We start from the raw sequence: 61,827 nt of genomic DNA, 5'->3' as shown, positions 1-61,827 counted from the left end.
AGTATTTTGCAGGGATTAGCACACACATTCTCAAAACAACTCAAAGTGGGGCGCCCAGCTGGCTCAGTCGGGAGAGCACGTGGCTCTTGATCTCGGGGTTATGAGTTCCAGCCCCACGTTGGGTGTAGAGATGACTTCAAAATAAAATCTTCAAATAGACAACTCAAAGAGGTAGGTACCAAAAGATTTCAGGGATTTTGAGTGGCTTGATTCATCTTTTTGGTCAATGAGGAAGAGGCCTGGTTGAAAGGGCCAGACAGGGGCCAGGGATCGGGACACCCCAGGGGTATGGGTCTCATCTGCTTTGGGTCCCGACCTCTTCTCCCATGCAGAGTGCACCACTGGTTCTGCAATAGTAGCCCTCCGAGTTCAGAATGCACTGAGCTGGGATGGGAGCAATCTGGGGGTATGCACATAAGCTACACACTTTTTTTTTTAAGATTTTATTTATTTGAGAGAAAGAAAGAACGACTGGGGAGGGGCAGAGGGAGAAACAGACTCCCTGTGGAGCAGGGAGCCCGATGTGGGACTCGATCCCAGGACCCTGAGACCATGACCCAAGGTGAAGGCAGACCCATAACCAACTGAGCCCCCCAGGCGCCCTAACCTAGACATTTATAGATATTCCACAGACTAGAGTCCAGTTTTATATTCGCAGCCACTGGAACCCTTTATCACACACGCCAGACTCAGGTCCCGATGGGCTGCTTCAGTCCTCATTCCCACAGCTGGTCAGAGAACCTGCTAGCCTACAACTCCTCCCCACGATCGATTCCCTGTTTCCCTGCCCTCGGTCAGGACTTCCACCGATCTGTCCTTCACCACTGAGGGCCCGAGTCCTCAATGGTCCTGCATGTCACTGGTGGGGGCGGTTGGTTCCTATTGGACACAGTAGTGCTATAAGGTGCTCCCGAGTCTAGAAGGTGGTCCTGAGTCTAGGAGGTGCTCCTGAATGCTAGGAGGTGCTCCTGAGTCTAGGAGGTGGTCCTCAATCTAGGAGGTGCTTCTGAGCGCTAGGAGGTGCTCCTGAGTGCTAGGAGGAGATCCTGAGTGCTAGGAGGTGCTCCCGAGTCTAGGAGGTGGTCCTGAGTATAGGGGGTGGTCCTGAGCGCTAGGAGGTGCTCCCAAGCCCAGGAGGTGGTCCTGAGTCTAGGAGGTGCTCCTGAGTGCTAGAAGTTGCTCCTGAGTGCTTGGAGGTGGTCCTGAGTGCTAGGAGGTGGTCCTGAGTGCCAGGAGGTGGTCCTGAGCACTAGGCGGTGGTCCTGAGTCTAGGAGGTAGTCCTGAGTCTAGGAGGTGATCCTGAGTGTTAGGAGGTGGTCCTGAGTGCCAGGAGGTGGTCCTGAGTCTAGGAGGTGGTCCTGAGTCTAAGGAGGTGGTCCTGAGTCTAGAAGGTGGTCCTGAGTGCTAGGAGGTGCTCCCAAGCCTAGGAGGTGGTCCTGAGTCTAGGAGGTGCTCCTGAGTGCTAGGAAGAGATCCTGAGTGCTAGGAGGTGCTCCTGAGTGCTAGGAGGAGATCCTGAGTGCTAGGAGGTGCTCCTGAGTGCTAGGAGGAGATCCTGAGTGCTAGGAGGTGCTCCGGAGTCTAGGAGGTGGTCCTGAGTGTAGGTGGTGCTCCTGAGTCTAGGAGGTGCTCACCCCAATGACACAGCCTCCCCCTCGGTGGTCAGTGGACTAACCCCCTTTCTCTGCCATGGGGACAGCAGCCTCTAAGGAACGCAGACAGCCAGGTGGTGGCCTCTTCTTCCAATTCAGCAGACCTAGTGTTTGTCCCCAAGGGGAGACATTTCTCCCTCAGGGCCTTAGACCTCCAAACCAGCAGAGCTCCAGGGTGGGAAGCCAACAGCGAGGGGTACCAGATGTGGTCAGTAAGGACTACTCCCCCCCCTGCCCCCAGACCCACACACGCGGCTGTGGGGGACAGCGACACCCAGCGGTCTCGGGCTTACAGCATATACTGGATCCCACAAAGTGGAGCTGCCTACATCCAGAGCACTCACTGCTGGCACCACGAGGAAGCCACTTGTGGCAGAACCAGTGACGTGCCCACTCCCTCCGAGTCCCCGGGATGTGGGCCAGCACCGCCCCCAGCCCGGCGGTGGGCAACCTCCTTTACACAAGGGCCCGGTCACCCAAGAGCATTTATGGGCCATGGTTCTTTTCACTTTTCAAAGTGAGTCTCCAAATACATGCGTTCTTGGAACCTACTTGAGACAGGCCAACAGACCCACACCACTCACCGCCCCCACCGCCCCAGACCAGAGAGGCCACCGAGGGGCATGGGGCGCGCTTTGTCACCAGACCGCGCCAAACCCCAAACGATCAGCCCCAAGTAAGTTGCAATTCGAAGGCCTTATCTCATTCCTTAAACCCACAGACCCCAATCTTCTGGGACTTTGAACAGAATTTAAGGAAAGTGACACTACCTTGGGACACACGAAAGCCCTAAGGAACCTCGATGCCATCGGAGTGGCGTGGGAGTTAGCCGAGAGGTCCGAGAGAAGCCGTGCCTGCGACCCAGACCTCCATAGTGACGGACCCTGTGCCGGGCAGGCCTCCAGAGTGGCCACTAACCGTCGGGATGGGAGGGTGTCCGCTTGCTCAGGGCACAGAGCTGGGACGGTCCGGGCAAAGGGCCCTGGGACATTGTCGTGGCAGTTCCCGCCTCCAGAGAGGGCAAGGCAGAACCGCCAACACGGATCCGCCAGCTAACACCCTGCAGGAACAGAGGAACAGGGACGTGCGCGGCTTCTGCCTCGAGGGCTGAGACCATGCTCGTGGGCCCCCCAGGGGACCGCGGTTCAGCATAGGCCCCAAACCCCCTCCTGCTGGGGTTTCTGTGAACGGCTTAAAAAAAAAATTAAAATGACCAGAATGCACTTTGGCTATGCCCTGGGATAGGACTTGACTTTTTTTAAGTGAGGAAAGAAACTCAAAAATATAAATACTGAAGCATCGTATGGTAGGTTCCCTTTGAGAAGATGTGAATTCAGAAACACGAACCTCTTTAAGAAATCAGTTGTGATGACAGGGAACCCGCTGAGCAACCACTCCAACCTAAAAATACTTTGTTCATCAAGGACTGCGAGGGTGATTGCCTTTCTCTGCGCCAAGGACGGTGAAGAAGAGAGAACATTCGGGATGCAGGAAGCCTAAGCCTTGCTGACTGGCCGATCAGGAGCGCGTCTCAGATCAAAGGCGCCAGGGACGAGTCCAGGACGCTGGAGAAAAGCAAGGATGCCGCTATCAGGTGAGGTCCTGAAGTCGGACACGAGCTCGGGCCCCTGCTGGTGCCACCATCAGAGTAGCTCCACTCCGACGGCACCCCCTGCTTCGCTCTCTGCTCCGGAATGCCGTCTGTGCCACTTCCCTCACCAAAACCCCCACCTAACTTTCAGGTTCCAGGCATTGGCTCGCCGTGCCACCACCGTCTGGCCCACGGGTCCCAGGGGTCACCCTGCTGTCCGTTTCGGGCTCATCCCCCCTGCAGAGAGCAGCGGTGGTGGGCTGCGTGCTCCATGGACGGTCAGACGACAGGACGTGCACCGGCACCACACACTCGGGGACCAGAGAAAGTGCACGCGCCTCCCGGCATCTGGTTTTCTGCCGCCCAGACGGGCACTCCCACGGTAACCCCGTTAGCTGCCGGACGTTCTGGGGTCCCACAAATACAGGCGCCAACAGCCCCCTGTAGTCTTTGTGGACCTTGTGCTGTGAGGGTGAACCGGATCCACCGTCAGCACGAGACCAAATGCACAATACACAAACGGAGAAGACATTCCCGTTTAAGCGAGAAGCACTATTAGCCCCTGGGAGTATTAACGATACCATTTTCATCTGGAAGACAAAACCGCTCACGGGAAATTCGGGAATTTCAAACGCAACTTTTAATTCACTGCACTATGTATTCTGAGAGCTTCCACATACAAGCGTGTCCAGAAGAGGAAAGCACTTTTTTGTTTCTAAGGGTGAGGAAATTGTTGTTATTCCTCCTCCTGCTCTCCCCACAGAACTCACACAAAAGAAGCTAAAATAAAAAGGGACAATAAATGCAAAATAAAAAAGAAAATCTAAGTAGTACGAAATTAGTTTTTATTTTTACCTCAAAATAAATGCTTAACATTTTTCCAAAACCGAAACTAAAGGTGAACACTTAGAAGGGTGGGCTTGAGTTCTGCGTCCGCTGGGGAAGCCGGCAAGGCAGGCAGGCATTCTGACATGTGCAGTTCTTCCCGCGGGACTAGTCTAGACCCCCAGCCCCCACTTCTCTATGGTCAGTTGGCAGTCGCAAGGAGGCCCCTCCCCCGTCCCACCCCCAGACCCACACAAACAAAGGATTTGGGAAGCTGGGGAAAAAATCGTCTAACACGTGAAGCAACATTCATAGAAAATCCCTCATCAGGAGATGCCGAGAAGTCTTGCTCTGCGGGCGGCCTCTGCACCCCGGCCCCGGGCTGCGCCTCAGCCACACGCCCCGGCTCACCACAGGGACGTCTTGAAGTTGAACTTGAGCTTCAGCAGGTACTTCAGGTTTACCTGAGCAATGTCGTAGACGATGTACCTGGAGGGGACGCGTGTCAAGGAGCGCACGGTTTCACGGTGGCCAGAGCACACGCCGCCCCCACGCCGGTCAACCAGGCGCACGTGAGTGACCGCAGCCCCACAACGTCCCTCTGAGTGGACGGCCTGGCTCCCTCGCAAAGGATACTCGTTATACAGCAGGCAGGTGTCGCTGACGCCGGACGAAATCCCCGTCCCCAGGGGAACTTCCACACCGTCCATAGTGATACTGGCTGCAGGATCAGGGGTCGTCTTGCCCAAACCTGCGGAACCATGAGGACAGAGATTGGAAATGTTCCAAGATGAGATCCATTTTCTGTCAGTTCTATGTGTACGTTTTAAAGACGTGCCCGCGTTCCCTACTCTATCCTTCTTACAGATACAAACCCGTAGTTCTAAATCAAGCTCCCAGGGCGCATGCCTTACTGATTTCGGTAACAAGAGCAGCGCCCCATCCCCCAGCCCGGATTGTATTTCTGCTGAGCCCAAGTCCGAAGCAGTCACTCCAACCTGGCAGGTGGAGGCCCTAAACCAGCAGGTGCTCCACGCTCCAGCAATCCCAGATACCCTGGGCAGTGCTCCGTCAGGGGACATCCCTGAGTGCTGCCGCTGAGAGTTGTGTTAAAACCCAAAGCTGATGCCGCTGGTTCCTGGGGCTCGAACCGAGACGCGGTCAGCACTTGCGACACCAGCAGCAGACAAGGCCACTTGATTTTCTAACGGAACCCCAGCTGTTTTCCAGCCAGAGGCGCGCGGCCCGCTGGGGAGAGACGCTGGAGCAGCACTTTCTGGAACACAGTACCTTTGACGCTGTGCTTGCCCTTGGGGAGCTTGCTGATGTGTGAAGCATGCTTGAGTTCGTACCTACGGGAGAGAGGACCGTCCCAGAAGGGCCTCTGACGACCCCGGGCTCTCAAACCACCAATGTGATGAGCAGGAGGCCAAGTGAGAAGAACCACCCAGCCCGCACCCATGGTTCCGGGAAGTGAAGGCGCAGTTCCCGTGAGCGGCCTGTGCCGGCTGCTCCAGAGGCTTCTCTGTCTGCCCAGGCCATGAACCCCAGGCCCCTGCTCTATTACACGACCCTGCTCTCTGCATCACGGTGACGGGACCAAGGTGGACACCCGATGCAGGCAGGACCAACTGGTTTTCTGCAAAGACTCTGAAACTGAGATTGACTCCAGTTTAATCTGAGTTGGTCTTAAACTTTTAACATCTGTGGGTACGCATGCGTGCTAGGGGGCGACCCATCCTTTGTGCAATTCAGCCCACAGAGAGGATGGACGCTGCCAGTTCCTGAGACCTGGCTGGATTCCTCAGCCCTGCGGCTCCCTCGGTCACTTAACTAGAACCGGTTTCTACCATCGTGGTGGTGAATTTCCAGGGTCCCCTCCCGGCCAAGCAGAGCTCTCCTCTGTAGACCCAGCGCGTGCGTCCCCAGCAGCGGCCCCAGCCAAGGCCAGGCTGACTCACATGTTCCCGAGGGCGACTTCTCCCAGCAGGATCAGGCCCACGGGGTCTGCCTGGGACGTGCGGCAGTAGTTGGCGCTCTTGGAGACCATGTCGGCGAAATAGATCCCTTTACCAAACATGTAGCCTGTCTGGGGGGCGGGGGTGGGAAAAGGGCCACTGAAGACCTGGGGCTGTTGGTGGCACCAGTGAGCTCCCGAGTGCGGACCACACCCCGAGGCCGAGCTCAGGGGCCAGGCTGTTCGGACCCTGGTCCCGCCGGGCCCCCAGGACCGCAGGGAGCTACGTAACCTCTCTGCACTTGGGAAAGACACCTCACAGGCCCTTGTGAAAACTGGCCAAGTCCGTAAGCATTTTGATCAGTACCCGGCACGTATAAACACCCCACAAAGGGTGGCTCTTATGCTCACGTCCTTCTGTCAGTCAAACGAGAGGCTCAGGGAGGTCAGGGCATTGGTCCAGATCACGTGCTACCACGTGGCACCAGCCAGCCACCCCTTGCTCCCCACTTGTTGCAACTGGAAAGCAAGAGGCCTGCTAGACCGCCTCCGAGTGCCCGTCCCGCGGGTCACCTCTAAGCCCCAGGAGGTGACGCACTGAGCCCTTGTGTTGGGACAGGGCCTCACTCACGCCCTCCCACGGTTTCCTGAGGAACACCCTGGGGCTCATGGGAGTTCCCCCCCCCCGCCGCCACGGAAAGCGGCAGAGGCAGGTCTGGACTCAGCTCAGCCCGTGGCCAAAGCCTGTTCTTTGCACATCAACACACCCATCTGCTCTCAGGTTGCCCTGAGGCCCGGACACCTTGCATCTTTTGTTCCAGAAGCTACGGCTGACAGACGTGCAGCCACGTCATCCACAGTCAGGGGTGGAAGCACGAGGTGAAGACGCTCTCTGGGCAACGGCCACCTGTCGGCCGTCGCTCAGCCGAAACCTCATCTGGACAGGGGCCCTGGGCCAGCCACCTACCACGGGCGCCTCAGGCGGGGCGATGCGGAGGCCCTGGGACAGGATGCCGGCGAAGTTGGTGGCCCTGGAGCCGTGCCACAGCAGCCGGCGGTTATGCAGCTGCCGGAATGGCTCATAGCGCCGGCTCTCGCCCTCGCGCTCGATCGTAAAAATCTGCTCGGGGGTTAAGGGAAGGAGACGCAGGAAGCGTTACTCTAACAGCCAGACCCACCAGACCCGGCAGACAGGCCAGCTGTCCCGAAGACGCGGCCCACCGCGACCTGGAAGGAGGTGGGGTCAGGTGGGGACAAGCTGCCCTGCGCAGGACCCCCAGGCGCTTCACAGCGCATCTGTCTCAGTGTACTTTCCGGTTCTCAAACGAGGCTTTGAGATCGGAAATGAACAAAAAAGATTAGGAAAAGAACCCAAAGCCACCCCCAGACCCTAAGACTAATTTTTCTTTCCACAAACAGTTCCTCTAGTCATTTAAAGTGAAGCGTCCTTTTCTACCTAGGCCCAGGTTGGAGGGAGCGGGCAGGAGGATTCTTACATCAATAACCTCCAGGTCGTACGCGTTGTGCGTGGTTGCGTGAGTGTTCTTAACATACTTCCTGATGGTCTCCGCTTCCTCCGAATCTCTGTCCACCACCTAGAACAACGTCGTGGAGTCAGAGCGAGGGGGACCCCCAGCAGAGCCACCCAACACGGGGGCCAAGAGATGTCCCACAGCCAAGACTGCAATCAGAAGCCAAAACGACCCCATAAACTGTCGGGATTTGAGGACAACCAACCAACGCTCCGCATCTTTGAATCCTCAGGGCCCCGCCAGGTAACGGTCAATTTGTCAACGTAATCTCCGCCACACAAACACAAGTGCACAACGGAAAAGGCTGTGTTTTCTATTTTTGTATTTTTAGCCAAAGTGCAGAAAACCCAGGAATTCTGCTTTTCCTCACAACTTAATTCAAAGGCTTCAGGACAGAGAAAAAGCCCTGCATAGACAATCATGCCCACAGCATTCCCATCAAGAAGGTGCCCCAGGGACCAAACAAGTGACATTTGGTGGCTTATTCTACCCGGACCCACAGATCTATGCTCTGTCCTAGGCAAGAAGCAGAGGCTCTTTGCAGTGTTGTAAACACCCCATCCCAGGCTCAAGGGAATGCGCCACACCACAGGATCCCAGGAGGTGAGATGCGGGAGAGACCAGGCTCAAGGTCAAGGCAAGCTAGGGACCAGGGCAGGGTGACTTCTGCCCCAGCATGGCCACCTCAGCCCGAAAGTAGGAATCCAGGCCCCGTGCACTCATTACGGCTGTCATCAGGCACTTCCACTTCTGAAATGGGCATGACAAAACTCCTAAAGCTCGTAAGTCTCCAAAATCAGATCCTCTCCAGATTAAGGAAAAATGAACCTTCTGGAAGGCCGCTCAAAAACGAGTCTCTGTACCCAAGGCCCTGGCTTGGAAGCCTGCCCGGCCAAGGTGCTTATTTCCAGGTGAGACGTCCTCAGGTCTCCACGGGCCGTGAGCACAGCATCTGGGAATATGCTGGAAGTCCAGCTCCTGGGCACCAGCAATCTGTTTCAAGGAGCTCTCCAGGAGAAATGCATTCCAGTTTGGGGATGAGCAGTTAGATGGGCGGCCTGTTACCTTAATGTCAGTCTTGAGCTTCTCATAGTTGACGTCGATGGGGTCCTTGCTACCGTCATCAGAGCCCCCCCTGAGCAGACTGTAGGCCACCTCAATGTCTAGCAGGTTGTCCAGCATTTCCACCTTGGCCTAGAGGAACAGACAGAAAACCTTGGGCTTAGGACCAGGGTGAGGGAGACATATCTAGGTCTGGCAGAGAAAACCCACATGCAGATAACGGTTGGAACAGACAATGAAGGGGGGCCTCTGAGCTGGTTGGGGACACCCTGTCACCCACCCGTTGCTCGTAGTGAACACTGCCGGGGTGTCCTGGGATGCCAAGGGGGGGCGTGCTCCCTGGGGGAAGGGAGAGCCAGAAGCTACAAGGCTACAGCAAGAACGGGGCGGGGGCGGCTATCACTGGCGAGACAGGGAGGGAAAACCCGCCTGTCTGGCCTGTGGTTGGGTCTCTTCCAATGTGGGAAGAAATGCTACTTCAAAACGGGGGCCCAGAAGTGGGGCCCCTGCCCTGAGGGAGTGCCACCCAGGCCTGCACCTCCCTCTGGAAGCCCCGGGCTACCTGCACACAGTCCGCATTGTTTAGGAGTGGGGGCTTCTTCATCCCAAAGTCGTGGGGAATCAGGGTGTAGAAGCGATTAGAGAGATCCAGGATCTGGGAGTCACTGCTACCCTGGGACACCGCCTTCAGGGGAGGGGACAGAGACAGAGACAGCGAGTCTGACATGGCTTGGTGTGGGCACGAGCCAGGAAACGCAGGGAAAATGTTCAAGACCAGCTCACGTTGATGTCGAGCCAGCCCGAGTGCAGGATCCCCCTCCCCGCGTAAACTTTCACTTCTACGGAGACCTGTGACAGCCCCACCACCACGCAAGGTGTCAACTGTAGCATCTAGGTAGTGGGTTCATGTGCACTTTTTTTTTTTTTTTTAAGATTTTGTTTATTTATTTATTTGACAGAGAGAGAGAAACAGCATGAGAGGAGATAGGGTCAGAGGGAGAAGCAGGCTCCCCACCGAGCCGGGAGCCCGATGTGGGACTCGATCCCAGGACTCCGGGACCATGACCCGAGCCGAAGGCAGACGCTTAACCATCTGAGCCACCCAGGCGCCCTCATGTGTACTTCTAATAAAACTCTTTCAACTGTTTCAATGTTTGGGAACTTCTCACAAGTCAAAAGGGGAAATTCACTGCTACGAATTCTGGCAGCCCGCCCCTTATCCACGGATCTTCAGCCTTATTTAAGGGAAGGAATTCGCTTTTCTTGCACATGAAGATTCAGGTGGCCACACACAGGCTAAGTTCCCCTTCCTGCATCAGTGCCCATTCGTGCTCTGTTTGCAGAAGGTGCTCAATAAATGCAGAGATGGAAGAGCAGGACCGCTGTGATGCTGGGCGGGCACCTGGGTGGCTACAGGGTAGTGGAAGGGCCGCGATCTGGCCCCCTGCAGGCCTCCCACCCCCCCATCCTCAATTTCCGTCTGTGTTGCAGTTGGCTCTGCACCATGGGGAAGGATGCTCTCCTGGCCTCTCCACCAGGATTCTGGAACAGGGAAGGGGCCGGGGCTCAGGATCAGCTGCGTCTCAGCACCAGCTGAAAGTCTGCTTCCCGGGAGCCCCCCCCTCCTTCACAGGCCAGCCCTGCACCTCGGCCCCCCAGGGCGCAGCAGGAAGGCCCCGCGGACTGGGGGACCCTATGGGGTGCCCGGTGAGGTGCTGACCAATGAGCATGAACCAAAGTGAGGAAATACACTTTGCTCTCTTTGATTTTCCAGTAACTGCAAAATAATTTCAGCTTCTTTTTAAAACATTTTAGGTCATCTCTACACCCAACGTGGGGCTTGAACTCAAGACCCCAGAGATCAAGAGTTGCACACTCCACTGACTGAGCCAGCCAGGTGCCCCAATTTCAGCCCAATTTTTAAGGATTTTATTTATTTGACAGAGAGAGAGTGAGAGCAGGAACACAAGCAGGGGGAGTGGGAGAGAGAGAAGCAGGCTTCCTGCTGAGCAAGGAGCCCGATGCGGGGCTCGATCCCAGTACCCTGGGATCACGACCTGAGCCGAAGGTAGCCGCTTAATGACTGAGCCACCCAGGCGCCCCTCAACTCTTAAGGACACACAAAATCAGGATGTTTTTATGAGGCAGGAGAACCAAATACCTTACTCAGTTTATAGGGAGTTTATTACCTATCTGATCACTGAAAACATGGCTATTTCCTTAGTTCTGTGACCACCATAGCAAGGAGCAGGCACTTACCATATGTACAGAACTGAAAAAGCCTCTAGGTCTTCAGGCATCAGGGCGCGGTACCTCCCTGACCCTGCACCCCGCCCCCCACACGAGCTGGCCCGGAGTGGCGGCCCCCGCCTACCTGCTGCACCTCACTGAGGATGGAGTACGCTGCCTGGATCTGCCTCTTGCTCAGCTTCCCCAAGGGCATCTTCTGAAGGTCAATCTGAGGAGACGGGAATTTTCCCTTGGAAAGCCGCTCTGTGCAGCGGACCACAGGCGAGCTGGCGAGTGCCCCCTTGGGGCTCCCGGGCCTGGCTGGCAGCAGAGATCCAGCTTCATCTGCTGCCCCGCCCGCACCGTGGGGTCTGTGTGAGGGTCCCGCTTGCTTCGTTTACAGCAGCCACGGCGCCTCCATCCCCACACTCCGTCTGCACTGGCCCAGCACAACTCTCACCCGGTTCCAAAGTAAGGATGAGGGCCAGCCCACATGACCTTCCCTGGGGCCTCAGAGCCAAGGCAATTCCCAACTGAATAAGGACCATAAACTGGTAAAGAATTTTTTTTTTAAAAGTACAGGCTCCTATATGTATTTATATTCAAATTAACGTTCTTTTTCAAATCAATTACCCTGAAAAGTTACATGTTTATTCTAGCAATATGGCTTCTGCTCACACCTTGGGAATTACCATCAAGATAAGTGGCAAATGTAGCGGGAAAAGCACGCGACCCGCTGCTAGCTCAGCCTCCATCTCCCACCCAGAAAATGGGGCCACCTTCCTCCAAAGGCACCCACGCCCCCTGTGGGGGAGTGGCCTGTGTGGCCTGCGCCGAGCCCCTCCGGAGCCCCCCAGGGCCACCCTGCACCTCCACACCCGCAGTGCACAACACAGACAGAGCTGCGCGAGCGCTGGGGTAACGAACGGGGAGCAGCAGCAACAAGCAGGAGGACAGGCAGGGGACACGGCCACCTGCCCCGACCACCCCCCAGCTTGCTGACCAAACGATGAGTGCAATAACCTCGTATTCCACCATGGCTTTCTTCATACTCTCCACGTCGAAGATCATCTTAATGAGCTCCTGCACGGGCTTGGGGAGCTTGGACTTGGTGCCGGGGCTCACCGTCAGCTTCTTGACTGCCTCTTCATCCTTTAGGGAAAAGAAAACTGGTTAGAGACCCTCTTCAACAACCCAAGCCAAGTGGTGGTATCTGGGCTGCAGACGAAGGAGCCACAGGATTGGGTGCCACCAGCAGCAGAGGCTGAGCGATCAGGGACAAGGCAGAGGTAGCAGGTGCCAGGAACACGGGTCTGCACTGGGACCAGACACTTCCCGTGAGCCCCCAAGTCCCTGTGGCTACTCCAGACCCTTCCTCCAACCTGCCACTGCAAGCGCCCAGCTCTGTGCCGGCTGACCTACCCACGGCCCATGCCACCACCAGGGCAAACCACGGACCAAGGGGACACCGGACCAATTCTCCCCTTTCTTGTACTGCCTCATGCCAGGGCCAACAGCCTTTTACAAAGTCCCAAAGATCCAAACACCCAGACCCATTTCCTGCCACACAGACCGACGGCATGAACTCCATCCTCTGCTGCTCCCCCTGCCCCCCCCCCCGCGGTCACACTTCCTGACGAGCTAACAGCACAAGACTACACTCCTGCTCTTTGGGGAACCCAGGCTAAGCCAGGACCACTCGGCACTGGAAACGTCTGAATCCTCATCACTTATGAACGGCAGGAGGGGAGGGACTGTGCCCTGTCCCTCAGTGTCCCTAGCAACTAGCCTGTTTGGTGTTTGCTTTGAGTGGACACCGGTCCTAGTATCTGTTGAGCTCGCCCGAGCTGCGTGCTGGGCCGCGGGCCGTGTTCACAGTCCAGGTTGCGACTGCCAGCTACGCTTCCTGTCCCAGCACTGACTCTTTAGTGCTTTCATGTTCCCGGCTTCCAGCTCCCCAGGGAGGCCAACTGTTCATGGTGAAAAGCTTTGTTTAAATGCATGTACTCTGTGACCCAGTATCTCCCTCTGGGGCTAACAGCCACAGAGATTTTTACGTATTCAGTAGCATCGTTACAGAGAACTTATAGACCATAAACTACTACCTCTGACCATCTGTGCAGCCCTAACACGTCGCTCTAGGCCAGTACACTTGAATTCAGTGGCCCCTGGTTTTGAAAGGAGGCCAGTCTGAACGGAGACATACTGCAAGGGCTGAAAATACACCAGACTTCAAAGATTTGCCTTCAAAAAAAGGGGGGGGGATATAAATTACTAAGATTAGTTTCATAGTTTCTTTTTGCCTTTTTTTTTTTTTAGAGATTTTATTTATTTATTTGAGAGAGACAACGAGATAGAGAGCATGAGAGGGGGGAGGGTCAGAGGGAGAAGCAGACCCCTCGCTGAGCAGGGAGCCTGATGCGGGACTCGATCCCGGGACTCCAGGATCATGAGCCAAGCCGAAGGCAGTTGCTTAACCAACTGAGCCACCTAGGTGCCCCATTCTTTTTGCTTTTTAAAATGAATAAAACAGGGATGCCTGAGTGGCTCATTAAGCGTCTGCCTTCGGCTCAGGTCATGGTCCTGGGGTCCTGGGACCTAGCCCCACATTGTGCTCCCTGCTCGGCTGGGAGCCTGCTTCTCTCTCTGCCCCCTTCCCCAACACCGCTCACGCTCTCTCTCTCTCGCAAAAATAAATACTTAGAAAATATTTTCGAATTTATTTGTGATTTCTTTTTTGATGCTTGAGTCATTTAGAAGTATGTTATTTTGGGGTGCTGGGTGGCTCAGTTGTTAAGTGTCTGCCTTCGGCTCAGGTAATGATCCCAGGGTCCTGGGATCGAGCCCCACATCAGGCTCCCTGCTCCGTGGGAAGCCTGCTTCTCCCTCTCCCACTCCCCCTGCTTGTGTTCCTGCTCTCGCTGTGTCTCTGTCAAACACATGAAATCTTAAAAAAAAAAAAAAAAAAAAAAAACACACAAAATGCAGTTACTGAAATATCAAGGCCACGTAGGGGTTGTGTATCTCTATTGGGACAGCATCTTCCAAAAGCTGCCGCGGTGGGCAGTGGGGGGAAGAGGACGACGACGACAGGGCGCCCCTTCCTTCTACTGGAAGCAGACAGTGCGAGAGCGGGGATTACCTGGCCATAGTCAATCTCCAGAGGGTAGAACTTTTTGGGATACTTCGTGAAGTTCTTGGAGTGCCAGGCATTCCCAGTTTTCTCTTCGTACAGCTTCATGAAGTGCTCAATGGCGTCTTCCTTGGATGGGACCTGCTCCAGTTTGTTACTGCCGATGACCGTGCCCACACGGCCCCACGACCTGAAGATCCAGTACCTGCGAGGGTGCGGGGAGGACAGGAGGGTCACACACAAACCTGTGGCTTGGCTGCTCACGTGTCGGCAACAGTCCCCCTTCCCTTCCGTTCCGCTTGGGGGACAAAGAGCTCCACCCCCCACGACGATGCTGATAGGCACAGAAGGACAAAGGAAACTCGACGCCCCGACGGGGTGGGGTGGGGTGCGTGCACGTGTGTCAGCGGCATGCAGGCCGGGCCTCAGGGTCAGGCCATCGCTCTGGGTTCCCATGGCAACCGGGCCCCACACACTGGTACCCTAGGTGCCCTGCTGCTCAGCTTTGGGGGAGCTCATTTCTCTTGGTGGAAAGAATGAATGACATAATGCATCACGTAAAGATATATCAGAACCTCAAATACAGGGGCGCCTGGGCAGCTCAGCTGGTGAAGCATCTGACCTCAGCTCAGGTCATGATCTCAGGGTCCTGGGATCCAGCCCCGTGTCAGGCTTCTCCCTTTGCCTCTGCCCCTCCCCCTTGCTCGTGCTGTCTCAAATAAAGTCTTAAAAAAAAAAAAAAAAAAAAAGAACCTCAAATACAAGAGCTGTATGTACTTTTCTTTCTTTTTAAGGATTTTGAGAGAGCACAAGAGCAAGCACGAGAAGGGGGAGGAGCTGAGGGAGAGAGAGAAGCAGAGTCCCTGCAGAGCAGGGAGCCCAATATGGGGCTGGATCCCAGGACCCTATGATCATGACCTGAGCTGAAAGCAGATGCTTAACTGACTGAGCCACCCAGGCACCCCGACTTGTATGCATTTTTTTTTTAAAGATTTTATTTATTTATTCATGAGAGAGAGAGAGAGGGAGAGGCAGAGGGAGAAGCAGGCTCCCAAAGAGCAGGGAGCCTGATGCGGGACTCGATCCCAGGACCCTGAGATCATGACCTGAGCCGAAGGCAGACGCTTAACCATCTGAGCCACCCAGGCGCCCCCTTGTATGCACTTTTAAGTAAACCAAAGATCTCAAAGAAAATCTGGGGCTTCCTGGGCTCTTGCCCAGAGGCACAGGTCACTCTCTCCTCGGGTTTCCCTGGAAATGTTTGGGAGGTGCTATACTGAGCTGTCCTGAAAAGCGTCCTTAGCTGTCCTGAAAAGCGTCCTTAACTGACAGCCCACGTTGCCCATTCACTGTGAAAATCAGTAAGACCAGGTCACCAGAGCAGGTGATAAACCACATGACATTGGACTTATTTCTTCAGAAAATCTATTTAGCCTACTAGATACTCTGGACTTTTAAGATCCCTTCCAATATTCACTTTTGGAGGAAAGTTCTGGTGAGAAGCTGAGGCAATGGAAGAACACAGCCGCCGGCCAAGGCTTCCTAGGGGCTGGTGTCGCGCCCCCGGGGCCACCGCTTCGCCGTACCTTTCAACCACCAGAGTTCCGGTGGGGAAGCTGCTTCCACTTGCTGACAAGAAACTGTCCCGGTTTACCCATGAGAGTCGGGACTAGGGAATTTGAAAAAACATTAAAAGACCAAGTTTGGGTCCACGTGTGTTCAGCAATCAGAGGCTCTGGATTCTTCAAGGAGCTGTAAGCAGAGTCTTGGGAGATGGTGGGCAGCACAACCCGTGAAGTCAGGGAGCTGGATGGATGCCAAGGAGCCAACCCGTGTGGGCGCCGGCATCTTCCCTCTCGCTGAAGGCACCACACCCCTCACAGGCCCACCCCTTTCATGGGGCCACCTTCCAGGGACTCCGCCCTGTGCCCACAACACACCTGCTTTCTTTGTCATCCTCCAGGAGCTGCAGCTTGTAATAGGAGTTAGTTCCCTTCACGATGTCCACCAGGCCGAGGGTGGCGCTGAACACCTTCCCACCTTTCTCCAGGACATGTGCGGAATGTTCCAGACCTGTCGCAGAGGCAGGGTGCCTGCAGGTGGGGGATTCAGACCCGCCTGGACACTCTACTGCCACGTTTGGGAGGCTCCCCAAAAGACCCACGTGTCCTCAGGACCGGGGGAGCCCAAGGAAGCAGGAGGGCACAGGTGTGGTCCAGATGCCCCTGGTCTCCTGACCACCCACCCGCTCACACTCCCGTGTGCTCACCTGAATCTGGATCGACAGCAGCTCCACCTTTAAGAGTTAACTTCATTCTCTTCTCAGATTTATTGATGCCTTGAAAGGAAACAAGAAACGAAAATGTTTTGAGTGAAATGAAACCAGAAAGTAGGGGTGGAGTGTAAGGCAGGGTGAAGGGGCCAACAGGGCTCTAGGCAGCCTCAGCCAGAGTGTCCCAGGAGCACACGGACCCGGGGCCTCACCTTCCTCCTTGACGGGGCCCTTGCTCTTCTTGGACAGCGCAGCCCCCGACTTTGCTCTCGAGGCCGCAGGCTCCGCTGGCTCTGCCTTCACCTCGGTGCCCCACGGGGCCAGGACGTGGGCTGAGAGCAAGTCCTGCAGGCTCCTGGTGGAATCGGACATGTCCCGGAGGAAGTCCTCGGACACCACGCGGATGCTGGCTTCTCGCACTTCCTCCATCTTCTTGTTCATCTTCTCCACCTCCTCTGTTCAAATCAGGGCCAAGAACAACTGGTATGTTAGTGTGAAGTGAAGCCAGAGCCCCACCGAACGAGCCCCCTCCTCGTCACCTGGCACGGGGGGTGGCCGACGGTGCGGGCAGGTGTGCCCCAGGGGAGGAGTTGTGGTTTGACGGCGGGCGCTAGCCCCCCCGCCCGGCAGGATGCCTCTATTCTGCCCCTCTGCTGGACCCTGCACGTGCGCAGCACCCCCCCCCCCGCCAGCAGGATGCATCTGTATTCTGTCAATAGTTTCCCTGATGCGAGGAAGCTTTCTAATTTGATGGAGCCCCGCTGGGCTGGTCTTGGTGCCAGTGTCGAAAATCACGAAAACCAAGGTTGAGGGGCTCGCCGTCTGTGTTTTCTCCCACAAGTTCTATGGCTCCGGGGCTCCATCCAATTTGAGTGAATCCTGTGAGTGGCATCAGGCAGGGACCTGGCTGTCCCCACATGTGAACTCGGCTCTCTGTGGTAGATGCACCCGGCGCACACATGGCGGCTTACTGCCGGGCTCTCTAGGCCGTTCCGTGGATCCACGCGTGTCCCTACATCAGCTCTGTACCGTTCCGATCGCTAGAGCTTGTGACGTAGTTTGCAATCAGGGAGCGTGAGGTCTCCTGCTCTGTCCCTTGTCACGCTGGCTCTGGCTTTCTGGAGTCTGTGGCTCTGCACACGTTAGGACCATCTGCTCCAGTCCCGGAGACCAGCCCTGGGCTTCCACAGGGTCTGCCGGAGTCTGTGTGGAGTGCACCTCACGACCCTTACTTCCAGCTCCCGACTTCCTAAATTACTTACCTCCGATTCTGCAAGACTGTTTTCCTCTGAGACTATCTTGTACTGTCATTTGGAAGATACTCCCGTTTCTTCATTTTGCCTCACTCTACGGGTTTCCATCGGTCAGCGAAACAAGCACGTCTCCCGGTCCTGAAGGAGCACCCTCTTTGTGCAGCCCTGCCCCCGCTCTGTGGCCCCACAGAGCCCTGAGCTTGTCCACGCCCCCCGAGGTCGCGGACGTGCAAGGCCATTGGTGTGTCCAAGGGCAGGAGCTCAGGCTGGTTGAGAACAGCAGCAGGCAGCCTTCAGCTGGGGATGGAAGGCGTGTGCGCACACACACAACAGAGCAGCGTGCAAATACCGGCACTGTCCTCCCCTCACAAACGACCCAAACAATGCTGCTGACCAAAGAAGAGACCCATCTGGGAGTGTCCTGTGGGTGCCACGCTGCACTCAGCGCGTCCCCTCCTTTACAAACCAGATTCAACTCACTTTTGGTACTGATGCACAGGGAGGCCTTGTTGGCTGTGCCCGTCAACTTCCCCCCGAGTTTCTCGATCATGGCCTTCACCTCATCCTTGTTCCGGGAGAGTTTCCCAAGAGTCAGGATCTTCATGTTGGACAACGGCTTTTCTGGGACGAGAAAACAGTTGTCAGGCTGTGAGGTCCCAGTAAGGCCGGGACACCCTCAGCTCTCCTTTGATCGGCATCCCCGAGGGAAAAGTCTAGGAAAGCAGAGGCCCAGGGCTAGTAGGAAAGCAGAGGACAGGACAGCACGCGGAGAGCCTGTCCCGTCCCTTGGCACACAGAGGACCAGGCCGGGGGAGAAGCCAGACGATGACTCCTGGCCCTGCCCCACGGGCAGACCCGGAAAGCTGCATGCGGGGACCACAAGGCTGCCAGTGGGATGGGAAGAGGAGAGGCAATCAGGTGAGCTCCCAATTACTTTTATTCTTTCCCCAACCCACGTCTAAAAATAAACTGCAATTTCTTATGTGATACCTATTAATTAACCCCACCCAACAAACCAGTCTCCCCAAGGCAGTCACTCAAAGCTTCAGTCAACAGGACACTGAGCAGGGTAACTGATTCCAGGCACAAGGCAGAACCCGGCACTTGAGGAGGCCGGAAAGGCCCTCAACAGAGCAGTGTCTGTCTGTGGCAGAGGCGGACAGGTGCCGCCTACGCACTCCCAGCACGAGAACCCGGAGGGAGGCTCCCAAGCCCTCCATGAGGGCAAGTCAGCGCTGACCCGACACGTGCACCGGAGCACAGACACACGTCCCTCCCCAGGAGACGGCAGGTCACCAACAGGCTCACGTTCAGGGTCAGACCCTGGTCCTCTGCCCACCCGACTGTGGCTGTAACCCTCAGGCTCCGTCACGTGTCTCGAAGTGAACAAAAGCAGGGAGTCTCTTCAGCAGATGGAAAACCCCAAACTGGTGTCACTGCACCTGCCAGTGAGGCGTGTTTGCCCTCAAATGGGTCAGTTAGTCTGCGCTGCAGGCCAGGCACACAGCACGTCTCGGCGTGCAAGAGCCATGAGCGTCCCATCAGGCTCAGGATGCCCGATGGGGGTAAGGCTGCCAGGAGGCGGGAAAGCAAGGTCTGCTGGGTGGGCAGGAGGACATTCGGAATGTCATTCTAGGTACGGCCCCCTGGGCCTTTCTCGGGAGAATGCCTCCCAAGCACCTTCCTCCTGCTGAGGGGAGCCCGGCAGGCCTTCCCCACAGGATCGGCAGACAAGAGGACCCACAGGGAAACCCTCCTCTTGCTCAGGTCAGGGCCCCAGCCCCCGCCCCCAGCTGTACCTGGTGGAGCGGAGCTGTTCATACTGGCAGGCGCCGAGGCTGTGGAGGGCAGGGGTGCCACCGCCGCTGGGGCACTGGTCTCAGGGGGAAATATTCGGTCCTGCTTTTTGGTCTTCAGTTTTTTGAGGTAAGAAATTTCTCGGAATTCCTAAAGAATTTAAGTTTCAGTTAAGAAACCAGTTCTTGGGCGCTTGGGTGGCTCAGATGGTTAAGCGTCTGCCTTCGTTCGGCTCAGCCAGGGTCCTGGGGTCGAGTCCCGCATCGGACTCACCCTTGAGGGGCCCCTCACGGGCCGCATGCCCACCTCCTGAGACTGCACGCACTGAGAAACTGTATTTCCTGAGAGAAAATCAGGAGTTTCCCTCCCTTCCTATGAGGGAACATGGCTGCAGATAGCCCGACGACAGTGTTCAATACGGACTCTGCCAAAAGTCTGTTCACCTTCCTCCCGGAGACTGACAACGAGCTCTGCTCCAGGCAGTCACTCTGGGAGCGTCCAACACATGGAATTCAGGGAACAGCATGGTCCCTGTGCTCCTACACCTTCACCCAATCAAGAAGAGGCTGCTCCCGCCGTACCTGTGCTCAGTGAAAGCCCCGAGAACAGGGTCCAATGCATGCTGAGCACCTACCGTGCCATGGATCACCATGAAGTCATAAAGACAGTTTCTTCCTTTGAGAAACAAGCTCAGTCCTCATGGAGTCAGATACACGAAAACTAACTTTAACACAGGAGCAAGGCTCTACAATGAACATGCCAATGGGACACAGATGGGGAACTCCAAGAGGGCTCCTCGGAGGCAGTGACTGCTCAGATGGCTAGGGGCTGGAAAGGCAGGGCTCATGCAAAGACATGTGGCCGACACACTGTGGTATGCGGGGAACGCTGGCTGGTTAGTGCCCTGTTGCGGGGAGTGTGGAGAGCTGGAGATACGGCGTGTGCGTGCACGGGCAGTGAGAACAGAGCCTGAGGACAGCAAGGGTGGAAGAAGGCCCACAGAGCCGGGCAGGTCCTGGGGAAGCCGGAGTGGACCTTGACTCTGTGGGCCGCGCTGCGGGGACAGCAGTCTCACATGGGGCTGCAAGTCCAGGACTCTGCACGGGTGGCAAGCACCGTGGACCCGAAAATGGGTCTTACGCATGCAGGCACCTTCCAAAATAAACACGAATGCCGTGCAACTGGTATATGAAACACACAACAGCTCCTATCTCTCACCATCTTATTTTCTCAAAGAACTCAGAAAAACCTGGGGAATATTTCCACAAGAAACGGGGACGGGCGTAAGGCTGTAAAAATACGGGGAGTGAGGGGGTCAGAGTGCTTTTGGAGCGACCACTCAAGAGAACGTGCAGAGGCGGGGCGGGCTGGGGTGTAATTTCGGCCGTGAGCAGGGGGGCAAGAGGGCCGCGGGACACCCAAGTGCCTACTACGTGCTGCTGTCCCACAGGCTCAGCCCCTGAACTTCGCAAGGGAGGGAGGCCACCCGGCTGAGCTCAAAGCCCAAATCCTGGGGAGAGGCAGCCCGGCGCCGGCTCGCACCGAGTCTCAGGGTGCAGGAGAGTCCCAATTGAGGTTCCCTGAGTGAGCTTTTAGCATCCTGAGAATTCAATATGCATTTTCATTAAAAAAAAAAGGGGGGGGGCGCCTGGGTGGCTCAGTCGTTAAGCGTCCGCCTTCAGCTCAGGTCATGATCCCAGGGTCCTGGGATCGAGCCCCGCATCGGGCTCCCTGCTCCGCGGGAAGCCTGCTTCTCCCTCCCACTCCCCCTGCTTGTGTTCCCTCTTGCACTGTGTCTCTCTCTGTCAAATGGGTGGAATCTTTTTTTAAAAAAAAAGGACCAACGATAGGAGGAGCTCCTTGAACTCGGGACCCAACCCCCCAGCTCTAAGGCAGGAAAACCTCCTTGCCAAGGCAGGAACTACCAACAGCGATTGGACAAACCCGTGCTCCCGCCAGAAGCGCCCTGCTCCGTGTTCGGAGCCGGACACACGGCAGTCGTGGGGACAGGCCTGGAAGGTGGGTGGGCGGTGTTTTTCTGCTCAGATCCCAGAACCCACGTCCACCCCCACTTACCTTTGGGGTCACCCAGTCCTTCCGGCTGGGAGTCTGGGTCTTGACCATGCACTTGGTCCAGGCAGTGACATCACCCGTACAGTAGTAAGCGTCGCTCCTGAACACCAGCTGGCCCGAGCACTCCTCACAGGGGAGGAGGGCACCGAACACCATGCCGTCGGCCACACGGTCCAAGATCTGAAGCCAAGAGAGGAGAAGCTACAGGAAGGCCGCTCACCAACGTGGGCAGACCGCACTCACTGAGCGGAGAGGGCTGGCCCCGAAAAGGACTCCCCGGGGCCGCTGGTATACACGCAGTAGTCTGGCTTCTCTGCTTTAAGAGACCTCCTGTCCACACCGCAGTACCACAGCCCACCGTCCCCTCCTACTGCGCAGGGAGCTACACCACCCGGGGAACCAGTGGGGTGCTGGCAGGCCTCCCCTTGCGAGGGGGGCTCCATGCCCTCCAGACCTGGTGGCCCCTGGGCGTCTGGGCCTTAAAATGTGTGGCATGAACACACAAGGCAAATACACAGCCCACCCTAGTCTCCCCCAAATCCTAAACCCAGGGCGGACATAGGGGGAGGTCTTCCTGCCCCCGAACGTGGTGACCAGACCACAGAACGGCGGCACACACATCCCCCCGGGGGAGGGGCGGGGGGGACACGACAACAGGAACGGCACCCAGCATCCTGGCCCCCTCCCGGGTCTCACTGAACACAGAAGTAGCTCACCGCCGACTCCCCGGAGGGCACTTGCTGCTTGTTGAAGATGAGCAGCTCTTTCAGGTCATTTGTCGAACACGCTTTCTTTAGCTCGTCTTTGATGTTCCAGATCAGCTCATTCTGGGCCTGCAGACAGAACCAGACAAGTGACAGCCCAGCTCTGTCCAAACAGAGACCCCACTAGAGAGGGATCCCCCGTCTCAGTCTCCACTGGGGTCCTTGTGTGTCAGCTGAGCTGCACCTCCAAGCTGGTCTCCTCCACAGGAAAGTGGCCCAGCTGCGCTCCCATGGCATTCCGGTTCCACCTGGTTCTACCGGGAGCACACCATCCTGGGACCACCCGGCAAAGAGCCAGGTGCCAGGGCTCACTGGCCCCAACATTTGCATCCAAGAACACGGGGCGTGGCTGTTCTCCGACCCGAACATGGGGCGGGGTGGGACCGATGGACAATTCCCAAGCACCCCCACCGGCCTCAGCAGCATCACACGGGGACGGATCTACACTTCTCAGTCTTGGCGGCAACATTCATGCAGTGCCTACTCCTTGTGGAAGCTCTGCGTATCAGCCTCCCCCATCAGAGCACGGGTGGGGTGAGCCATGAGCTCCCTCGCTAGGGTCCCCAGCAAGATACTCACCACCTCCTGGCCGCAGACTGCACCTCTGCATACCAGACCTAAAATGCCAGCCCCATCGACCCCATGGAGTCACTCTCCACACCAGTGAGGATTTTAATGGGGCCTGTTTTTTTTTAAAAGATTTTATTTTTAAGTAATCTCTACCCCCCCAAACGGGGTTCAAACTCATGACCCCAAGATCAACAATTGCAGGCTGTATCGACTGAGCCAGCCAGGCGCCCCTCAAGTGAGAAAGATTTTAACGCGACCAGCAAAGCGACACCACACACATGTGCGCCTATTCCCATCTTCGCCGTACCTGCCATCCGCCCCCCCCCCCCGCCCCGGCCCCCAGCACCTGCGCCGCATTGCCAGTCACGGGGCTGAGGGGGACGAGGGAGCACCTGCTAAGTCCAGCAGTCCAAGTTTAAACCGAGGGACTGGAACCACATCACCTGCTTGGCCAAGGCCTGGGGAACATGTGAATTCTGGACGTTTCCTTTCATCTCTGATGACGCTCAAGGGACCACCACACCAAATAACCCAACCACAACCCTACCACAGCCAGATTCACTGAAGGACGACCATCACACCAATCGGTGATTCCTAGCAAGCAGCTGCAACCCGATCAGAAACTGCTTCTGATTTTTATTCTGCTGGCAAAAACTGAATCCTCTCACGAGAGGGCCAAGTAGCTGGAAATCATGTTCCCAAGACCAGACTGACACGGGTCCTCCCCTGGTTTTCCAGTTTTCTCACACATTCCAGAGCCGCGCATACTGTGCACGAGCTTGTGTGTCAGCACCGAACACCCAGCATTTTCTGATCAATCATTTTTACTTGGATTCAACGCATGTGTGATCAACACAGTGCTGAATGTCTGGTCCGCGACTATGGACTCTGTGGGTGGTTCTGTCCTTCACTACACGCCTTCTATCGCTTTTGCAGACAAGAGCTCTCCACTGAAGAACTAGGGAACAGCCCTGTCTCTTCCAATCTGCTGTGCGTACTGAGCAAGTCTGGCATCCCTGAACTTAACACTCGGTGTGCAGCGTCCGCCAGTGACCCTCCAGGTGCAGGATGCACGGTGCCGTGAGGCTGGGGAGTCCCAGGTGGGGCTCTCCTTCAAGCACCAAGGCCTTCTCTGGGGGTGGAGGGAACGCCGTGCTATTTCACCACTGCTTCCAGTTTGGGAGTTCTTGGAGGTCTTGGTAAGTGGGACGCACACACCCCCTGGAACCTTCCTCCCAGAATGAGGGCAAAAAATTAAGACAACAATAAGCGGAGACACACAGCTCAGAACTCACCTTGAGGGCCCTCTCAAGCCTACTATCTTTGTCCTTTTCTTTCTTAGATTTCTTCTTGGCCACTTCAACCATCCCATCCACTTCGTCGCCTTTCCTCTTTCTGAAAGAGACACGGGACGAAAGAGAGCCATCAGAACCCTGGAACCAGTGACTCAGGGGACGCAGGACCTTCCCATCTGTGCACCTCCTGTCTGCCAGGCCCCAAACGCACTGCATGTCCCTCTGCCCCTGGGAGCTCGCGGTCTGCCCAGGCAGGATTGGCGTCAGGCCCCACATACTTTGCTGCCAACGAGAGGCTCAGGCGTGGCCCCACGGCCTTGGAACAGCCTGCCCAGGATCCATGGCTCAGGCCCCATCTGACGTGAAAACCCCCATGTATCTCTTAGCACGAATGAAGTAGCTCCAAAGTTCTGGCAGGGACCGTGACAGGTAAGCCCATTGCCAACGGGCAGGGATTGTAGAAAGACGAACCACTCATGCCAGGGACCCAGCCTTTTAAGCTAAACCGCAGGGCAGCTCCTAGGGCAGTTCCTAGGGCAGTTCTCCCGGGCGGGGCTGCACTGTCATCCCAACCCCATCCACAGGAGCGAGATTCTCGGCACCGCTCACCAGGCGGAGGGAGGCAGGAAGGGTCATGGGCAGCGCCCTCGTGCTGGAACAAGGCAGGGCAGTCATGGTGGTTAACTCAAATGCAGCTGTTACAGACCCGACTTCAAACCCTTGCATTTTCCCTCATCTGTGAAACAGAACACCGCACGCCCTCCAGGACCGTGAACTGTCCCCCACCAAGCCCACAGCCCGGTGCCCACCACACTGTTACTACCCCGCCGGTGCCGGCTGTTGCTACGGCCACACGGGAGCTGAAGGCTCCCTGCGCATGACCTTAATCCACAAGCCCGGTTTTCCAGTTTGCCCACCTACCCCGGAGCCGCACATGCTGTGCGCCAGCTTGTGTGTGATGAACCCAGACAGCGCACAACAGCCCCGTGACGACAGGAAGGTCAGGGCCACCCCAATCCTAATGCCGCCCACAGCCAAGCATGGCCCTACCACACCTCCTCTGTGCCCATGACCCCCAGCGACTCCAGACTGGGGCCCAGGGCCCAGCAGAGGGCACAGGAAAGAACAAGAGCCCATGGACTCGACTGGCTCCGACCGGGCTTCCCATCCTGAATGCTGGCGCCACAGGAACCCCATGGCGTTCTGACGCTACACCAGGGGCTTCTCATCCACGGCTCCCACCACCATCCTAACAGCAGCATCAGACCCACACATGGGATGCCGTGGGGACCGGAAAGCGAGTCACGCAGGGGTCCCAGGAAATGGGGTGGATGGCCAGGCAGGGAGAATACTCAGGGCAGGAGGGGATTGGCAGTGGGTTGGTTAGCTGGTTGTGCCTGTCTGTGGATCAGACGGGAGAGCACTACAGGAGCGTGTGCAGGGGAGGGGCGGAGCGCGGCTGTCACCGTCCCTCGCTCCGCATGCCCAGCCTGCTGACGGTCAGCACAGGGAGACACAGGAATAGCCTGGACTCTGCAGGGTCTCCCCGAAGCCCCACCCGCCTCCCACGGTCCCCCACCTACCCTTCACTCTTGACTCCGGGAAGCTGCTTCTTCAGGGTTTCTTTATCCTCTGCAGCAAGCAGGCCGAAGCCCTTGAGCTGGCTGGCACTGTACTCGGGCCGGAAGCCCAGCTCCTCTCTGTTCTTCACAAAACAGTTTGGGTGGTACCAGCGGTCGATCATGCCCAGCTGGGGCTTCTCTGGATCCAGCATCTTCTTGGACAGTCGGATCTGGCCCTGCAGGAAGAACCACATGTGGTACCAAGAAGACAAGAAGATGGCGACATCAGGGACCTGGGGGGACATGGGTCAGCCGGTGCCCCAGCCGGCAGGGCCTCAGGCCCACACCGAGGGCACTGGGAGGGCCATGGAAGCTTCAGACCGCTTTCTGCCCCCAGGGACTGTGTGCTAGCCTAGGCCTCAGCACCCCAGTTTTAAATGGGGTCAACTCCAACTAGGCATCTACCCACCCACACGGGCACGTGAGGACACGCAACCTTTTCCCTGAGAATGTTCTGCTAGCCCGGAAGCCGGCCTTGGACCACCACCGAGGACGCCACCCTGCAGACCCCCACCCCACCCCAGGGGGCTTTTCTGCCATCCCCACCGCTGCCCACATGCTACAAACCCCAAGCAGCCTCGTGCACCGCGCCCGACGTTCCTCAGGAGTTCCGGAGCATGGGACGCCGAACCACTAGCGCTGGGCTAGGCCCCCGAGCCCGGGTATCTCCTCTTCTCTAGATACCTGAGCGGCTCCGGGGCCTGCCCCCTACCCCGGGCTCACCTTCTCTATTTTCTCCAAGCAGCCCTTGCACGTGCTTCTGTTGGACTTGGCGTACTCGGCCATGAAGTCAGACAGCGTCTTGTCCGTCTTGCCGCCGCCTCCATCCTGGCCTTTGCCTGAAGGATGGAACACAGCAGTCCTGAGCTCAGCCTCAGGGTGGCTCCGGAGAGCCCGAATCCCCCGGACCCCCGAGACCCCTTCACCGGGACACCTCATGTCTGGCCCTCCCGCGTCTGCCTCTAACCGCTGTGGCTAACACGGCTGCTTTTCCAGCAATAACAGACAACCCTTCCTCGGACACACTCTCGAAAGGGCACGGCGCCGGCGGCCACCTGTCTCACCTTCCGGCTCCCTCCATCACTGCCCTGGCCCCCCCTCACTTCAGAAAGTGCTTCCGTAGCACTTATTGTGAAAGCCACGTCCTCCACTACATTCGAACTCCACCTTCTGATTTCTGTGATCCTTCTAGGCATCAAGTTATGTGCTGAAATTAAAGGGTGTATCTTCATACAGCAACAGACAGGAGGGCAAGTAAGAAGCACGCAGGGAGGCAGCATTTCTAAATCAGTGGGGGAAAGCTGCGGTCATTCAGCAAGGAGCCCTGGGAACACACAGCCAAGCATTCAGGAACAAAGGAGTCTTTTCTTACATAAAAGTCAGTCCAAGACTGAATGTTTCTGTCTTAAGATCGGGAACAAGACAAGGCTATCTTCCCCCACCACATCTATGCAACGTTGTATCGGAGGCTCTACCAAGGGCCCCTTGGGCAAGAAACAGAGACCAGAGGTGTAAGCGTGGAAAAGGACAGGTACAGTCACCTCTACCTGTAGAGACAGGATTGCACCAGCAGAAAAAGAGAAAAAAAACTACTACTGTTAAGTGAATTGAGTAAATTTGGATAATGCAAAGTCAATATATAAGATGTTCCTATATACAAGGTGCTTGGGTGGCTCAGTTGTTAAGCATCTGCCTTCGGCTCAGGTCATGATCCCGGGGTCCTGGGATCGAGCCCTGCGTTGGGCTCCCTGCTCTGCGGGAGGCCTGCTTCTCCCTCTCCCACTCCCCCTGCTTGTGTCCTCTCTCTCGCCGTCTCTCTTGCTGTCTCTCTGTCAAACAAATAAGATTAAAAAAAAAAGTTCCTATACATGAAAAATACACATTAGAAAAAAAATTAAACTGTTTAGCCTTTAAACACATAGAACACTCAGAAACAGATTTACCAAGACACACAAATCCTCTACATGAAAGCTTTAGGATGGTGTAAAATTAACAAAGACCTAAATAAATGGAGATACACTTCATGTTTATGTATTAACTCAATTTGTTAACGTTATCAATAAGTCAATCCAGTTTGATCCACAGATTCCAAGTGATGCTAATCAAAATCCTAGCGAGCCTGTCTGCGCAGGAAATCAGTACGTTTACCACAAAATTTCTAAGGAACTGCAAAGGACCTAGAAAGCTCAACAGAATATTGAAAAAAGAACAAAGCTGAAGGATCCACACTACGTGATTTCATGATGTCCCACAAAGTTGTAGGAATTAAGATGGTGGGGTGCCCCCAGACAAACCAGCCAAGGGGACCAGAGTCCAGAGACACCTGCAGTCAACTGGTTTTAACAAAGTCTTTACAAATGGTATGGGAACAACATGGTATCCACACAGAAATACCAAAAAACCCACCCCGTCCTCACACCTAACACAAACGTTCATTTACGACATATCAGAAACCAAACATGAATGCCAGAACCACAAAACTTCCAGAAGAAAACAAAGGAGGGTATGGTTACAATCTTAGAACAGGAAAAATTTTTCAGGATGCGGACGGCACTAACCAAAAAAGGAGAAAAAAAAATATCAACTACCGCTCTTCATAAAATGTCAGCAATTAAACAAAAGACAAACCCCAGAATGAGAGAAGGTATTCACATTATTTATATGTAATAAAAGACTTGCACCTATTCTAAAAACTCTTACAACTCAAGAAAAAGACCAAAGCAAATTAGGGTGCCTGGGTGGCTCCGTCAGTGAAGCGTCTGACTTCGGCTCAGTTCATGATCTCAGGGTGGTGAAATCGAGCCCCACGTCAGGATCTATGCTCAGTGGGCAGTCTGCTTGGGATTCTCTCTCCCTCTGCCCGTGCTCGCACACATGCACGCTCTCAAATAAATCTTAAAAAAAACAAACCCCCAAAAGACCACTACAAATTAAAACCACAACGCGCTCTCACTACACACACATCTGTGGCCAATACTGAAGAGTGCCCGTGCCAGGTGCTGGCAGTTTGGCAGTTTCCTTAAACAGCTAAATGGACACCTACGGACACTCTGCGGCTCCATTCCTAGGTGTCCGCCCCGGAGAAACACGAGCGCTGTCATGCAGAGACGTGCACACACGTGAACAGCAGCTGTATTTGTACCAGCGTGAAGCTGGCAACAGAAAGCCAGATCAATGGGGATCTACTGCAAGATTACCCCTCAGCCGTCAAAAGCACAACGTGGTGACGCACGTGTCTCACGGGCGTTGTGCTGAGCGGAAGGAGGTTATGGGAGAAGTCCACGCTACTCCTTTGCTTCTGAAATCCTAAGTCACACAAAATCAATCCAAGGGGACAGAAATCAAAGCCTGGTCCCCTGGGTGGGGAGGTAACAGAGAGAGGGCACAAGGAACTTCCTGGGGGGAACGGAAAGCTCCCCAACAGCATGGGGTGTATGTTACACGACTGCCTGCGTTTGTCCAATATCACGGAACTGCATGTACATCACTTTAAAAATCCCAGATGAAGAACTGAAAAATAAGACCAGAACCAGAAACTGTAAACGAACAGACATGATTGCAGAACATTTAGTCCAGGATGAAGCTTTAATGTGGCAAAACATACAAACATGCTTCAAAGAAACACGTCAAAGGGCAGCCTGGCTGATTGGTGGAGCACGCCAACTCTTGATCTCAGGGTTGTGAGTTTGAGCCCCATGTCAGGGGTTGAGTTTACTCAAAACAAAACTTTATATTAAAATAAAAAAGTCTATACATATTAAAAAGTCAAACTGGTAAATATATTTGCAGAACAGACAACAAAGAATTCATATCTTGTTTCATTACGAAAAACACAAAATGCCCTAAAGGATGAGGCAAGGACACCTAACAAATATCAAATTAATAAAACCGACTACTGAACAGGACAAAGCCCTGGGATGGGGGGATGGATAACTAAACTGTGGCGTACCCACGCTGTGGGATGACAGCACGGACGACCCCGAGCGAGGCAAGCCAGTCCCAGGAGGACAAACCCTGCGTGACTCCCCTCACAGGAGGCTCCCGGGAGGCCCATTCAGACAGAAATCATAGTGGGGGAGGAAAAACAGGGGCTACTGTGAACTGGGCACGGCGTTCCAGCTGGGAAGATGAGAACATTCTGGAGGGGATGGAGTGCCGGTTGTAGTGTGGGTCATGCTGCCAAAGCCCACACCGGAACACGGCTCAGATGATGGATTTCCCATTACATGTGTTTAACCACACAGAGTGACTGAGCATTTATCACTAAGAATCCCATTTCTACAGGAAAGAATAAATGCAGCACACACGTGAATCAGTATTTGAATAGAAAATTCCTAGGGAGACACCCCACAAGGTGTCATCTTGGAATTACAGGATCTGAGAAGATGTAAACTTGTGTGTCTATGTCTATTAAATTAGGCTCTTTGGATACAAAAATCCCTGGACAACTAGCAGGTATTATGTTAACTTTAAGACTTAAGATGTTTTCCCAAGTGAAACACAGTTATAGCAAACTTGTTATGCTTTTTCATATTATAAAATTACCTAATTTGATACATATAAATTGTAACTAGATGGGACACATCCCTAAACAGACAACCCCCACCAACCTGAACACAAAAGGGAAAACGACCACAAACAAGAATTTGTTACAACTGCCCTCAGCGAAAACTGACACGCTCACTCTCTGGACCGTTTCTTGGCAAATTTGCTGTTATTTTTATTCACGGCGTGAGCGGTGTCACTGACCTCTCAGCTTCCACAGACCTGCAGCAGCGGGACACAAACATGCTGAGTCAAGGACAGAGAGAACAGTGCAGCACAAGCACCAAGAGCTCTGTGGGGAAGGATGGCGGCTGTTCCCCTCAACAGCCCAGTCACGAGAACGGGGTCAGCTTAGAAGGTGGACAAACGAGAATGCAGTCTCAGATCTTCAACAAAGTGATGAAAAACGATTTAAAATGTAAAGGCATCTCAAAGAAGTTAGGTCTGTGGGTATCAACAAGATGACTCAAGTTCACATGGAGGCAAAAGATCCAGAATGGCCAACACCATATTGAAGGAGAAAAAGTCAGAAGACCGACACCGTCTGACTTCAAGACTTAGCATCGAGATGGTCCTGTACTGGCAGGATGGACGAACTGATAAATAGACCAGAACAGACTCCAGACACAGAATCAGTCGTCTGACAAACGAGCAAACACAATATAACGGAGGAAAGACAATTTCCAGCAAGTGGTGAACTACTGGACACCCACACATGAAACTAATCTAGACAAAGACTTTATCTCCTTTACAAAATTCAACGTAAATGGAAAACGCCACGCTGTAAAGCTCCCAGAACATGACACAGGAGAAAAATCTAGCTGATCTAGATAAGACAACTGATGACTTTTAGGTACACCAAAGACACAGCCCAGGAAATGAACTGGTAAGCTGGACTTCTTAAATTGGGAACTTCTGCTCTGTGCCAGACACTGTCGAGAGAATGAGAGAGAAGACAAGCCACAGACACGGAGAAGAGATTTGCAAAAGACCAAGTTGATAAAGGACTGCTATCCAAAATATACGAACAACTCAAACTCAGCAATAAGACCACGAATGACAAATGGCAAAATATCCAGACTCCTCCCCCAAAGAAGAGATGCAGATGGCAATAACACACGAAAAAATGCTCCACATCATATGACATCAGGGGATTGCAAATCAACCCACCTCTACATGCCTCTCAGAACGGCCAAAATCCCGGTCACGGACACCACCAAGCGCTGGTGAGGGTGTGGTGGGAATGCAAACAGGTTTGCTAGTTTCTCCCAAAACGAAACATACTCCTCCCGGAATAATGAGCAATCATGCTCCTCAGAATCTACCCAAATGAGCTGAAAACCTACGTCCACACAAAAACCTACACGTGGATGTTTACGGCAGTTTTATTGGTAATTTCCCGAACCTGGAAGCAACCAAGATGTCCTTCCATAGGTGAGTGAAGGACTGTGGTCCTTCCAGACAATGGAATATCATTCAGCGCCACAAAGAACCGAGCCATCAAGCCATGAAGAGACATGGAGGAACCTGCAACGTCCATTCATTACTAAGTGAAGAAGCCAATGTGAAGAGGCTACATATGACCCTGAGTACAGCTGACACTCAAACAAAGGGGGGTGTGTGGACCCCCTCGTGTGCTGAAAATCTGTGTATAACTTTTGATTCCCCCAAAACTTAACCACTAATAGCCTACCGTTCACCAGAAGCCCCACTGATAATCGACTGTCAACATATCCTGTTACACGTGTTGTATTAAATATCGTACTCACCATAAAGTAGCTACGGAGAACAAAATGTTATAAAGAAAACCATTATGGAAAAGGAAACATTTACAGCACCATACTGAACTTACTGAGGAAGATGCACAGAGAAGGGGGCCCACACAGTTCAAACCCGTGCTGTTCAAGGGTCGACTGTACATTGTCCAAACCCATAAAACATAGAGCACCACGAGTGAACCCTGAAACTATGGACTTGGGGTGATGAGGGCCTCACTGTAACACATGTACCGCTCTACAGGGAGATACGGAGAGGCCCTGCCTGTGTGGGGGCAGGAGGTAGACGGGAACTCTCTGCACTTTCTGCTTCATTTTGCTGTGAACCTACAACTGCTCTAAAAACAGTCTGTTAAAAACAAAACTGCAACAGGCTTAAAAGCTACATTTCCAGGGCACCTGGCTGGCTCACTAAGAGGAGCAGCAACTCTTGATCTTGGGGTTGTGGGTTCGGGCCCCATGTTGGGTGTAGAGATTACTTAAAGATAAAATCTTTAAAAATAAAAAATAAAGGCTCCATCTCCAGCATCTTAAAAAACAATACACCCTGCCATAGGCAAGTCAATGAGGTGTTGCTGAAGTCACACAATGGCACCCTGTTACCTACATGCGCTCCTGGGAAACACGGGGGCCGGGCAGCCGAACGCTCTCTCAGAAAAGGCCCCTGGGGAAGCTGCCTGGTTGGGGCCGGAGGACCACACCTGTTGCCTCCCCAGTCTCTACACACCTGTGACGCCTCCACTCTCCGCGGTCTTCTTGACTTTCTGCTGGTCGTCCCACCTGAGCTCAGAGAAGCCATCCACCTCTACGTCAGGGTGCCGGATGGAGTGGCCAACCTTCCAGAAGCAGGAGAAGTGGTACCAGTGCGGGACTTTTCCATCAAACATGGGCGACTGGAAGAGAACAGAGGGCGGTGAGGGAGCAGCCATAAGCCCAACCCTCAGCAGGTGCGCACAAGACGCCCTTTTTCTCCTTCTCTGTAAAACGAGGACTGTGCCTGTGTCCCCCACGTCTCGTGAGAAAAGCTGTGAGCCGATGAGAAGTGGCATCCCAGTCCAGATTTCTCAAGATCTTCTCCAACAGTCATCTGCCGAGGTGGAGTCTGTTCTCAGGACACGGGACATGGATGGGGAAGAACATGGGGAACAGTGGTGCTTCTGACCAGAGTTCTGCCCCACGGGCCGCACACCTCAGTGACTCAACTTCCCTCCAGCGCCGTGGAATGCACACATGGACCCCTGCTCCGTGACCCCATCCTGCTGTGCCTGCCTGGGAGGCCAGCGCCCGCCTCCGTCAGGCCTGTGTAGCCCAGAAAGGGCTCTTTTAGTGCCTCTGCTGTTAGAACAAGGAACAAGTCCCAGATAATGAGCAAAACAGAGAAAATGTGTCAGGAAACTATGTCAAGCCGGCAATAGCCGCACCAATGTGAGTGGAATGAACGAACTTCTCCGAGGGTGAACTGCCCAGGGAGCCAATGACAGCAGTCCCCAGGGCCTGGAGCCGGAAGGTGAGCGTGCGCCCCGAAGTCCAGCCGCAGGGGAAGGTGCTGCCCCTCTCACCGTGCCACTTCCTCTGTTCTTTGATGCTTCACACTCGGGTTGTTCCTGACGCGACAGCATCAGGTTCCTCTTCTGGGGACACTACCAGCTCTGGGCTCCCGGGCCCTGAGCACCGTCTGGCCTCAGTGGATGGTGACGGTGACTGGGCAGAGGGGGACTGGCACCCTTCACAAGCCATCCCGAGTAACCCTCAACTGCCTCTGGGTAGGAACCAGCACCCCCATTTCACAGATGTCTGCGGCAAGTGACTCAGCCCTACTTGGACCAGACAGCAAAGTTCTGTCCACTCACTATGCTGCTTGGCAGGAAGAGCTACTTAAAAATACATAAATGGGTCTGACCAAAGCAGAGGAGGCTCCAAATATTTGCTTTTATAGGAAATAAAGCTAAATACCATGCAGAAGGAATAAACAGCATCAAACATAAACACCACATAGGAATTTTTGGATGGAGTTGTCGGACAGGGGACATGTTCTGGAAAAGCAGCGATGACTTCTCCCCCTCAGCCCCCGCTGGCTGTGAGTGGTCTTTTTCTCAGCGTAATACATGCATAGGGAAGGTTCACGCCAGGGCACGTCAAGGACTCCCCAGCATCAAGCAGCCCGGTGTACAGCACACCAGCTGTTCCCTTGGCCCAGAATGCCTGACAGCCCTACTCAGGTCCCCAGAAGGCTCCTCCCAAGCCCCTCCCAGCTAAGAACAATCCGTTTGGGCGATGATAGGGTCAATGCCTGTGTCCTGCACTGGGCTGGAAGCTCCCCGAAGGGCGTGATGCCCGTCTTCCTAGCATCGGGCAACACCTGCTCATAGGAGGCACTCAGAGTGTGGACACCCCAAGTCTGGAGATAAGAAAGCGGAAGGGAAGGATAGGGGAATTCCTGCTGGGGAAAAGATGCCCTCCGAACCTAACAAAAGATGGTCCTCCCCACCCCCAATAAATGGCATTCCCAAATGGACTTGTGTCCTGGCTCCCAAACTTCCAAGGCAGGCGACACCTCCAGAAGCGTCCGCCATCTTACTGTATGTCCGCAGTGGCTTGCACTTGGGCTCCTCCTGCCTTGGTGCCCCGTCTACCCCTCCTCCGCAGCGTTCGGGTCACACTCATGCACAGGACGACATGTGGCCCAGTGCCTGTGCCTCACACTAGACCCTGTGACTGTGGCATTGTTTCCTGGCTCTGGTGGGAACCTTGGTCTGGGTGCTGTGTCCCATCAGTGCAGTGTGGGGCGACCGAGAGGTGCAGCCCAAGGCTGTACTCACAGCACCAGCTTGGGGGGACTGTAGGGGCTCCAGGTCACCCTTCAGAGTAAGGACCCCTGACCAAAGCCAAGCTTTACCCTAGAACTTGAGAGTGACAATGATGTGGAAGGGAGGGAACTGGAACAAGGTCACAAGACTATGCTTCCACTTGGCAACTCTAAGTGGCAGAATCTCTTGTGTACTAGGTAAACACACTCCCAGCACCTACCAGGGACCTGGGTCCTCACTCAGCCAACTCTGTTTCCCTCTGCATCAAACTGGCCAGCACACTGCCCACCTACCCAGAGAGCACGGAATGACGGTTAACAATGTGAAACCCTGCTGTTTGCCCCACAACTGCCCAACACAGAAGAACGCCGGGCCCACCCCTCAAAAGGCTGCAAAGTTCGGCCCCTGGAGGCTGCCCCAGGGCACACTGACCTAAAGTATCAGGTATCTGACACTCAGGAACAATCCTCCCATACAAATGTAAAAGAAGGTATTTAAATCCAAATGGGAGAAGAATGGCTTCATTCTTTCTGGGCCTCCAATCTGCCTACAAGACCAGACTTTAACAACTCCACCCCTAAATAGTTACAGAAAACCACTTACTTTTTTTTCCCCCCCCGGAACTGGATTTATTCAGTGAATTGGTTTTAATAGTAATTTCTTTCACTATCAGGAATGCCAGACTAGCCCTCCTCTGTATTCGGCATACTGGCTGTACGAAGGTTTTCTGCTGTCCTTCCCGATAGGACAGGGTTCTCTCTGGCTGACTAGTGAAGCCTGTGGATGTGCTTTTCTCTAATAAAATTTAAAAACGCATAATAGAATACATGGACTCACAAAAGAAACTAATTAGACTGAAGTAATTATCAAAACATTTAAGAATCTGGTGAGATACGAGCTTAGAGCATGAAATAAGATTTAGCGTCCACTCTAACAACTACAGTAACTTTGAATACTGATGAGCATAATGGATTATTTTGAGAAATCAAATATAAAGCAGTACAAAAATATCTGTAATTATCACTGGTGACAAAAATCATAGGTACTGCTTCTGCTTTTCTGCATTTTGCTGCTTTACATTCATAACTGGAGGAAGTAATGAATTTTATTTTAGAATTAGTGACTAGAGAAATGTAAATTTCTTCTCAACCCACCGACTGCCACCCCACAGATTTTAGGTTAAGCGCCCCTGCACTGAGGGAGATTCTCCTTCTTATTATTTTAAAAATATTAATTCCAAGATAGTTAACAGTGTTATAAAAAGGAACATTGATCTTGTAGTCCATTCGTTTAGATTTAAGATCAGAGAGGCTTAGTGGTAGATCTGACTCTTTAGATGGTAGGCTTCGTCTGCTTCTCCAGCCTCAACTTCCTGCCACTTCTGTGCATAAGGATCCCTAATCAAGCTCCCACCCCAGGCACTCCATGCCTGGTACACAGGTATGTTTAACAGTTATTGTCCCTTTAACCAAGCTGGTGGCTCCAGGGGTGGGCAGGGGGTCTCTCTTGGTGCTCCTAGTACCTAATGCAGTGCCTGACATGCTCGGTGTTCACAAAAGGGTAGGTACAGTGCGGCAGGTACTGGTTAGATAGACCACAGCCCCGGTCTCTAAGTGCACCTGGCACTTGGTACCCACTCTGCCCCACCAGGTAAGTACTGAAAACCCAAGAAGGACTACCTGGTCGTTCCTAAAACTCACTGCTGCCTCACTGCAGGGAAAGAAAATCAAGTTACCTAGACCACGAGCACTGAACTTAGTGAACAGAAGCTTCATGTTGGAGAAGAGTAGGACAGGGCAGGGGAGAGCCGAGATTTAACAGGCAGACGGGCAGACTGGCAGCTGGAGGATGCAGGAAGCCCTCCGCCCCGGCAGGGGCCCTCAAACACACCGCCCAGCCCCACACCCCCATCTGGGAAGCCTCAGGAACCCGTCGGGGCATCTCCGGTGTGTTCAAAAGCCCCGACGAGCACCCCCGCTGAGCCTCTCTTACTCAAACCAGACAGCTCTAAATGCATCGGGAAGAAAACGCGCCTGTGAACCTGGAAGTTTGGGGAAAACATTATTTCAAACCACGAATTAGGCCAAAAGTGAATGCACTATACAGAAATGACACCGACCGGTATAGTTCTGCATAATGGAAAAAAAACCGAGAGTAAGCGGCTGGGTTGAAGCCATAAACGAAAATAAATTCAAAAAAACTCCTCACGCGCCAGTCGCCATCATCGATGCAGGACAAAAACCTCCCAGCACGAGGGAGGTCAGAACCAGGCCAGCCTCAGAAGCCCACGCTCGCCCCTCCCCCCCGGCGGACGGCGGGGAAGGAAGCAGCCCCCCGCCCAGCGGCAGCGCTCGGGGCCCGCACTTCCCGGGCTCTGGCGGGCGGGCGGGCCCCGGCCTCGCGCAGGCTCCCGGGGGCGGCCCCTCCCCCGCACCGCGCACAAAGCGGCCGCGCGCACCTGCACCATGATGGCCATGCGCAGCGAGTCCTTGGGGATGCTCTCGCTGCATTTCTTGCAAGACGCGCGCCCGCTCTTGGCGTACTCCACCCGATAAAGCTTGTCAGAGGACTCCGCCATCGTCCCCTCGCGCCGCCGCCCGCTCCGGGCGCCCCGCCCTGGACACGCGCCGCCGCCCGCTCCTCGTTCCCCGCAGGCACCCCAGCGCCCCGAGCCGCCGCCACCGCCGCCGACGCCGCCGAGCACGCCGCGCTGCCCCGCCGCACTCCGGTCGACTGCTGACGCCGGGCCGCGGGCACGCCCCCCGCGCACGCGTCCTCGGGGCGGGGCCGCCGCGCACACACGTCCTCGGGGCACGCCCTCCCGCGCACGCGTCCTCGGGGCACGCCTGCAGCGCGCGCCCTCTGCCGGCTGCGGGGGCGGCGTTCCCTGGGCGCCTGCAACTGCGCGAGCCCGGCGGGCGGTGGCAGCGTGCAGGGGCGGGGCGTGGAGGGCGCTCTGCGTCCTCGCCGCTGCGTCCTCGCCGCTGCGTCCCGGTGTGCTCCCGCTCGGAATTCCGCCCCGCCCCCCTCTAGAGAGCGTGCCCGCTGTGCCCCGGGGCGAGTGCCGGCCGCCGGACCGCGCGCAACCGGGGTGCACGGACGCCGCTGGGGCTCGGCCAGCGGGCGTCCCTGCAGGTGTTTCCCTGCACCTGACGCTTAGGCTCCTGGGCACTTAAATTGGCGACGGTTAGAAGACCTGCTGCTAAACAACTGTCTTTAAAGAACTGGTTTCTGTTCTAAGCCTGTGCGTTTTAGTGTAGTCCTTTAAACCGCGGCAGAGAGCAGGTGTGTGCTGGCTCAGTCCGTTCAGGATCGACTCTTGATTTCCCCCGGGTTGTGATCCTGGGCTCCGCGCTCCGCGGGGAGTCGGCTTGAGATGCTCTCTCCCTCTACCCCTCCCCCTGCTCACTCTAAGATACATAAATACATCATCAACCAACCAACCAACCAACCAACCAACCAACCAACCTTACAGTGGCCAGGGCGCCTGGCTGGCTGAATCAGTAGAGCATGCGACTCTGGATCTCAGGGCCATGAGTTCAAGCCCCACCTTGGGCCCGCAGACTACTTTAAATAATTACAAAAATAAAACACTACAGTGGCGTGTGCTGTATCTGAGTATTGAGTTCTGCTGGAGCAGACAGAAATCAGCAGGAGCGATGAAACTCATGAAGCGTGTGCAGCATAAAGAAGAAAGCTAGTATAAAGAGAGGTGATGTTGAATAGGCAAGTAGGTTGTGAGACTCAGGCAAGAATCTTAAGTTAGGTGTGTTAGCGGTGTTGAAGGTGAAGAGAATAAGGAGTATGTGATGGAAGAAATAAAATAATTTTACTTAGGGAGTAACCAAATCAAAAGACAGGATCGTTCGACCTCTGGGTTCACTCATTGGGGCTAACATCATGGTCCCATTCTGGATCCCATATGCCCTGCCCAAGAATTGCAGACAAAACCCTTGTCTGTTCAACAGGCTAATTGGTGAGCTACAGCCGTGGCCGGGCACACTTGCATGTGTCTCTGTGAGTGGGCTCCAGGTACTTGGAGTGGCCTTGAGCATCCTCAGCTCTGGTATTTGTAACCCACTGTTTGTCTGGCTGATGCAGTGGAGAGAGACAGAACATATGAACATACAAACATTGCATAACCCCAGATTTAGATGGTGTGGCCTTCTGCCTAGCCTCTACCTGGTCCTGTGTGTGTCATCCACCCCATGTTGTGTCTCTTTCTGCAGGAAGTTTAAATCAGGTTTTTCAAACTGATTCAATGAACCCTTATAGTTCGAGCATCTTAATTTGGTCTGTGAGGCTTTTTCTCTTTTGTGACTTCTGGGATACCTTGCCTGATGTGTCCCTGGGAGCTACCGATGCAGTAGAGGTCCACGGACTTCACTGGACCGACAAAGGGGTCCTGTGCACACACAAAGATTAGGAATTCCTTTCCCTAGAACCTGAAGGAGAGACAGCTGGATCCCACTGTCTACTCAGTATTTTTGCTTGGATGTCTTAAATGCTTCTCCAGGGATGTCAAAAACCTCCTCTAGTACTGCCCACTCAGCATGTGGTCCCTGGCTCTCCCATTGCTTAGGCCAAACACCTTGGTGTCAACTGGACTCTTCTCTTCTGTTCCACACCCAATCCAGCACCAAATCCTAACTTCTGATTCAAGTAGTTTCTTTTATTTTTGATGTTTGGCTATGCATGTGCCCACAGCCCTGTGACCCTGCCACATGCCACATCTCTCTACCTTCTCAACAGCAAAGGGGTGCCCACGGGACCCCTGAGCCCGCACCCTGATGTCTTGCAGGGGGACAGGGCATGAGAGACCGAGGCTCTGGATGAGCTCAAGGAGTTTACTGTGATTTTCCTTTGATAAAGGTAAACAAACAAAAACGATTACAATGACACACACATAAACAGAATGATGAGTGAGAATTTTTCTTCCTCTCCATCCCTCCCCATTCCCACATCCCAGAGGCCATCACTCGTCCCTGTGTATCGTTTGGGCTGTGTCCTGCGGGACTCTGTGCACACGTGCGTGCACACACACACAGAGTTCAAGATCTTATTATGGACACACTGTACCCTAATTTGTTTGGAAGGATGAAATGTTATCTACATGTATTTTATTCATACAGTTTTCATATTTTCCACATGATGTACAAACATGTCCTTTTTGTGGAGTTTTCAGACCTGCTCTGTTGGATACAGCGGCCACGAGAACAGGCACTACTGAGCATGGCGGAGCGATGGGTTTGAACGGAGATGTGCTGTTGAGTGTAAACGCACAGTGGATTTTGAAGACTTGGTAGGGAAAAAATGAAGGAAAAGATCTCATTAGTAATTGCTTTATATTGGTTACATGATGAAGTGATAATATTTTGGGACTATTCAGTCAAAGAGAGTATATGACGAAATTAATTTTATGTTTCTCCTTACTCTTTAAATATGGCTAATGAAAATTTTAAATTATGTATGAACCTTGCATTATCTTTCCTTTGGGCAGAGGTGCTTGAGAGAAAACAAAAGTTTGCAGAGCAATAGAAGAAAGTTCTACCTCGTCCTCCACCCCCATGTCCCTCCCTGTGTTGTCACTTATTTTCATTGTTTTCAATGTGTATTTATTTTATTATTTTTTAAAGATCTATTTTTTTTATTTTAGAGAGAGAGTGCGCATGCACGTGCATGAGCAGGGAAGGGACAAAGGGAGAGAGAATCTCAAGCAGACTCCCCAATGAGCGCAGAGTGGAGCCCAATGCGAGGCTCGATCCCACAACCCTGAGATCACGACCTGAGATGAAACCAAGAGTCCGACACTTAACCCACTGAGCCACCCAGCGCCCCTCCAATGTTTATTTAAAGCTATACACCTTATCCTGGGTTCTGCTTTGGCCATATTTTTCTGATTTGAGGTGTCTATTTTACTTTGTTTTTGAAAAAAGTTATTCTATTTCCATAAATACTTTAATTGCAAAATGAAATTGCTTGTAATTATACGAGTGATACATGACTATCTTTCGCTTATTAAAATAGAGACAGTGAACTCTCGTTTTTCCTCTCCAGCCCTGATCCCTCTCCAATGTGCACTAGTTTGGATATTGACATTGCCACCTACCCAATTGAGGACAGAAATAGAAATGCTAACCTCTGAATAACAGAAATCCCAGAAAGAGAACCATGTTCATAACAACCTGCATAGGGAGAGAGAAGATCCCACTCAGACGAACCAGAATCCATTTGCCATCAGATTTTCCCAATGGCAGACTCGTGTAGTATTGATCAGGGAGAAAATTCAGACGGCGATGTACATTTTATAGGGGAAGAAGAAGACCCGAGACTCACTAGCAAATCAGCACATTCAGGTGAAACCGTAGAGGGTGGTCAGGCCTTAAAGGGAGAAAGAAGGAAAACAGGGAGAAAACCCACAAGGCTTCAGAATGCGTGACCCCAAACAAAGGAGCCAAGAGCACAGTGGGAGAGAGTTGAGGCGTCAGTGGAAACCACACACACAGGGCGCCTGGGTGGCTCAGTGGGTGAAGCGTCTGCCTTCGGCTCAGGTCATGATCCCAGGGTCCTGGGATTGAGCCCCTGTATCAGCTCCCTGCTTGGAGGGCAGTCTGCTCCTCCCTCTGCCTGCCACTCCCCCTGCTTGTACTCTTTCGCTCCCTCTGGCAAATGAATGAATAAAAAGAAAAAGAAAGAAAGAGAGAAAGAAAGAAAGAAAGAAAGAAAGAAAGAAAGAAAGAAAGAAAGAAAGAAAGAAAGAAAGAGAAAGAGAAAGGAAGGAAGAAAAAGAAAGAAAGAAAAAGGAAGGAAGGAAGGAAGGAAGAAAGAAAAAGGAAGGAAGGAAGGAAGGAAGGAAGGAAGAAAGAAAAAGGAAGGAAGGAAGGGAGAAAGAAAGAGAGAAAGAGAGAAAGAAAGAAAGGAAGGAAGAAAGAAAGAAAGAAAGGAAGGAAGGAAGGAAGGAAGGAAGGAACCACACACTCCCGCCTCGGTTGGCCTGGCTGGGGAACCCCTCCCCTTGCAATCCTGCTGTACTTAGAAAACCCACATGCTAAGGAGGCGAGCCGGGTCTGAGGGATTTTAGGTAATATATACTCATACTGTACCTCCCCCCCATAATTTACTGGGCTTTTTAAAAAAATTAGATTGTTTCCTATTTTTTTGTTATTCTTAAAAAATAATGCTGATTTACCCTTGAACATTTGTCTCTGGATAGCTGTGCTATTGTTTCTACGTGGCAGATTCCTAGAAGTGGATGGCCGATGAGGTGTGTGCATTTAAAACTTTTATAGAATCTGACAAATTGCCCTTTGAAGACGTGGTGCTGGTTTTTACTCCCCCCAGCAGCACTGAGACTATCAATATTCACATTGGTCAGAGTGCAGGAGATGTACAACCCTTTTCCATTTTATTTTCATTTCATTTTATTTTTTAAAGATTTATTTTAGAGAGAGACAGCATGAACAGGAGGGCTAGAGGGAGAGGGAGAGAGAGAATCTCAAGGAGATTCCCCGGTGAGTGTGGAACCAGACACTGGGCTCCATCTCGCGACCCTGAGATCATGACCCTCAAATCATGACCTGAGCCAAAACCAAGAGTCAGATGCTTAACCAACTGTGCCACCCAGGCACCACTCGTATTGTCGTTTTTAACGTTATTTTTACTGATATAGTTTTTGATTGCCGATGAGATTGAATATCTTTTTATATTCCGTTGGCTATTTCAGTTGTTCCTCTGTGAAGTTCCTGCAGTACCATTAAAAAACATTCCCCACGTTGTTTACACTTCGTAGCTTTTTTAAATGACATAAACATGTCTTACTTTATTTCCCTGTTTGCTCCTAACTCCCAGATGCTCTATCTCATTATGTGACATTGCCTGGTATGTTAACGAGGAGAGGAGAGAGCTGTTGCCTGAGGAAGGGAGAAAGAGGTGCTCGGGGAGGCTGGGTGGGCAGGTGAAGTGGGTCTTCACCTGGGAGAACCAGAGGCTGCTGGGCTCTTGATTGCGGCTCAGGTCAGGATTTCAGGGTCCTGGGATCGAGCCCCGCTCGGGGCTCCCTGCTCAGCCGGGAGTCTGCTCCTCCCCCTGATCACTCTGTCTCTCAAGTGAATACAGAAATCTTTTTTTTCGGGCGCCTGGGTGGTTCAGTTGGTTGAGCGACTGCCTTCGGCTCAGGTCATGATCCTGGAGTCCCGGGATCGAGTCCCACATTGGGCTCCCTGCTCGGCAGGGAGTCTGCTTCTCCCTCTGACCCTCCCGCCTCTCATATGCTCTCTCTCTCATTCTCTCTGTCTCAAATAAATAAATAAAAAATAAAATCTTTAAAAAAAAAAGAAAACTTTTTTTTCTTTAAGATTTTATTTATTTATTTGACAGAGAGAGAGAGCGAGAACAGGAACACAAGCAGGGGGAGTGGGAGAGGGAGAAGCAGGCTTCCTGCCGAGCAGGGAGCCTGATGCGGGGCTCGATCCCAGGACCCCGAGATCATGACCTGAGCCGAAGGCAGACGCTCAACCAACTGAGCCACCCAGGCGCCCCAGAAATCTTTAAAAAATAAAAAAATTTGGGATGCCTGGATGGCTCAGATATTAAGCATCTGCATTCAGCTCAGGTCATGATCTCAGGGTCCTGGAATTGAGTCCCGCTCAGGACTCCCTACTCAGCACAGAGTCTGCTTCTCTCTCTCCCTCTGCTCCTCCCCCTGCTCTCTCTCTCTCTCTCAAGTGAATACAGGAATCTTTAAAAAATAAAAAAAAAAATTTAAAACCCCACAATAGAAACAGCCTTTTTGCTTTTCCTCTTGATTATATAATAATACATGCAGCGTGTAAAAACAAAACCAAGCCACATGACTTCGATGATGGGGAAGAAGGTAGGACTGCACAATGCCACTGCTGAGGGTCTGGGGGCCGCCGTGCAGGTGGCATCCGGGGGCAGAGCTCCGCAGTCTGGCTCTTGTTCCCGGCTGCGACCCCGATGCTGGGGCAGTGTCCGGCCCAGACGTGGCTGCGTGCAGGACAGCAGGCTCCCCCTCACTCGGGGGGCTGCCTTCTTAGCCTCATGCAAGACGGAGACGTACGGTTTGAGCTGAAGGAGCACCTTGGGCACAGAGACCTCAGGGCCCCGGGTGGTGGGGGTAGGGGCGGGGGACAGGAATGGCCAGGAGAGTCTGGTGGTTTAGTTCAAAACACAGGCCACAAGCTGTGCTGGAAACGGCACCCCTCCACAGTGGTCTGAGTGCTGGCGTCCTAGGGGCCTTGTTGCCCGTGGACCTCAGGTACAACCGTTCCCAGAGAAGGTGGGCGTGGAGGGTGGGAAGGACCAGATGGCCACACCCAGATGGGCTCAGCGCAAGGGCCAGTGTCTGTGGCATGGACAGAGGGTCTCCAGGGCCAAAGTCCACAAGCTGTGAAACCACAGACTGCCCCGTGCTCCAGGGTCACCAGGCACCGCGCCTCCTCTGTGCTCTGGCCCCATCTGCCCAAGGTGGGCAGTAATCTGGCCTTCCCTGCTGACTCCCGGTCGACAGGTGGCAGGGGCGGAGCAGAGGTGCTGGGGGGCGGGCAGCACCGGAGGGGCCTCACCCACAGCCCGCCCTGGGAGCACCGCCGCTGGGCACCAGGCTGTGATGAGAGAGAGACACGGACGGCCAGGCCAGCGTGCTCCCTGTGGCCAAGATGGTCCCAGCCAGTGCCTGCCAAGTCCTCCGGTGTGCCCGCCTCTTCCCTTCCGTTCCCAAGGTCATTTGCGTGCAGGGAAAACGGCACCCCAGTGAGCACTGAGGACGGCTCTGAAGGAGTAGCCCCTTTTCGGGGGCAGGGTGCTAGCAGAAGGGAGGGACGCAGGAAGGCACAGAACCCTGGTTTGGTTCCCTGTTGTCTGGGTGTCCCAGAGGTTCCCCAGTAAATGGCACCCCTCTTCTCTACCTGGGCTTTAGAAATGCAGAGAAATAAAACAAGAGGAAGGACAAATATTCCCTTTCTTACAGCTGGGGGCCAGTGGCCCTGCTAACACTGAACTGCAGGAGAAAGCAGACGTCGGAGGTGTGTCTGGACCTACCCTGGGGGCGAGGGGGACAGAGGTACCTCTGTGTCCTCGGGAGGGAGGGGAGAAAGGCCAGGTCTGGGCTTAGAAGTCGTTCCTGTGGGCAGTGAGGGAGAAGAATCCTTCCTCTTACAGGGATGATGGTGGGTTTGGGGGGTGCTTGTGGGATCCTTTTATACTTACAACCCCACCCTCCATCTTTTTTAAAAAAATATTTTATTTATTTTTATTCATTTGACAGAGAGCACACAAGCAGGGGGAGCAGCAGAGGGAGAGGGAAAAGCAGGCTCCCCACTGAGCAGGGAGCCCAACTCTGGGCTCTATCCCAGGACCCCAGGATCATGACCTGAGCAGAAGGCAGACGCTTCACCAACTGAACCGCCCAGGTGCCCGTCCCCCCATCTTTTTTTATGCAAATCTCAGGCAAAGCTATCTCTTCTTCCTTCTTTTTTCTGGAAACGTTGCCTACGTGATACAGTGAAATCTTTCCCAAAGCCCAGCATAGTAGACCCTGTGGGTGCCCCCCATTCCCTTGTGTCCCTCACTCGGTGCATGACCCCCTACCCCGCCCAGCAGCAGGGATCTGCTCCTTGCTGGAGGTTCCCCCACTCTGTTCCTGTCCCACAGCTTCGGCACTGCCTTGCCCACCTGAGGGGCAGCCCCGTCCCCTCGACCTCCAGCAGCCCGTGACCAGTGCTGGTTGATGATGCACAAACACCCCAGCTCTCTGGCCCGGGGGATGGGATCGTTGTGGAACTCCCGGGGTGTCCCATCAGGACTCAGCGTCAGCTGCCCTCGGAGGTGACAGCGTGTTTGGTGACTGTCCCGCCCCGTGTCACTGCGTCCCCACTTCCCTCCTGCTCCACAGCTGACATCACTCGCCTCCTTCCACCAGCTCTGCTTCCGGGGAGCACAAACCAAGGCACTCTGGACGGAGGGACTCTTGCCCTTCTCACTCTGTTCTTGGGACGGGCCTGGGGGCATTGGGTCATGTCCTCATCCTGCGAGTGGCCATCACTGATGGATACAAAGAGCTGACTCTTTACGGGGTGGGTGGCCATTCATCCTGCTTTACCTGGACCGTCCAATTCACACCTGCCGTCCTGGTGTCCACCTGGCTTAGCGTGTCTCCAGGAGGAAAGTGGCCTGGCTTGGAGGATCCGTCCTACGGTCACGCCATGTATAGGACAGTTGTGGTTGGGCAGGGGAGTGGGGTTTCATAGGTTGGAGGCCTTTGGAGTCCTCTAGAATAAGCTGTTCATTACTGATGAGGCAGCTGAGGCCCAGGACACGAGATGAGCTGCTCCCGGCCGGGCACTTGGCAGCAGAGCTGGCCCAGGAAGCCAGGGGACCCTCCACGTGGCACCACCTTAACCCTCCCTCCCCCCCCGGCCCCGGTCTACCAGCAAGCGACTGCTTCGAAGTCATCTGTGCCCCGTTGATCCTCCTGGGGGTTCAAGAGCATCCTTTCTTTTAAAACCTGGCTATGTTCTCTGGGAAGCCTCTCTAGAGCTTGGCGAGTTCCTTCCTGAGCCTGGAAATAAGGTGCCCCGCTGTCCACTAGATGGTGACCCACACCACACACATCCTCTGCTCACACAGAAACAGAACCCACAAGATCTAGTCCTTCCCAGTAGTGTCTTGTCTCGTTTGTTGGTCTCACGCCCTAGAAGGGGTTTGGGAACTGGCAGGAGGGCAGTCCCTCCAGTGGCCGGGTTGCAAGAAGGGAGACGGAGAAGTTCGGGGGCTGTCCTGGTAGGAGGGGAGGGTGGCCTGAGCCAGGGCTGTGGGCACTGGGGACAGAGAGCGGTGGACAGGTGGAGGAAAGACAGGCCCCCACGGCTGAGAGGACATGCCACGGTCTGAATTCACTAGTTCCCTTTACAAGTTGTAAGCTCCAGCGGGGCAGAGCTGCTGGCTTCTCCAGGGGATACGCCTCGTGCTGCACAGAGTGCATATTCCATGTAGGCTTTTCGGGTAATGGGAAATAAAACAACCAACATTTATTGAGTGCTTACGTGAGCCCTTCTAAGCACCTGACATGTATTAATGTCCTGTATTTCCCCCCAAATGCACATCTTGGGTGCCTGCCCAGATCAAAATCTCTGGGACAGATGGGCCTGAGTCGGTGTGTGTTGAAAACCCTCTAGAGCCCCTGCCCGGCTGGGAGAAGCCGCGGAGGCCTGGCAGGCTCGTCCTGGGAGGGGACGTGGGCCGCTGACTGGCAGAGCTGCTGTTCAGGGTCCCTCGGGGGGCCGTGGGCTACGTTTCTCTCTTCGACTCTGAGCTGCTCATCACTTCTGCACTTCCTTCGGCTTTCTCCCTCTCTTTTGTCCAGGACACCTCCAAGCCCTCTCACTCTCTCTCCTTGTCCCTTGTCCTTCCTGTGAATTGTGCACAGCACATGTCTCTCCCCACCAGGGCCTGGAGCACCCCTGAGTCCGGACAGCAGCTGGTGCGAGGGACCTGGATCCACAGAGGCCGAAGCATGAGGCTGTGGGAAACGCTCTAGCTTTCTGCTCCGTCTGCAGCAACAATGAGAACCCTACGCCAACAACCATTCCCCTGGTACCTGCTGTGCACCAGGCACTGTGCCAGTTACCAGGGTGAGGAAGCCCCCTCCTGGCACCCCATTGCTTCACCTCAGCCCCAGATGCGGCCCTGCCGGTTGGTGGAGACAGGTGCAGTGTGCGGTGCTCACTGGCCAACGTGTGTGGTGTTCACGGAGGGCGTGAGAGTCTCAGAAAGCATCCAAGGAACCTTGCTGCCCCTTAAAACTTGGCTCATAGCCTCCCAGGAAGCCTCAAGCCCCCTTGGGCAGAGCCTGGGCTGATTTAAGAGCCCAGGGCCCCTGTGGCTTACCGTTTTGCGGGAAGAGCCCTGATGCCCAGGGTCCCTCTGCTCCGGGAGCAGCTTCGGGCTGGGGCCACGGCTTTTCTTTCCGCTGTGGAAACCAGGCCTGGCGCACGGTGGGTGCTATGTATTTGCTTGTTGAATGAATCGGAGGAGTCTTTGCAAACAGTGAGGATTTAGAGGGTGAGGATGATGGGGGTGCAGGGAGGGGGAATCTCATCAGGAAGAGAGGAAGCAAAGGGAAGAGGCCTTCCCTCCTCCCCTCTCCCATTACTCTCCGGGGCATCTGAGCAGCAGGGACCCCCTCTGTCTCCAGAAACACTGAGCTTTGCAGGGCCACCTCCTCTTTTAGAGCTGGGGACACTTCCCCAGGCCCTACACCTTGTCCTCTGGTTCTCTGGACATTTGCATGGCCTTACAGGGGAGGCGTGTGGCAGGCCTGACACCCCTTTGCCCAGCCCCCCCCCCCCCCCCGCCCGCAGTCACAGCTGAGCCTGTTGCTCTCTCCTCTGGGTGAATTTCGGAATCACCAGGGAAGCTTTTCAAACGTACTGATGCTTTATTTAATTGGCCTGCTGTGGGGCTGGGGGGCATCACGGTGATCCTGGCGATCGCCAGACTGAGAGGTCCCAGCTGGCCCTGCGTGCTGGGGGAGGCGGCCCTCGCTCCCGCAGTCCTGTCCCCCGCCCCCTGCTTCCCTGCAGCACATCCCAGAGCCCTCTGCACTGCTGTGCTGAGGTCTCCTGCCAAATAAATGAAAGCGTTCAATCATTCATCCAAGAGCCGTGCAGAGAGACAGACAGACTCTCAGCCCCTGGAAAGAAAGACTGTGTGGGGGGTGGGACGGGGCAAGTGAGCGCTGCAGGGAAGCAGAGAGACAGAGGGAGAGAGCAGGTGCCTGAGCGGGCAGCACAGCGACTGAGGAAGGCCCCTCCCTCGCTAGAGCCCCCTCTTCGGAAGGCTGGGCCAGCAGAGCCACAGGGGGAGTGGAGGCCACAGGCGGGCAGACCTCTCAGTGCGGAAGTGTTTGCAGCCCCCCAAGAGCAGGGTGTTTGAATGCCACTTCCCGTGGTGGCTCTTCAGGGCCGGCGCCAGAAACTTCCTTCCTGAGGACCAAGGATCTGGCCTCCTGGTCCTGAGGGCACAGGCTACGGGGACTCCAACAGGCAGGGGCTCCTGGGGGCTCTCCTCACTCTTTCATTCACACACTGCTGAGTGACACCCCCACAGCGGCCCTGGCTTTGGGCAGAGGACAGTGATGTGATGGGGAGGGCTCGGCTCCTCAGCGGGGGCCCGAGCTTGCGCCCCATTAGGGCTCCACGCTGCTGTGTGGGCCCTTGTGGAGTCTGAGGCTCAGGGCAGAGGTGTGGGCCCTGTGGGGCACAGGGACCGCAGGAGGGGGGCGGTGGCATGCGTGCTCTCCCTGGGACCTGTCTTTATTTATATATTAATTTATTATTAATATCATTTTTAATGATTTTATTTGACAGAGAGAGAGCATGTGAGCGCACAAGCAGGGGGGAGGAGGAGAAGGAGAGGGAGAAGCAGGCTCCCCGAGGAGCTGGGATCCCGATGTGGGGCTGGATCCCAGGACCCCGGGATCATGGCCTGAGCTGAAGGCAGACACTTAATTAACCGACTGAGCCCCCCAGTGCCCCTGTTCAGAGGTTTAGATGCCAAAGTTTGGATCGGCTAATTGTTACACTGAGTCACAACTCCGATTGAACCACATTTAAGAAGCTTTTGTTTTTTTACGTAAGTAAAAGTGAAAAATATCAATCCACAGATGAATGAGGAAGCGGGCTGTTCATGTCCTCTGCACCGCACATCCTGGAACCATGCCAGGATGTGGCAGCTGGAGGGGGCTGACGAGGTCGCTCCCCATTTGGGTCCCTGGACCCCCTGGGGCAGGGCCGGTCCTGTGTCCCTGGGATGGGCTGGCAGGGCACAGTGTCTCTCAGGAGAGGGAGCAGAGCTGCGGGAACACAGCGTGGGGTGAGGCCCCAAGGCCCTGGGGCTGGGCAGAGTCTATCCCTCACCCAGAGGCTGTCATCAATTTTCAATTAGCCGGCAGCTGCCGGATCCAGACTCCTGCACCATAATGAAGACACTGTCCCCTCTGGAGACGGCATGGAACAGGCATGCGAGTCAGATTAGGTTATCCCTGTCAAGGGACAGCCAGGCTTTGCTTTGGAGCTGTTGGCTTACCTCTGGCGGGGCTAGGCATTTCTCTGGGCGCGGAGGGTGAACTCTACCCATCATCTTCCTCTGGGCCGGGGTGCTGGGGTCTGAGATTTTTACCCCAGGAGGTGAGCCTCATGGCTCTGGGTCTTCCTTCTGGAGGGGCCCAGAGCTGTGGGGGTTTCTGTCATCTTGGGCTTGCAGCAGGGGGGGTCGCGGGGGTTGCAGAACCCAGGAGGGCCCCAGGTGGGGATGGGGGCTGTGTCCACCGTGGACGTGGATGGGAATGGCCGGCCCTCCAGAGTGATGGAGGTGGCCCAGTCTCTGGGATGGGAAGTCTGCCTGAAGGCAGAACCAAGCAGGAACGGGAAAGAGGGCCCGGAAGCCCCTTGTCTCTTGTTAGAAGGCGGGATGGTGGTGACCTGAGCCAGCGCAGTTGCTGAGGAGTCAGGGAGGAGCAGCCCATACTCCCTTCTTCTGAGGCAAAGCCCCAGGGGAGCATCAGCTTTCCTGAATGCTTTGCCCTCATCTATCAGAGCCAAGCAGGTTTTCATAAAACTCAAGGAGACAGCTGCTGAGAAGAATTAAGTTAATGGCCAATCCAGTGGTTCTCTGGGGAGCCTCCAGGCCTGTTCTTGCTGCCTCCCTCCCCTCCGGCTGCTCAGAGGGGTCTCCTAGCCCTCCAGGGTCATCACGCGCCGGGAGCAGGGCCAGTCCTGTGCCTTTTGCCTGGTTCCACCAGGGGTGCTGACATGCTGGGCACCTGTTGGAGGGAGCGGGCATGGGCTCGACATGACCCTCGGCACCCAGGTCACCCCCATGGCCGGCACAGACCCTCCCCCTTGCCGGGTGTGTCCAGTACTGGACCAGGAGACTCAGGAAGAAGGCAGAAGGGAATAACTCCTCTCTGGCTTCTCTGCTGTGGGCAGGCAGGGGCTCGACTCCCCCCGGCCCGGCTTCCCGACCCCCAGAGAGTTATGGCTCCCTGACTTCGGTGAAAAAGAAGGAAGCCAACATCTATGGAACACACCTTTTCCCCTCACGTGTCATGGGATCTTTACGGCGTGTCCTGGTGCCTCGGACACGGGCGTGTGGGTGGCACTCAGCAGGTGGGGCGTCGATGCATGAATGGTGACTCTTTGGGGTGGATACTGCATTCTCTCCAGTTTACAGGTAAGGCCTGGGGGTTTTAGGAGGCCAATGTGCTGAAGGTCTAACAGCAGTGACGAGATTTGAGTGCCCTTTGGGACCCCACCTCTGCCTTCCACCATCCCGTGAGTCTGAAGTCATGGTCCATAGCCACCTGCCACGGCCACTTGCCGGGACATGGAAGTTGCTGGGGGACCGTCTCCTGGTGTCCAAGGGTAACGGGGGCTGGGGGCCCCATGGGAGATTTGCCATGTGGATTTTCTCTAGTTAAAACCTCCGCTCAAAATGACCGAGACAATATGATTATTTCCTGTAACAGGAAAGTCCGAAGCTAACCAGGCCCTGGGGCCAGCGGATCCCGGGGCTCTTGGCGTGACACGCAGGTGGGGGCCACTGGGCCTGCTTCAGACCCTTCATCTGGGCGGGAATGGGGATCGAGGAGTCAGCTGTGATGTCCCCAGTCATTAAGGCACACAGGCACCCCTGCTTCGGGACCTCCCTGGAAACATTCTAGAACATGCTATCCTTCCTACGCTGCCACGGACCACTGCCCAGCGTGGGCAGCGTGAGGGGTCCGGCACGTCAGCCATATCACTGGTGGCAGCCCGGGCGGCGGCCGCAAGGGTTTGTGGGGGCGATGGTGGGCGCGTGGCCCCAGCCGCAGCACGGCGAGCTCCCGCACGATGCTGGGTCGTCGGCCGGCCGGCAGTGCTGAGAGCAGGACGGGGAGGAGCAGTCGGGCACGGCACAGCCAGGACTTGCTCACTGGCACAGCTGACACATGCCCGGGGAGCTGCGGAAGGCGCGGGTCTCCACAGGCGGCTGGCGTCCGAGCAGAGCGGATGGGTTCGGGGCGAGCAGGCAGAGCTTGGCTCTTCTTGCCAAGGTCATCCACTGGCCCCTGATGCTGGGCGCGGGTGTGATGCCTGGGAGGGGGGCTGACAGAGCCCAGCACGCACCCCTTTCTCCCAGCGCTGGCCCCTCCCCAAGGGAGCGCTTATCACAGCCCAGACGCACAGCCAGGGGAGGGCTTGACCAAACCCTCTCTTGGTACGTGCCAGTGGTCACGTGGTGTTAACACTGGCTGGGGGCGCCTGGGGGGCTCTGTCTTCCGTGAAGTGTCTGCCTTGGGCTCAGCTCGGGTTGCGATCCCCGAATCGAGCCCTGAGTTGGGCTCCCTGCTCAGCGGGGAGTCTGTTTCTCCCTCTGCCCCTCACCCTGCTTGTGCTTTCTCTCTTTCTCTCTGTCAAATAAATAAATAAATAGAATCTTTAAAACAAAACAAAACAACACTGTCTGTTCCTGAGTGGTGCCACGAGACCCACCCGGAGAGTTTTCCCGCCCCTCCCCTCCCTTCCCCACCCCCTTCCCTCCCCTCCTCCCCCTTCCCCTCCCCCTTCCCTCCACTCCCCATATGCTTCCGTTTCTTTTTAGTAATTACTAAGAAGTAGAATTTCTGAGTAATACAAAACATGTATGTTTAAGTTGATAAGAAACTAGCCAACTGCTTTCCAAATTAGTTGTACTGTGTTACACTTCAAGGAGAATTCCAATAGCTTCCCATACTCATCTACACTTTGTGTGGTCTTTAAAATTGTAGCCTTTCTAGTGGGTTGAGTGGTATCTAATCAGAGTCAGTCTGCATTTCCCTGATGATTAAGGATGTCAAGCATCCTTCCGTGTGCATATTGGCCGTTTGTAACCTTTTCTGAAATGTCTTTTCAAAGCCCTGTCCCATTTTTTTTCTGCCCCGTTTTTATGGACTTATTTGTCTTAAGGCTGAGTTATGAGAGTTCTTTATGTATTTCTCAGTGGGGATGTATTTTGCATTTTCTTTGTTATTGCAAGAGGTGGAGCGGCTCTTCACCTGCTTGAGGGCCAATAGTATTTCCTTTTCTGCAAACATTACAATCCTTAGCCCACCCTTCTACTAAGTTGTGAATCTTTGTTTTGCTGTTTTCCAGGAGGTCTTTATACATTAGGCAGATTAACCCCTTGTCTGAGATAAGAATGTAATTACTTCCCGAGTTCGTGGTCTGCCTTTGCCTAAGTCTATGGTGTTCTTGTTTTTTATGTATTTGAATTAGCCAATCTTTTCTTCTACGGCTCTAGGATGTTGAGTCCTAGTGAGAGAGAGCCTTTCTCACCCCAAGATTACAAAGGAAGTCCACCAGGTTTTCTCCTCCCGTGTCTTAGCCAGGTTACCTAGCGAATAGCAGGAGGCAAAGCTAGATGTTGCTCGGAAGATGCAGCCCCCTCCAGGCAGTAGGAGAGGGTGTGAGAGGAAGCGAGGCAGGAAGGCACAGGCAAGATAGCACGGTATCCAGGGCACCTGGGGGGCTCAGTCAAGCGTCTGACTCTTGATTTCGGCTCAAGTCATGATCTTGGGCGGGGCGGGGGACGTGAGATCGAGCCCCAAGTTGGGCTTTGTGCTCAGCGGGGAGTCTAATGGAGATTCTTTCTCTTCCTCTCCTTCTCCCCTCCCCCCCAAATTAATAAAAATAAATCTTAAAACAAAGAAGTTAACATGTTGTCCAGCAGGCTACAGTCCCACAAGAGATAGAGCAGGTTGCCTCCCAACGGGGGCTTTCGCCACCATGCGGGAGAGAAGGCCCTGGGGGGGGGGGCGGGGGGCGGGGAGGGAGAGGCCTAATCCACTGGCTCCTTCTTGTCTGTCCTGTCTCGTTGGTCCGGAGCCAGGGAGGTGCCTGAACCGGGCCCAGAATGTGTCCTCTTCTGGGTCCTTCTGTTCCCGTCCGCCTCCTTTGATTTAAACTCTCACGCAGTCAGTCTGTTTGGACTTTCTCTTGGCTCGTGCTGCTGTGCCGGTGTGAGGTCTGATGCTGACTGAATGTGCTTTGTAGACGACCACTGAGTTTTCCCAGCTCCCTTTACCCAGTGGTTCATCTTCTCTCCCGTCCATTTCAGGGTCTCTTGTGTTGTTTACAAAATCCCCATATTTGACAGCCCAGTGCAAAATGTCTGTTCCATCCTCAGTCTGGTCAAGTTGTTGTAATTATTGAAGTTCTCCGATATGTCTCAATATCCGGTATGTTTCCATAGCCAGTGTCTCCTCACCACTCTCCTTTTCAGCATCTTCCTAGTCAGCCTGGTTAATATGTTCTTTTTCTTTTCTTTCTTTTTTAAGCAGGCCCCACGCCCAGCGTGGAGCTCAACACCGGGCTTTATCTCATGACCTGAGCCGAAATCAAGAGTCAGACGCTCAATGGACTGAGCCACCCAGGTGCCCCTCGACAGCTTTTTAGGATAATGTAACTCTCGCTTTCCCCTCCCCTCCCTCCTGCTACCCCAGACAGAGCAGTGGACCCCCAGCCCAGGCCTGGAGGCCCCCCACCCCACAGGCTTTCTGAATCAGCCATGTGGTGAGCTGCTTGTGGGCTGGAGTGACAGACCGACCCCAAAGGCCATGCTGTCCTATGGAAAGCTCTCCAACTCTCCCTAGCATGAGTCTTATTATCTCACCTTTCCTCCTTTTCTTTTCCTCTTGGGTTTGTGTAGCTGGAACGGACAGGGGTGAGACCACCTGCCTCCGGGGTCCCAGACAGACCAGGGCCGGCCACTCCCCACCAACAAAACCGAAGGCAGAGAGTGGAGTGATGGTGAAACAGGAAAGGAGTCTATATCAGGGAGGCCGACACCGGGGAGACAGCCGACTAGCGTCTGAAAGGTGGTCTCCAAAGTGCTGAAAATACTTCTAGGTTTACGTACAGAAAGGGTGGGACAAAGGTCGGTGGGTCCTTGCAGGTGGGCAGTGAAGGTTGGGTCCATCACTATCTTGAGGTCAGTCAGGAGGCTCAGGGCAGCTCCTATTACTTGAAGGGGTAGTTTCAGTTCCCATTGGGGATGCTTTGCCTGAGGTGCGTTTGCCTGAGTTAAGAGATAAGCAGGAGAGAAGACCATAATCAGTTAGAAAGTACAGGCCAAGGTCAAAATGGAGGCTGTGGACGTCCTCTTTTGTTGAGAGAGGCTTTGTGAATGGGAGGAAATGAAGGTTATGAGCTAATTAGGGATTTGGTCGCCAGGGTCCTTGTTCTATATGCATTGGTTCAGAGTCCAATGAAATAGCTCTGTGAAACGAGAGGAGCTTATTAGGCTCTGCCCTAGGATACCAAACAAACACACCTGCTTCCCCAAATATTCCTCAAATGAGGGAATGTTTCAGCTAGGCTGCCTAGGGCTGCAAGTAATGAAAAACACAGTTCCACTCGCTTGAACAATGAAGACAGCTCCTGTCCTGCATGCTCATGTCCCGGGGTGGTGGTGGTGGTGGTGGTGATATCCGGGTGGACACTACGCCCAGAGCCTCTGGCCCTGTTCTCTCTCACTCGGCCCTCCCCTGGGCTGCCTTCAAGTTCAGGCTGGTGCAAGATGGGAGCCCCAATCCAGCCTCATGGTCAAACAGGAGAACATTCCACAGGAAGAAAGTGAGGCTAACCTCCCAGAAGCTCTCTACCTCATTGGCTTAAATTAGGTCACAGTCCCTTTCTGGAACCAACCACTTGGCGGGAGACCGGAATACCCTGAGATTAATCAGATCTACTCCTAATGCCGGTGGTAGTGTGTCCTCCTTGGAAGCATGTGGGTGGCATGGGGTCAGCACGACACCTGAGCTACACTGGCATTCTGTTGGGTGTGGGGGAGGAGTGTGGGGTAGGTGATCAGCAATGCCCACCAGAGAGGGGTTCGGGCCCTTCTTATTCTTGGTTTCCCTCTTCCGAGTCGTGTTGAAGCTGGCCTTGGATGATGACAACAGCCGGATGCACAGGGAAGGGGGCACAGAAGGGAGACTTTACACGACTCTGTCTGTTGGAGCAGTGCTGTGACCGACTGAGCACCACAGGCATGGTCGTCTGGTTCTTCCAGCTTGAAGGAAGCCCCGTGACCATCCCACGCTGTGCGTTTCACTTCATACTTACCCGATGGCTTTCTTAAGTCAATGTCTCAAGTAGATTTTCTTACGAAGAAGACAATGCTCAGCGTGGACAATGTAAGATTCTGACTTTGTCAGTTAAATCTTAAATGCCATATTTCTCATTCTAAATTAATTAATAGTCCTTCTGTTTCCTCAAAGCATTCCTTTGGAATTTTGGTGAAATCCGTTGGCCAAGGCCCCATGAGCCCTGGAAAAGTGGGGACATCTGGACCTCCGGACCTGAATGACTAAACCGCATGTTAAATACCTGGGTGAGTGCTGGGGTGCCTGGGGGGCTCAGTTGGTCCAGCGTCCGACTCTTGATTTCAGCTCAGTTCGTGATCTTGGGGTCATGGGATTAAGCCCCATGTCAGGCTCTGTGCTCACCATGGAGTCTGCCTCCCCTCTCCTTCTGCTACCCACCCCCAACCCCCACTCTCTCTATCTCTAGGATAAAGAAATAAAATCTTAAAAATAAAAATAAAATACCTAGGTAAGTGTAAATGTGGACTATTACCCTGATTGAGCTTGTGAACTGTCGGTGTTGGGTTCTGGGTGATCATAACAGAGTGACCACAAGCTGGGTAGACCCATCCTAACAGGGATTTCCTGCTCTCAAGCTGACTACACAGACCTGGGTGGCCAAGGGGGCAACCGAGAAGGTAGTAATACTGTCCGGGAAGGATTTGGACATTTTCTAGGTACACGTTTCAAAAGAGTGGGGCCGGAGCTTCGGTGACTCTTTAATCCCGCAGGGGTCAATTCAGCTGACTTACGAGGGCAACCGCGGGGGCACAAAAGGCTTTGCTGTTGTGCATCACTTTAATTAGAAAGGCAATGAGCTCTTAGTAACCACGGCCTGTGTGAGCACCGTGAGGAGACGGGAGCACCACAGCACGGATACACAGTGATCAGAACTCGGTTTGCCAGAAAAACTGAGCTGCCTTGTAAAAAGAAATTCCGTTTGCGTGCATAACAGGGTTGCTGTGGCTTTCGGTGTGGCTGGATCCAGGCGCTCAGCTGAGGTGCTCAGGGTCTCCCTTTCCATCGGCCTGGCTCACCCTGCTCGTGTCATTTGCACTGTGGCTGCCGGCTGCCCTGCTTGGCAGGTCCCCATGAAGGCGGATCTCTCCCAGTGTTTATAAATTAATCTCAGGGAAGCCCAGTTAGGGCCTGTGTCCCTTTCTCCACCAGTTGCTGTGGCCGGGCGACAAGGAACACTGCCTGGTCCATTCTGGGCCAGCGGCGCCCATGGGGCTCTGGTGGAGGACGCGCTTTGCCAATACCAACCAAAGTGGCTTGGCGCCCCTGTGCAGCAGTTTGCAGGGGGTGCCAGGCTGGGGATGCGGGAAGCCAGGCAGACGAGATCCTTCTCTCCAGATGTTTACAAGCTCTGTCTTGGGCTGGGGGGAGACCTGACTAGGGTCTGCTTTCATTCCCTGCTCACTCGCTTGCTTGCTCGCTAAGGGGCTTGTTGGGAAGGGCAGCTTAAGAAGAACTAAGAGGGGTGCCCGGGTAGCTCAGTTAGTGAAGCGTCTGCCTTCGGCTCGGGTCACAATCCCGGGGTCCTGGGATCTAGCCCCGTGTCGGGCTCCCTGCTCAGCGGGGAATCTGCTTCTCCCTCTGTCCCTCCCCGCTGCTTGTGCGTGCTCTCTCTCTCTCTCCCTCTTGCTCTCTATCTCAAAGAAATAAAATCTTAAAAAAAAAAAAAAAGAACTAAGAGAAACAAGACTGCTCTTAGATTTCTAGTTCTGTTCTAAGGGAGACAAGCACATTTGCGTAGAGTGCATGAGTCAGTACCAGCCGGTGAGGGCTGCCTGCATCCTGATGAGAGCCACCTCATCCCATCTGCATAAATATATTTGGGTGCCTAATGTGCATACCTGCAAGACCCACAACCAGACGGCGGGGTGACAGGGCCAGCACATACAGCTACGGGATCTAGGATCGGTGTAACTGCGTTAGCTGTTTTGCATGTAATCCACGGTCTCTGGTGAGCATCTTCCTCTGGGACCCAGTCCCCAGGATGGCCTCTGCACCTGCTGCGGGGCGGGGAGAATCTCGGTTTTACAAGGTGACTAAGACCAAACTTCACAGAAGTGTGTTTTAAATAAAAAGAGTTAGTTTAGATGACTTTATACTGGATACTTTTTGTTATATTGAACCAGTCTTGTGACAAATGTAAGTGATTTGACAAGGCTGCCTCCGTTGGTCCCACTAGTGACATCAAAGCTTGTGACTAAGGAGGGTTCCTGTGGGTTGACCTGCACCAGCCCCACCCCCGACTCAGCTGGGCCGCACCTGACTCCCACGCTGGTGACGTCCGTCTGTGACCAGCACTCCCAGGAGAACAAAGGCCCACGCAGGGGGGTCAGGGAGTTCATCCCCGGCATTGTGGGTGCCCATGCCCCTTCTCAGGAGGCTCCCTTCCCAGGAGGCACAAAGATCAGGGTCTCCCCCAGATCTTGCTGGGGGCTGAGGGCAAAGCGCCCGCACAACCGCTAACTCCAGCCGTTTCTCTTTCTCTTTGAAGGTGCTCAGCCGGGTGGTGGCATCTAGGAGACCTGTCCCGTTTGCCCTCCAGGCAGCCTTCAAGGAGGGTGGAGGGGCTGTCGTGGCAGAGTGGAGGCACCCAGGTGGGGACTGGGCTGTGCCCACCATCAGTGTGCCTTACCGCCCAACTCCAGGGAGGGAGGAAGCCCATCTGCAGCAGGATCTGGGCCCCCCGAAGGCAGCTTTGGAAAAGCAAAAAGCAGCCTCCCGGCCTCAGCCCTGCCCTGCTCTGGGCCCAGGGTCCGGGCGGTGTCTGCTGAGCCCATCAGCAGTGCTTGGAGGCGCTGGGTGAGCTCGCACCTCCTTACGAGGGCGGGCCGACCGCCCTCCCCTCGGCTCTGCAGACCTCTTCTGCTTCCAGCACCATTGGGCTTCAAGGAGAGGAGAACACACTTCAGGACTTGTGGGTTGTCTGTTTTGAGTTCTGCCTTGTTCGCTTTCAGGCCTGCAGAGCGTGTTACCTTCATGAAAACAACACTCACCATGACGCCCACAGCTAGCCTGTGCGAGGCGCCTCTTCTTTTGAGCAGCCTCAAGTCGATCACGTCCTGTGAACAGTCCTGGTCATCCTCTCTGAAGCCTGTCCAGGGGTCCGGGACCCTGGGGGTGGGGCCGGGCAGGGGCGCGGGTGTCATGTGACCAGGGGACAACCTTCCCTCAAACTCCCTCAACCCCAGCCCAGCGGCCGCTTAACGAGTCAAGATGCATCTTTCTTGCCTGCCCTGAGAGCCTTCAGGGTGAGGTTTGTGTGGTTTCTCCCCCACATTCTTTGAGATGATGGATCTAGTCTGGGGCCGAGTGCCTATTCGCACGCACGGCTGGTGTGCAGTGGCCGCGGGGACCGTGTCAGTGACCGTTGGAATTCGTGCTCCCGAATCACAGAGGAGGCTGTTAGGCACACAGGGATGCTTTTCCTGGGCTAGAAGGAAGGGCAAGATGCGAGGGTGCGTAGGGAAGAAATAGAGGTGACTCCCAGAGCCTGTGCAGAAATGTGCCAGGCACATGCAAATCAGGTGAAAATGCACTTGACCCTGGGGGAAAGCCCTCCCTGAGATGAGGTGCTTCTCCGGAGTGCAGCCTGCCCGGGAGCAAAGAGGGGAGGTGAGCCTGAGTCTGCCCAGGGGGCTGCAGCCGTCTGCGACCGGTCAGTGGGTCAGGGAACACGGGGCACTCAGCTGGGCTGTTTTCCCAGAAAATTTCATTGCTGGATCAGCAAGGGCACTGTGCCGGTTCTGTTCCTGTTCTGCATGGGACAGAGCAGCTCCCCAGGACCTGACCCGAGGTTCGGTTCACCAGCAGCGGTCCCAGGGGGGATATACGGCCCCGGTGTCCAGCTTGTCTGGCGGGGCTGCCTGGCGCCAAGAGCACTCACTGAGGAGTCCAGCACACTGCTTCCCAGTGGAGCCGCTGGTCAGTTCTCGCTGCGGGGCGTGGAGAGTGCGCGTCATCCCTCCCTCTCCCGGCCAGCACCTTTAAGGGACAGGGACTAAAAGTGCCCCCCTGCCCACCTCCCTTTCCCCCAGCCCTCAGAGCTTTGGGGAAAGCATCAGATACTTGCCATTCCTGGACAAGCAGTTAATTACATTTCCTTTGTCAAGTAAGTTCGTGTCCGCGAGGCACTTTCAAGTAACAACAATACAGACGGCAATAACAGCTTGTGCTTACAGAAGACGTTTGCTTTCAGGGCGCTTCTGCTCCTGTTACCTCGTGATTTCCTGTAACTGAGGACGAGCACTTAAGGGGACCGGGGACGGGCGGCCCCGGAGCTGTACGCAACCCCAGGTGCTCTGCGGGCGCTGGTGGTGCATTCCCATCCTGTTGCCCGGCCCCCCAATGCTGGGCATCAGGAACCAGACTGTCAGATGAGGAAAATGAGATTCAGGGAGATTAAAGCACTTGCCTTAACATGGGTGCTTCTTAAAATTTTTTGCAAAGAGGCAGATATAAACTAATCAGTACTAATACAGGCCATTTGCTCACGGCGACCCTGCAGTGTCCTCGTCCCCGGGGTCTGACCAGGACGGAGCTGGGTCACATCTGGAGAAGCGCTCACGAGAACGAGGAGTGAATGATGGAAGAGTCATTGCACCCAGTACTCCGGACTTTTGGAGGGCATTGTGGAGGTGAAGTTCCCAGGTGTACCTCCCATGGCTCCTTCCCGCCTCCCTGGCCCCTCCCCGGCCCCTGCAGCACCCCATGCTCACCGCCCCCCAAGCCCCACGGTCCCCTCCCCTCTCTTTCGTATTCTTCTTATCTCTGAGGCTTTTTCCCTGAAAACTTGTTGAAAGAGTTCTTCCAGGCCTAGGCAGAGTTCCGCCCCGTGTCACCCTGCGCGTGCGTCAGAAAGGAACCTCTACGCCAAACCTACAAGCAGCTCCACACCGTTGCCCTGGTGGACAGCAAGCCTGCAGGGGGCAGCCAGGCACCAGCCACCCACCGCCTTGCTTTGGCGCAATCCCCGCACCGCGGGAGGCAGGAGCCTCTTGGCCTCCCGACTGCTCTCCATCCTTTCTGCCCCAGAAGGTGTCGCACTCATCACTACCCCGTTTTCCCTGCGGTTTCACCAAATATGTACCCTACACAGTACGTTCTTTGGTCTTGTATTTGAACGCCTTCCTAAATGAACTATAGCATCCATCTTCTGTGACTTGCCTTTTGGTTATTTTTTAAAATTTAAATTCAATTAATTAACATTTAGTGTGTTATTAGATTCAGAGGTAGAGATCAGTGATTCATCAGTCTTACATAACACCCAGTGCTCGTCACATCACGTGCCCTCCTTAATGCCCATCACCCAGTTACCCCATTCCCGGGTGCCTGGCTGCTGGTGTTTACCTGTTCTGTTTGACTTATCACCTCGGGCATCCCCCACAGCCCCCGATTTTGCATGTAAAGCCTAGGAGCTAATTGCAATGTGAAGTGTTAAAAGGGCAGAACAAAGATAAGGTATTGGTATATAAAGTACCAGTGGAGTCTCTGACTTAAAGCTCATGTTAAAAACAAAACAAGAGTTAAGGTACAGAGAGACCTGAGAGCAGTCGTTTGCGTTACAAGAATTTCTTCACAAGTAAAGTCAACAGAAGTGGCTTAAAAAGTAATCTCTAGGGGTGCCTGCATGGCTCAGTCAGTGAAGCATCTGCCTTCGGGGCAGGTCATGATCCCAGGGGCGAGTCCTGCATGGGAGCCTGCTTCTTCTTCTCCCTCTGCCTGCCGCTTTGCCTACTTGTGCTCTCTCTCTCTCAAATAAATAAATAAATAAAATCTTCAAAAAAAACATTTTCTGAACTTAGGATGATTAAGGCCAAGTCTGGTCAGGTCAGTAGATGTGTGCACGTGTGTGTGCATGTGTGTGTGTGTGT

At 54.4% G+C, this 61,827-nt stretch overlaps 1 protein-coding gene across 3 annotated transcripts; it reads right to left on the bottom strand.

The window, feature by feature from the left end:
• Positions 1-4,054: 4,054 nt before the first annotated feature.
• On the bottom strand, positions 4,055-37,478 carry PARP1 (poly(ADP-ribose) polymerase 1). Of its 3 annotated transcripts, XM_045877625.3 has the most exons (23): positions 37,214-37,478; positions 32,676-32,841; positions 26,352-26,467; positions 25,590-25,804; positions 24,007-24,106; positions 22,094-22,210; positions 21,381-21,557; positions 19,307-19,454; positions 17,988-18,128; positions 16,467-16,709; positions 16,252-16,320; positions 15,923-16,055; positions 13,992-14,187; positions 11,873-12,001; positions 10,995-11,078; positions 9,183-9,305; positions 8,624-8,752; positions 7,523-7,621; positions 6,994-7,146; positions 6,031-6,158; positions 5,360-5,421; positions 4,706-4,820; positions 4,055-4,558 (listed from the first exon to the last, which is right to left on the bottom strand). In XM_045877625.3, the coding sequence occupies exons 1-23, from the start codon at positions 37,331-37,333 to the stop codon at positions 4,477-4,479; spliced, it is 3,045 nt and encodes a 1,014-aa protein (XP_045733581.2). In that variant the 5' UTR covers positions 37,334-37,478; the 3' UTR covers positions 4,055-4,476. The 3 variants fall into 3 exon arrangements, 2 of the variants coding, with proteins under 2 accessions (XP_045733581.2, XP_064450530.1); XR_008506301.2 differs by lacking the exon at positions 5,360-5,421; XM_064594460.1 differs by lacking the exon at positions 9,183-9,305.
• Between the last annotated feature and the right edge of the window lie 24,349 nt (positions 37,479-61,827).

The sequence above is a fragment of the Mirounga angustirostris genome, unplaced genomic scaffold (assembly GCF_029215605.1).
Source record: "Mirounga angustirostris isolate CCGP_5_RB_7025 unplaced genomic scaffold, mMirAng1.0.hap1 SCAF_6, whole genome shotgun sequence".
NCBI lineage: Eukaryota > Metazoa > Chordata > Mammalia > Carnivora > Phocidae > Mirounga > Mirounga angustirostris.
Note: the sequence above shows the minus strand (reverse complement) of the source record. Positions and strands in the feature narration are given on the sequence as shown.

Coding starts and splice junctions, on each gene's coding strand:
- PARP1 (XM_045877625.3), bottom strand. CDS start 37,333: ATGGCGGAGTCCTCTGACAAGCTTTATCGGGTGGAGTACGCCAAGAGC. Junction 32,842..37,213: donor GCATGGCCATCATGGTGCAG/GTGCGCGCGGCC, acceptor GTTCTCTTCCAG/TCGCCCATGTTTGATGGAAA. Junction 12,002..13,991: donor TGGAGATTGACTATGGCCAG/GTAATCCCCGCT, acceptor TTTTCCCTAAAG/GATGAAGAGGCAGTCAAGAA.